At 52.8% G+C, this 69,159-nt stretch overlaps 3 protein-coding genes across 3 annotated transcripts; all 3 read left to right on the forward strand.

Annotated features, from left to right (window-relative positions):
- The first annotated feature begins 277 nt into the window (after positions 1-277).
- TMC7 (transmembrane channel like 7) lies at positions 278-19,818 on the forward strand. Its single transcript, XM_062180287.1, has 14 exons — positions 278-422; positions 2,763-2,930; positions 3,517-3,599; positions 6,755-6,900; positions 8,648-8,795; positions 10,467-10,640; positions 11,747-11,904; positions 14,200-14,317; positions 14,542-14,639; positions 16,558-16,744; positions 17,088-17,218; positions 17,550-17,705; positions 19,137-19,215; positions 19,733-19,818. The coding sequence occupies exons 1-14, from the start codon at positions 293-295 to the stop codon at positions 19,799-19,801; spliced, it is 1,845 nt and encodes a 614-aa protein (XP_062036271.1). The 5' UTR covers positions 278-292; the 3' UTR covers positions 19,802-19,818.
- A 7,124-nt stretch (positions 19,819-26,942) lies between these two features.
- On the forward strand, positions 26,943-35,542 carry COQ7 (coenzyme Q7, hydroxylase). The gene is made up of 6 exons (XM_062180481.1): positions 26,943-27,065; positions 30,613-30,791; positions 32,364-32,478; positions 33,177-33,316; positions 34,833-34,901; positions 35,301-35,542. The coding sequence occupies exons 1-6, from the start codon at positions 26,993-26,995 to the stop codon at positions 35,376-35,378; spliced, it is 654 nt and encodes a 217-aa protein (XP_062036465.1). The 5' UTR covers positions 26,943-26,992; the 3' UTR covers positions 35,379-35,542.
- A 23,772-nt stretch (positions 35,543-59,314) lies between these two features.
- On the forward strand, positions 59,315-65,155 carry ITPRIPL2 (ITPRIP like 2). The gene has a single exon (XM_062180217.1). It carries the CDS (start codon positions 59,592-59,594, stop codon positions 61,197-61,199), a length of 1,608 nt encoding a protein of 535 aa, XP_062036201.1. The 5' UTR covers positions 59,315-59,591; the 3' UTR covers positions 61,200-65,155.
- The last annotated feature ends 4,004 nt before the right edge of the window (positions 65,156-69,159 follow it).

Here is a 69,159-nt window from a genome sequence, read left to right on the forward strand (position 1 = left end):
TGCCCAGAGTGGCTGTGGCTGGGTCAGGACTCAATCTGGCCTCCCACATGGGTGGCAGGAACCCGGTTACTTGAGCCTTCATTCTGCCTCCAGGCTCTGGAAGAGGGAACCGGAGCCAGGACTTGAACCCAGGCACTCCTATGTGGGGTGCAGGCATCTTAATCCCTAAGCCACACGTCCCACCCCTTGGCAAGGTTTTTCTCTGGTACTGAGGCCTGGTGAGGCTGCTGTCGTCACGGTCACGGTCATGGTCACGGTCACTTTGTAACGCAGGGACATTCAGGAGACCCAGATGAAGTACCTGTCTGAGTGGGACCAGTGGAAGCGGTACAGCAGCAAGTCTTGGAAGCGGTTCCTGGAGAAGGCTCGCGAGATGACCACCCACCTGGAGCTGTGGCGGGACGACATCCGCAGCATAGAAGGTGCCCCCCCACACACACACACCTGTGCCCTCTCCTGCACCTGCTCTGGGCCTGTAGACAAAGTCCAGCTTCATTTGCACGGAGCCCTGGCTGCGGTAGAGCATTGCCTGCCGTGATGAGCGTGAGCGACGCACCGCACTTGGGCTGCGTGGAGCTGCGTCTTTGTCCCCAGGGACGATCTCAGCCATTTTCCTGGCCCTTCCAGGTGCAGCTGTCTTAGAGTCGCGTTTGCATGCGTCCCCGTGTTGAAATTTCACCAGATTTTATTAAGTGTGCTAGTGCAGGTGCTCATCGCCAATGTGCTTTTGGCTTTTAGAACTGTGTGTGTTTATCTCGTAAGTATTTAAAAACATTTTGCTTGAAAGGCAGAGAGACAGAGATCTCTCATCTGCTAATTTTACTCTTCAAATGACTACAATGGCTGGGGCTGGGCCGGGGCAGAAGCTGGGAGTCAGGAACTTGGTCCAGGTCTCCCGTGGGGAGTGGTGGAACCCACTTGTGCCATCATCCGCTGCTTCCCAGAGTCTACACTAGCAGGAAGCTGGAGACAGGAGCTGGAGCTGGGAATTGAACCCTAGCAGGTTCCTTCATCAGAGTCTTAACCACTAACCTGAACACTCACTCCTTTATTATTGTTTCGTGGACATAATGTAAGCGTATGTCCAAGGAGCTTCTTGAACTCCCTTAAAACTTCCACCATTCATTTGTTCTCTCTCCTCTTGAGGTTTACACCTAACGAGTCTGGAGCAAAATGATAAAGGCTAACCTGTATTAAGTATGTACCGTGAACCAGGCACTCAGTTAAGCATCTTAATAAAGCTACTTATCACCTGCTTGGCACAGACAGGGTAGGACACTTGCCCAAGTTCATTCTGCAGTGAGGAGGCAGAGCCAGCGTTTGAACCTAAGCTTCAGTCCAGGGTGTTGGTCACCATGCTAAACCACCTCTGTGATGAAATGGCAGAGTTTCTGGAAAGTGGTTGAGAGGGTGTTAGAGGCACATCCTCCCTGGGGGGCTGCAGCTTTGACTCGCTTACTCTACTCCTGGGATTTCTTGGCTGGCAGGAGGAGATGCTGGGTGTTAGAGTCGGGACTGAGTGTTTAGGCCCGCTGCTAAGACGCAGGTTAAGATGCCCCTGTCTTCCATCAGAGTGCCTGGGCTTGGTTCCTGGCTCCTGAGTTTAGCTTCCTGCAAAGGCAGACCCTGGGAGGCAGTGAAGATGGCTCAGGTGGGATCCGTGCCACTGTGGGAGACACCTGGACTGAGCTCCAAGCACCCAGCTTCAGCCTGGTTCAGCCCTGGCCATTGGAGGCATTTGCAGGCGTGAACAAGCAGATGGGAGCTTTCTCTGTCTGTGTTTCTGCTCTCTCTGTCTCTCAGTTAAGTAAATGGTTTTTTAAGAGAGAGAGAGAACGATTGTGAGTGCCTTCACTTTCAGAGGGTACGTATTTTGCCTGTGGCCAGCACACAGCCCCTCCGGTAGCATGCTGCCTGTCTGTCCTCAGCCCTCCCTGGTGGAGGGTTGGTGCTCTTCTCTTTCTTTCTTTCTTTTTTTTAATTCAAAAATCAGAGTTACAGAGAAAGAGGGAGAGAGAGAGAGAGAGAGAGAGATCGATCTTCCATCTGCTGGTTCACTCCCCAAGTGGATCGGCCTAGCTCCAGCCATTGCAGCCATCTGGGGAGTAAACCACTGGATGGAAGACCTCTCTCTGTCTCTGCCTCTCCTTCTCTGTCTGTAACTCTGCCTTTCAAATAAATAAATACTGTCTCACAGGAGACTGTAAAATATGACTGAGCTGAAGATCTAAGTAGCCATGTTCACAGATCAGAAGACAGCATTATAAAGATGTTTTATGTAAAATCCCAGCCAGAATCTGCAGTGTGTACACGCAGAGTGTGCATAGGAAAATTAATACTCTAAGCCTCAAATTCATGAAGAAATGCAAAAAGCCAAGGATACCTAGGATACTAAAGCATGTATCAAGTCATATTAGAAATCTCTAGTAAGTAAGATAGCCTCATATTAGCGCAAAGACAGACAAGTAGACCGTGGAGCAGGATAGAGTTCAGGAACAGATTCATACCTGTGTGGCCACCTGATTTCCAAAAGGCAATCAACAGATGGTACTGAGCCAACTAGATGTGGAGCCTGCCCTCAAACCATTCTCAGTGAAATCCCGATTGTGAAAAGTTAAAAGGCACTGGGAAGTGCAGGTGGGAAGTCAGCAGTAGGAAAATAAGTGTGTTTTCCTCTCTGTCCTTACCAAGATCGCACTGCCTTCGGCTTTCGGTGGGTGTCGATGCTCCTGGTCAGTGATGTCCGAATTTCTCTTTTCCAGGGAAATTTGGCACTGGGATTCAGTCCTATTTCTCCTTCTTGCGGTTCCTGGTGTTGCTGAATATGGTGATATTTCTGATCATCTTTACGTTAGTTTTGCTCCCCATCTTGCTCACCAAATACAAAATCACCAATAGCACTTTTGTGCTCATTCCCTTCAAAGACACAGGTGAGTGAACGGCCTGGTTTCCCGTGATGAGTTCCTTGCACGGGGTACCTAACCACACTTCTTCCTTTGCTAGGGATCTTTATGCTGATTCTTGGCTGGTTGTGTTAGTCAGGACCTGCCAGAACAAATGACCCCGGAACTCCTGGTGTCCACTAAGACTTGTTGCTCACTCATGTCCATCATGGGTTGAAAGTCAACTCCTTGGAGCCCAAGCTGGTGGAGCAGCTTCGGTCTGGACCATCAGTAGTCCCTGTGGCCAGGGGAGAAAGGTCCATGACAAATAAGTGCTGTCTCCTGAACCTTCTGCCCCGTCTCACTGGCCACAGGAAGGCACTCAGCTTCTCCTGGCTGTCATGGGCATTTGGGGAGTAAACCGGTGAATGGAAGATCTCTCTCCCTCTCTCTGCCTTACTAATAAACAAAATATATTTTTAAAAGATAACATACATTTCTCATGAGCTCTTTGGAGAGCTCTCACATAGCTGGCACATCTACATGTACTCACATGCGCTTAGGAATGCAAATTGTGGTGTACAGTTACAGACACTGTCAGACTGTATCCACCCTGTGTTCTTGTGTTTTGCAGACATACAGTGCACGTTGTATCCCATAAGCAGTTCGGGACTGATTTACTTTTACAGTTACATCATAGACCTGCTTTCTGGCACTGTAAGTACTCCCCACACTCCTTTGCCTGGGCCCTCCATGTGCCCAGTGTTCGTTGATTTAAAGTCCCATTCCCTGCGTGTCTGGAGGGAGAGCCGAAGCCAGAGTTAACACGAGGGAAAGGAACCGCATTTGCCGTGGTCTCATCAGCGTGTTTGTTTCCTGCCATTCTGAACAGGAAATGCACTTTGTCTTTTTCCACCATTGGCCTCGTCCTGGTCTCTGCCACCTTGTGGTGGACCTGCAGTAAAATACTGAGCTCTCCCACAGAGAGAAGTGAGTGACAGGGAACCACAGAGAATTTATTTCTCTGGCACTGAGGAACCTAGACTGTGTGGATGAAAACTATGGCTTTTTTTTTTTTTTTTTTTGACAGGCAGAGTGGACAGTGAGAGAGAGAGACAGAGAGAAAGGTCTTCCTTTTTTCCATTGGTTCACCCCCCAATGGCCGCTGCGGCTGGCACGCTGTGGCGGCACACCGCGCTGATCCGAAGCCAGGAGCCAGGTGCTTCTCCTGGTCTCCCATGCGGGTGCAGGGCCCAAGGACTTGGGCCATCCTCCACTGCACTCCCTGGCCACAGCAGAGAGCTGGCCTGGAAGAGGGGCAACCCGGACAGAATCCGGTGCCCCGGTGTGCCGGTGCCGCAGGCGGAGGATTAGCCTGTTGAACCGCGGCATTGGCCAAGCCACTGCCTTCAATGCTGGCATCTCATAGGCAGTGCTAATTCGAATGCTGGCTACCCCACTTCTGATCCAGCTCCCTGCTAATGCACCTGGGAAGGCAGCAGATGATGGGTCAAGCACTTAGGTCGCTGCCACCCATGTGAGAGACCTGGTTGGAGTTCTGGGCTCTTGGCTTTGGCCTGGTCCAGCCGCATCTGTTTTAGCATTTGGGGAATGAACCAGCAAATGAAGGATCTCTCTCTGTCACTCTACCTTTCAAAGAAGTTAATATATCTTAAAAAATTTTTTAAAAAGAGAGAGAGAGGGAGAAAGAGAAACACTAAAGCAATCTTTTTAAAAATTGGTTGACATTAAAATGCCATGTCATTGAACTCTCACTTTATCTGAATAGATAAATAGAAAGCCTTTCATTTGTCCACTGCATTTGATGTAGAAAAGATACCTTTACATCTTGTTGTCATTTTTAACCACAACACAACACAGGGAAATTGTCAGGTGAGTCTTCACATGTCCACCGCGCTGTGAGAAAACTGAAACTAGGCAAATGAGACGTGACATTGACTCACGGAAGGTCACATCGCTGCTGATGGCAAAGCCAGATCAAATCCCAAAATTGTTAGCTCCCTCCCTCCCTCCCTCCCTTCCTTCTTTTTGTTTGTGTCGGGCAGGGTTATATGTTTATTTTTGATCTACTTGAAAGGCAGAGAAAGAGAGAGAGAGAGATCTTCCATCCACTGGTTTACTTCCCAGATGCCTGCAGTAGCCAGGAGTGATCAGGCTGAAGCCAGGAGCTGGAACGTCCTCCGTCAGGGCCCCAAGCGCTTGCACCATCACCTGCTGCCTATAGGGATGTATTAGCAAGAAGCTGGATTGGAAGCAGAGGAGCTGGGACTTGAACCAGCACTCTGATACATGTGTGGGCATCCCAAGTGGAGGCTTAACCCATTGTGCCACGATGCCCACCCCAGCCTTATATCCCACAAAAGAAGTTTCTGGTTGTGAATAGAATTGCTGGGTTAAATTGTAACCCCATGATGAGATTTCTGAGGAATCTCCAGACTGTTCCAAACTGACTGCACAATTTCACACTGCCACCAGCATTCTGTGCAAGCTCTGTGCTCTGCATAGCCTTGTCAACCCTTGTTGTCACCTGGCTTTTCAATGGCAGCCATCCTAGTCTGGTAATGTTATACCTCACTGTGTTTTAAAATTTTTATTGTTTTCACATTATTTGAAAGGCAGAGAGACAGAGAGTGAGACAGAGAGAGTGATCTATCTGCTGGTTCATTCTAGAGATGGACCAGGCTAAAGCCGGGAGCCTGCAGCTTCATCCAGGCCTCCCACATGGGTGTCAGGGAGCCAAGCTCTTGGGCCATCATCTGCTGCCTTCCCAGGTGCAGTAGCAGGGAGCTGGATGACAGAAGCCAAGACCCAGACCAACACTGTAGTATGCAGTGGAGCCAACCCCCAGCAGCAGCTTAACCTGCTGTACCCCCAAGCCAGCCCCCAAGCTGATGTCTGTGATGTGAAGTCGGGGTCCAGCTTCTTTTGCATGGTGTCAGCATATTTGTTGAAAGACCATTTGCCTTATGGCCGGCACTGTGGCTCACTAGGCTAATCCTCTACCTTGCGGTGCCGGCACACGGGGTTCTAGTCCCAGTCGGGGCGCCGGATTCTGTCCTGGTTGCTCCTCTTCCAGGCCAGCTCTCTGCTGTGGCCCGGGAGTGCAGTGGAGGATGGCCCAAGTGCTTGGGCCCTGCACCCCATGGGAGACCAGGAGGAAGCACCTGGCTCCTGGCTTCGGATCTGCGCAACGCACCAGCTGTAGCGGCCATTTTGGGGGGTGAACCAACAGAAGGAGGACCTTTCTCTCTGTCTCTTACTTACCACTTCTTTCCCCTTGGTCTGTTCTTGTGCCACAACCACACTTGGTTACTGTTTTGCAGCTGGGATCTGAGTGCCCCAACTTCCTTCTTCTTTTCTCAAGTCATTTCGGCTTTTCTGACTCCTTTGCAATTCCACATGGATCTTGGGATCCACTTGTCGGTTTCCACGTAGAAGCCGGTTGCGATTCTGTTGAATCTGTAGACCCACTGACCCATGACTGTGGGATGTTTTCCCGTTTATGTAGATCATCTTTCTTTTTTTTTTTTTTTTCAGCAATGATTTGTAGTTTTCAGGTATAACATTTGCACTCCTCTGTTTCAGTCGAATCCCAAGAGTTTTGTTTGTTCCGATGCTATGCGTGGAATTGTTTTGCTCAATTGTAGCTTCGGGTTTTTCTCCTGGGTTTTCGTTGTGTTCAGGTTGGATCAGTGCCTTACTCCCGGTCACTGAGGGATCCTCCCCTGTGGGCCGGGGGTGCAGGGCTGCACCAGGCCACTGTGCTATGAGTTCCTCGAGGCGGGGATCGCTCTGCTGGTTTCCCGCAGTGAACGGACCGGCCCGACCACGTGCCCTTGGCTTTGTTTCAGGGTTTCTTGGAGGAGACCAGCCTCTTCTATGGACACTACACCATTGACGGGGTGAAATTCCAGAACTTCACCTATGACCTGCCCCTGGCGTATTTGTTAAGCACCATTGCCTACCTGGCCCTGAGTCTTCTGTGGATCGTGAAAAGGTAAAGTTTTATTTGTTCTGATGGCGCCTTCTCTTCTAATTACCCCGGACGGCTGGGGCTGAGTGCAGGTCAGGGGGCCTCTGGGAGCCATTTCTCCGAGGATGAGCGGGATCCTGGGGTGGGAGCTTCCTGGGAGGGATTTGTGATTCCGCCAGGATTTGGGAGCTGGGGTTGCAGCTTTGAGTTTCCCAGGGAGTGGTTACTGAACACATTAGTTCTGCCACCCAGCTCTCTGGGTCCAGGGGGAACCATCTTTTCTGGGTCCAAGCTTCTTCCTGTGTGAAATGTGAAATGTAGATGTAGCCTGAAAAATCTGAGATTTCAGGCTGGGGCAGATCACCTTGAGCTTCATAGAACACGGAATTTCTGGACGGAACCTGAAACCTGCTAAAGCCAGCATCCCAGGGCGTGCAAGCGTTTGGGGATCTGCATTTTGGGAATGTGGCCCAGGTGGTTTTGATAGAACTTCTTCACCGTGACCCTCAGCAAAAGGGCAGAGTGCAGCGATTCCTTCCAGCCCTGCTGTCTTCACGCCTCACTAGCAAATCCTAAAAGCAACCTGTTTCATCTACAGAGGCCCTGCCCAGCTGCCATTTGCTGTTTTCATACCATCAAGTTCCAGGGTGCTTATTTTTCCACAAAGGCACTTGAATGAATAGTTTATGAAGTATGCAGTAGAACCGTATCTGGCCTGAACAGGTGGCCCCTGAGTATCTAATTTACTGCTTAAGTTGTTTGTTCATTCACTTGTATGTTGGCCGTGTTATGGTCTAGGCATTCGGGATAGCAAGGTGCAAGACAGCCAGAGTATCTGCTCTCAAGGAATCTGAAGTTTGCTAAGAGGAGGGGTTGCAAGCTAGAAAAAAAAAAATTGCAGATCGGATTGGTTGCTATAAAAGAAACAGAGAGGAATGATGTGAAGTGGGGGATTTGTCATTCTGGACGGGGGATGAAGAGCTGTAGACTAGGGGGGATATTTGAGCTGAAACCTGGAGGTTGGGAAGGAGTCGACAGAGTTGGAAAGAACCATGCATGGAGAGGGTGGTGGAAACTGCCGTGTGCAAAGGCCCTGGGGCAGGATTTGATGACAGAACGCCAGGGCAGTCACAGCAGTGTGGTCACGTGGGAAGAAGATGGCAGAGCCGGATCCTGCAGGGTCTCCAGGCTGTTGTAGAGTTTGGATTTTATTCCAGCTGTGATCCACGTTGCTGCGTGGGAAAGGGAAATGACTTTCAGCAATGAGGCACCTGCTCAGCTGTAACAAATGCTTTTTTTTTTAATGTTTACTTATTTATTTGAGAGGCTTAGAAAGAGAGGAAGACAGATAGAAAGACAGAATGAGAGAGTTCCTGATCACTGGTTCACCCCCCCAAATGCCTGCCGTGGCTGGGCGTGGGCTGAGGAAGCTGGGAGCCAGGAACTCAGTCCAGGTATCCCCCTGGGTGACAGGAGTCTGATGACTTGAGCCAGCACTGCTGCCGCCCAGGGCCTATCTACATCAGCAGGAAACTGAGTCAGGAGCCAGAAGTGGGAACTGTGACACGTGACTCAGTGTCTCAGCCAGCAGCTTACCCACGAGGCCAAACCGCCGCCCCCACTTATATTTACAATGGTCCAAAACGGGACGGTGTCCAAATGGGCTGAAAACACAGCCGTGTCTAACTCGTCACATGTTAGGCAAAGGGAGCTCACAGGCCTGTATTTGGCTGTTGTCCTTGTAAGCGGAATACGTGTGTTTTGGGCTCAGGTCGGTGGAAGGATTCAAGATCAACCTGATCCGCAGTGAGGAGCACTTCCAGAGCTACTGCAACAAGATCTTTGCCGGCTGGGACTTCTGCATCACCAACCGCAGCACCGCAGACCTGAAGCACAGCAGCTTGCGGTACGAGCTCCGAGTGAGTGCGGCTGGCTCTGCGCCCGGCAGGGCACCCCCAGCAGGACGGCGCCCAGGGAGGCTGAGTGGGCAGCTTGCAGAGGTGCTAGGCTGGGACAGGGCTGTCCTCCGCGCTTCACACGTTTCCTCTATGTCGTTGTCAAGTGCGCTCTGCAGCAGGGTATTGGGGTTGGTACCTTGAGCCCAAGCAGTGCTGCTAAGAGGAGTTGGGGCTGGGAAGGGAGGTGGGGGGCTCGGTGGGTGGGGGGAGATGGGTCTTCCCCTTGCTTCCTGCTACCTTACATTGTTATTCTTCAACCTAATGAGAACCGGGAGACAGGGCCTAAGGAGGCCAGGCTAGGATGGTAGGGTAGAGAGGAGAGAATATGAGAAAGTACAAGCGAGGTTCCTAATGACCAAGGAGAGAGGGAGCACCAGACAGCATCCTGAGCAGACCTGCCCAAAAGGAGGAACAACCAAATCGGCTTTATAAAGAAAGGTGGGAGGGAGCAAATCAAATATATTATTACGTACACCAAATAGGAACAGATCACGTTCTCCTGTTAAAAACAGTGCCTACCAAACTGGGTTAAAAACACCTGTATCCGGAGTGGACATTATGGCAGAGTGGGTAAAGCTGCCGCCTGCAACACCAGCATCTTCTATAGGCGCTGGTTTGTGTCCTGGCTGTTCCTCTTCTGATCCAGCTCCCTGCTAATGGCCTGGGGAAAATGCAGCAACAGATGGGCTACATACTTGGGCCCCTCCCACCCACATGGGAGACCCAGAGGAAGCTTCTGGCTCCTGGCTTCTGCCTGGCTCAGCCCTGATCACTGTGGCCATCCGGGGAGTGAACCAATGGATGGAAGATCTCTCTCTCTCTCTCTCTCTCTCTCTCTCTCTCTCTCTCTCTCTCCCCCTACTTCCCTTCCTCCCCTCCCCCCCAGCCCCATAACTTGGACTTTCAAATAAATAAACCAAATCTTTTTTGTTGTTATTGTTAAGATTTTCTTTATTATTTGAGAGGGAGAGTTACAGAGAGAGGGAGAGACAGAGGGAAAGGTCTTCCATCTGCTAGTTTGCTCCCCAAATGGCTGCAATGGCTGGAGTTGGGCCGATCCAAAGCCATGAGCCAGGAGCTTCTTCTGGGTCTCTCATATCGGTGTTGGGGTACAAGCACTTGGGCCATCTTCCATTGCCTTCCCAGGTGCATAAGCAGAGAGCTGGATCAGAAGAGGAGCAGCCGGGACTCAAAGCAGTACCCACATGGGATGCCAGCACCTCAGGCAGAGGCTTAGCCTACTAAGCCACAGCGCCAGCCCCAAATAAATAAAAATCTTTTTAAAAAAGACTAATTTTTATTTTTTAAAAAAACTTGTATCCACCTATATGTTGAGTAATGAAGTAGCACATATTTTATGCAAGCAGTGTCATAAGTAGATTAATTTGTATGTTCATGTTTATTGCAAATGTGCATTGCAGTTTTACATAGGAGATTCTACCTTGACTTAGACCTTTAATAGGCAAAACAAAAACAAAACGAAATGAAAACCCTCAAGTGGGCTCAGTGTGGGACGGTGTCTTGGGTGAGATGAGTATTTAATGTTAGCTGTGGGTGGGAAGGTGTCACAGCTTCTAAGCCCAGATGCCGCCTGCTCCCAGTGCTCACAAATGCCTTTCCTTTGGTCGTCAGGCAGACCTGGAGGAAGAACGAATACGGCAGAAAATCGCAGGCAGGACCTCCGAGGAAACGATTCGCATTTACTCGCTGAGACTGTTTCTGAACTGCATTGTTCTGGCTGTTTTGGCCGCGTGCTTCTATGCGATCTACATAGCCACTGTATTCTCGCAGGAGCACATGAAGAAGGTAAGTCCTCCACCTGAGTCTGTTTAATTTCTCCTCTGGTTGGATGTTCCGCTCGTAGCACGGTTTGCCGGTGAAGCAGGTATCCTCATGGTTTTATTGACATATGCAGATGTAAGTTTGGCTGCAAATGAGAGGTGTCACTTCCCACTTTTTTTTTTTTTTTAAGATTTATTTATTTGTTTGAAAGGCAGAGTTACAGAGAGGCAGACAGAGAGACATCTGCTGGTTCACTCCCCAAATGGCTGCAATGGCTGGAGTGGCGCCAATCTGAAACTAGGAGCTTCCTCTGGGTCTCCCATGTGGGTGCAGGGGCCTAGGGACTGGGGCCATCTTCCACTGCTTTTACAGGCCATAGCATAGAGCTGGATCAGAAGTGGAGCAGCCGGGTCTCAAACCAGCGCCTATATGAGATGCCGGTGCTTCAGGTCAGGGCATTAATTTACTGCACCACAGCGCCGGTCCCTTCCCCTCTTCTTGAAGAACCTGGAGGTTGACTTAAAACATTTCCTTGGCTAGAATGTAGTCACCTGGCTGTCCCTAGCTACGGGAAGGCCAGGAAGCTTAGTTTTTATCTTGGATAGTGTTGCGGGGTGGGGAGGGGCGGGACCCTGCCTTGTCATTTTGTCTACCTCCATGGCCATTAAGATCCTGGATTAGACACCTGGATACATCATTCCAGTGTTAAAAAGTGGAGCTTGTACATAACATTCTATCTACTCATGGGGGACCCTGAGACCCCCCTGCCCCACCGGAAGGCCTCAGCTATATAGTAGTCTGTTCCAGGAAAGAAGAGAGTGGCCATTACAAAGCCATTGGTACCACATCCCTGAGAATATGTTAAATCCCCAAACCTAGAGGACACGTGGCTGTTTTTATTCTTCACCTTCATAAATCTGACAAAGCTCAGTACCGCTCTTCCAGGCAGTGACACAGTCCTGTTTGGAGGGAAGAGGGAAGAGATGGTGTATGTTCAGGGTCCACACTGAATGAGGACTAGGTTGTGTGTGTTTGTAGACAGGCACAGTTGAGGACCCTCCTGCTCATCTCGTTTGTGTTGCAACCTCCCTTGTTACACTGCTGACCAATACGTTTTGCTGTTCGCTCAGGAAATTGACAAGATGGTTTTTGGAGAGAACCTCTTGATAATGTACCTGCCGTCTATTGTGATCACGCTGGCCAATTTCATCACCCCCATGATCTTTGCCAGGATCATCCACTATGAGGATTACTCCCCAGGATTTGAGATCCGGCTGACGATTCTCAGGTAACGCCCAACTCGGGGATGGCAGGCGTGCTGAGCATGCACCTCCTCGCTTCCTTGCCCGTGGCAGACATTGCTAATCAATTATGGCACCGTGTCCCGCTGAGCCAACATTCAGATGAGCCCCAGGACGAAGCGGAGTCTGTGCAAGCAGACTCGTCAGTATTAACACTGTGGTCACAGTGACAGCTGAGGGCATAGGAGGGGGCCCAAGGAGGAGGTGTTGCTCAAAGATGTCAGAGATGACAAGTGTAAGGCAAGCCCAGGGAGTTCACACAAGTGAGCCAAGAGGGCCAGGTGGGGATTCTGTGGAACTAGAGTTTTCTTTCTGCTTCTCAGATGCCCGAATTTGCCTATGCATCTCTTTTTTTTAAGCTTCCAGTTTTGGAAATTTCCAAAGAGCACAAATCGTATAATGGAGCCCCACGCACCCGTCCCCTAGTTGGAACTGTTCCCAGCGTTTGGCCGATCTTGTTTCATCCGTTACCTGACCTTTGCTGGACTATTTTAAGCAGATTCCCAGCCACATGTCCTTGCACCTGTCGGCACCTCACGGGATCTGTACACACCAAGGACTGTTTCTGTTTTGACATAAACATCGTCGCACTTTAGGAAGTTGAGTCTGTCTCCCTGATGGAGTTGCAGATGGCCACGTGAGATTGGTTTGTTCAAATCAGGCTCTAAACAAGATCCACTTGTTGTTACGTCTCTGTGGTCCATTTTATTCTTTCAAGAATTGGCCTGGGGTCCGGCGCTGTGGCATAGTAGGCTAAGCCTCCACTTGTGGCACCAGCATCCCATAAGGGCGCTGGTTCATGTCCTGACTGCTCCACTTCTTTTTTTTTTTGACAGGCAGAGTTAGATAGTGAGAGAGAGAGACAGAGAGAAAGGTCTTCCTTCCGTTGGTTCACCCCCCAAAATGGCCGCCTCAACTGGCACGCTGTGCCGATCCGAAGCCAGGATCCAGGTGCCCCATCCTGGTCTTCCATGTGGGTGCAGGGCCCAAGGACTTGGGCCATCCTCCACTGCACTCCCAGGCCACAGCAGAGAGCTAGACTGGAAGAAGAGTAACTGGACTAGAACCGGTGCCCATATAGGATGCTGGTGCTGCAGGTAGAGGATTAACCAAGTGAGCCACGGCGCCAGCCCATGACTGCTCCACTTCTGATCCAGCTCTCTGCTTATGGCCTGGAAAAGCAGTGAAAGATGGCCCAATGGCTTGGGCCCCTGCACTCACTTGGGATACCTAGAAGAAGCTCCTAGCTCCTAGCTTTGGATGGGCTCAGCTCTGGCCATTGCAGCCATTTGGGGAGTAAACCAGTATATGGAAGACCTTTCTCTCTCTCTCTCTCTCTCTCTCTCTCTCTCTGTAACTCTACTTCTCAAATAAATAAATCTTAAAAAAAAAAAAAAAAAAGGAATCGGCTCTTCTCCATTTCAAAAGTATCTATGGGGCCGGCACTGTGGCGCAGTGGGTTGACACCCTGGCCTGAAGCACTGGCATCCCATATGGGTACCAGTTTGAGACCAGGCTGCTCCACTTCCAATCCAGCTCTCTGCTGTGGCCTGGGAAAGCAGCAGAAGATGGCCCAGGTCCTTGGGCCCCTGCATCCACATGGGAGACCCGGAAGAAGCTCTTGGCTCCTGGCTTCCAATCGGTACAGCTCTGGCCATTGAGGCCAATTGGGGAGTGAACCATTGGTTGGAAGACCTCTCTCTCCCTCCCTCCCTCTCTTCCTCTGTCTTTCTCTGCCTCTCCTCTCTCTGTATAACTCTGACTTTGAAGTAAATAAATAAATCTTTTTTAAAAATGTATTTATTAGGAAGGCAGAGTGACAGAGAGAGACATACAGAGAGGTCTTCCATCTGGTGGTTCACTCCCCAAATGGCTGCAATAGCCAGAGCTGGGCCAGGCTGAAGCTCAGAGCCAGAAACTCCATGTGGCATGGCCCCAAGTACTTGAGCCATCACTTGATGCCTCCCAGGGGGTACATTGGCAGGAAGATGGATTGGAAGCCGAGCCAGGATTAGATCCCAGACCCTTTGATATGGGATGCAGGGTTGGAGCTGGCGCTGTGGCCTGGTGGGTCGCCAGCATCCCATACCGGTACTGGTTCCTGTCCTAGCCACTCCTCTTCCAATCCAGCTCTCTGCTGATCACCCAGGAAAGCAGTGGGAGATGGCCTAAGTGCTTCCTTTGCTCTGTGCCTGTCTGTGGGTCTGCTTTTGAGAATGGCGGCCTGGGCCTCTGCCAACCTGCCCTGAGGACTGGCTCCGGCCCCACCGTCTCCCCTGCAGGTGTGTCTTTATGCGGATGGCCACCATCTGCGTGCTGGTGTTCACGCTGGGCTCCAAAATTACCTCCTGTGACAACGGCCCCTGTGAGCTCTGTGGCTACAACCAGAAACTCTACCCGGTGAGCCGCAGGGGTGGGCTGACCGCTTGGGAGGGGAGCACAGCTGTCCCAGTGGCTCCCTCTGCACGGAGCTTACAGGTGCATTAGCTGGCGCCCTCGCCAGAGGCCGCAGGCTCCGGAGGTGGGGGTGGTGGAGGAGGGTGGAGTTGGAAGGGCCCCCGGGGACCTGGCTTCCTCTGCCCCCAGTAGGGCCTCTCAGTTTCTCTCACTGTCTTTGCTCTCAGTGCTGGGAGACCCAGGTTGGGCAGGAAATGTACAAGCTGATGATCTTCGACTTCATCATCATCTTGGCGGTGACGCTGTTTGTGGATTTCCCGAGAAAGTGAGTGTGAAGGGTGCCCCCCCGTCCCCTCACCCTGGGCCTGGTTGCTGCCCTCCCAGCCACTCCCACAAGGTGCTGGGAGACTCCACAGCTCCAGGAATCCACTGCCAGCCACTGCCTTCCAGGCAGCTTCAGGCTGTCAGCCCCGTGGTGTGGATGCCACATTTCCTGTCCCAGCACTGCCATTTGCCAGTCACCTGAACTTGGGCAACTTAGTTATATTTGGTAATTGTTTGCTTTCTTTTTTTTTTAAAAAAAAAAGATAATTTATTTGAAAGGCAGAGTTACAGAGAAAGAGAGAGAGAGAGAGAGAGATCTTCTACCTGCTAGTTCACTCTCTGAATGGCCGCATCAGAAAGCCAGGACCCTGGAATTCCATCCGGGTCTCCTGTGTGGGTGCAGGGGCCCCAGCATTTGGGCCACCCTCCGCTGCCCTCCCGGGTGCATTAGCAGGGAGCTGGATTGGAGGTAAAGCAGCTGGGACTTGAGGCGGCGTTCTAATGCGATGCCGGTGTCTCAGGTGACGCCTGAACCCACTGCACTACGGCGCTGGCCCCTCAATGTCTCTTTGTTGACCTGTGGGAGAGAGATAATGGCAGGGCCAAACTCATAGCCTTGTTGCAAAGATTAAATAAGACGGTGGTGTGTAGCTCAGCTAAAGGTCCACCGTTGCCACCTGGCTGCTACTACTGTGTTGTCATTTTCGTTACCATTCTTGGCATCTCCTGGGCCCTGGAGGGAATCCCTCTGTTCCCTGAGGCAGTTTTTCATCCACACAGACAGGTGAGCTGGGCTCAGACCAGATGTCCAATGAACCCTTAAAAGCAAGCATTAAAAAGGAAACTGCTATTTTAAAAATTTCTACCAATAGGAGATTAATGTGAGGTTATTTTTATAATTTAGATATTTTTTAAAGATTTATTGATTTACTGATTTGAAAGTCAGAGTTACACAGAGAGAGAAGGAGAGGTAGAGGTAGAGAGAGAGAGGTCTTCTATCCACTGGTTCACTCCCCAGATGGCCACAACGGCCGGAGCTGTGCCAATCCAAAGCCAGGAGCCAGGAGCTTCCTCCGGGTCTCCTACGTGGGTGCAGGGCCCAAGGACTTGGGCCACCTTCTCCTGCTTTCCCAGGCCACAGCAGAGAGCTGGATCGGAAGTGGAGCAGCCAGGACTCAAACCAGTGCCCATATGGGATGCCGGCACTTTAGGCAGTGGCTTCACCCGCTATGCCACAGCACCAGCCCCTATAATTTAGATATTTAAAATTTATTTTTAAATTTGTTTATTTTTAAAAGTACAAGTTGAGTATTTTTTTTTGTTTACTTTATTTACTTGAAAGGCAGAGTTAAGAAAGAGGAAGAGACAGAGAGAAAGAAATCTTCCATCTGTTGGCTTATTCCCCAAATGGCTGCAATGGCCGGGGCTGGGCCAGACTGAAGCCAGGAGCCTGGAGCTCCATCCCAGTCTCCCACATGGGTGGCAGGAGCCCAAACACTTCTGCTTCTTTCCCAGGAGCATTAGCAAGGAGCTAGATCAGAAGTGGAACAGCCAGGACTCGAACCAGTGCCCATATGGGATGCTGGCGCTGTGGGCAGTGGCTTTACCCGCTACACCCCAAGTTTCTGTTTTGCAACATTGATATCTTTGCTCCCTTCTATAAGTTAGCCCCTCCATAATGTCCTGTTTGCCCAGCAACACCGCAGGTACTCGAACATTGCCATTGCTAAATCTGCAACCTGCTTGTATAAGCCAGTTACAGCCACCGACAAGGAACTTTCCATGTAACATTTTATATCGGAGATGGACCCTTAGATACTTTCTTACAAGACCTGGGAGCAGCCCGTTTAGTGGGACAGGTGTGTGACTGGGCATGGTTCTGCAGCCATCTGAGCTCACAGCTGTGCCGTGTGCTCCAGGCTCCTGGTGACCTACTGCTCCTCCTGGAGGCTGATCCAGTGCTGGGGGCAGCAGGAGTTTGCCATTCCCGATAACGTGCTGGGCATCGTGTACGGGCAGACCATCTGCTGGATCGGAGCCTTCTTCTCACCCCTTCTCCCAGCCATCGCGACCTTGAAATTCATTATCATCTTCTATGTGAAGGAGGTAAGGAGAGAGGCAGGGGAGGCGGTGGATCCCTTTCTTCCTTCTTTTAAATATGTATTGAGTTCTCAGTGGGGTGGCAAGGGGCTGGGCAGGAGGGGGAATTCCACCTGATCCCCAAATCCTGCAATGGCTAGGACTGGACCAGGGCCAAAGCCGGGAGATGGGAACCTGATCCAGGCATCCCACGTGGGTGGCAGGGACCCAGCTCCATGAGCCGTCACCGGCTGCGCCCCCCCTTCCACCGCGGGCGCAGTAGCAGGAAGGAGGGATTGTGAGCAGAGCCACGGTTGCCCCAGGAGCTGGACTCACTGTTCTTGGGTTTTTCTTGCCTTTTCTCGCCCAGCTGAGTCTTCTGTACACGTGCAGACCCTCCCCCAGGCAGTTCCGAGCATCCAATTCCAACTTCTTCTTCCTGCTGGTGCTGTTGATCGGGCTCTGCTTGGCGATCATACCTCTGACGATCAGCATGACACGGTACATAGGAGCTGTTTTCTAGAACATTTCCTCTCAGTGTCCGTTTTTTAAAGATTGACTTATTTGAAAGAGCTACCAAGAGACAGAGATTCTGTCTGCTGGTTCGCTCCCCATGGGACTCGAACCCGTGTTCCATATGGGAGATCAGCGTTGCAGGTGGTGACTTAACCCGCTGCACCACAGCACCTGCCCCAGGGTAAGCATTCTTGACCAGAATATTCCAGAAGGTTCTGGAAGTCGGACAGATCCTGGCAGGCCATTGTTACCGTTGCATTCTGGACGGGCAGAGGGGGGCGCTCCGCCTGTGCTGAGCCCCTGCTCTCTCGGGCAGCATCCCTTCCTCGAAAGCCTGCGGGCCCTTCACCAACTACAACACCACGTGGGAGGTCATCCCCACCACGGTGAGCACCTTCCCCAGCTCGCTGCAGTCCTTGGTCCACGGCGTCACGTCGGAAGCCTTCGCTGTGCCTTTCTTCATCATCATTTGGTGAGTGAGAACCGCCAGGACCCCGGCCAGTATCCCCATCAGGCATGTGGGTGCCCCTGAGCCTCAGTGTCCTGTCTGTAAAATGGGCACGACAGTCTCCCAGGGAGTCACTGTGTAGGTTTAGAAAGACCCCATGTATGAAGAACTTGGTCTAAGGTGTGGCTTATTAAAACCCAACAAAGGATTGCCTGTGATCAATACAAGGGGACTTCAAAAAGACCATGAGGAATGGAATTAAAACACAAGTGTACTTTGGGGCAAAAGATTATGAACGCTTACTACACCTTCCCAGTAACTTGTGTGACTGCTTATTCAGATGCTCTTGCTCTGTGGAAAAGGAGCAGGTTCCTGGGCAGAGGGAAGAGCACCAGGTTGGGGACAGGCGCCTGAACCCTGGCTGTCCCGCGGAGAAGCTGTGAACAGCTGGGGTTGATGGAGTGTGCGTTCATATATGCTGACTCATGAAACCATCCCAGTCACTCTGTGATGTAATTTATTACACTGGAAGGCAAGTAGTGAGCCTCCAAAAGTTTCACCCATGAAACAGCAGGTTAATCAAGCGACTTGGGGTTGCAGGTTCCCGGCCGCAGCGTAATTGCTCCATCCTCCTGGGTTCTTCTGGCTGGGGTTGGGCTGGCGCCACCTAGTGGCCATTATGGTCGCCTACTTCAACTTCACTGAAGGCCATTGTCCCCGGGCTTGCAGGGGCCTGCAGAATATTGTTGCCATCGGTGATTCTAGAAACTTCCGGGTTACTTAGTCCCCATTTCCCCAGCCCTGTCTGGAGAGATTGCACAAGAAACCATCTCCCTGTCATTAAATGAGGTCACCTGCTATCATCCTGGGGGGCTGGCCCACCCCGTACTTGCCCCCAGTGTTAATATGTTACTTCTCTCAGGTTGCTAGCAGTAGGTTTTGCTCTGCTAATCCCATTTTACAGATGCAGAAACTGAGGCCAGAGAGGCATAAGTCTGGTCTGCCGCGCTTCCAAATAAAACTTCCTGTGACTGGGTCTGGTCCCTTCTGCTTGGAAAAGATGAGGGTGTTTATCTTTTTTCCTAAGGAAAAAAAATATATATTTAAATTATTCATTTTCATTTTACTTGAAAGGCAGAGAGACAGACTGAGAAATTCCATCCATTGGTTTACTCCCCCAAATGGCCACAGTAACCCGGGCTGGGCCAGGGCAAAGCCAGGAGCTCAGAGCTCAATCCGGGTCTCCCACATGGGTGGCAGGACTCCCGTTCCTGAGCCATGTTAGCAGGAAGTTGATCAGAAGCTGCGGCAGGACTCAAACCCAGGCACCAGGTTTGAGGGATGGGAGTGAAATGTCCACCCCTTGCTCGCTTTCTCGAGACAAAGCTGTTGAGTTGTTTCTCTGGAGACTTTCAAAGTGGGACCAGCTGACGCCCCGCCCGTCTTGTCTCGTAGCCTTGTGATGTTTTACTTCATCGCCTTAGCCGGAGCACACAAGCGAGTGGTGGACCAGCTCCGAGAGCAGCTGTCCCTGGTGAGCAGGCCAGCCTTTGTGGGGGGAAGTGCTAAATAGTCAAATCGGATCCTTGCCAGTAATCGTAGCTGTCAGTGCCGGGCGGGTGACCTTAGAGCTGAGACTTGAATGGCAAAAGCGGCTCTCGTGAGCAGTGAGCGTTAAGAGGCGGGAAGGATGGTTCCGGAGTGAGGTGGGCTCTTCCGGGGGGGGACAGGAGGAAGGGGCTGGTGTGGCTGGAAGGGTGGGAGGCAGTGGGCAGAAGCAAGAAGCTATCACAGCCCCAACCAGAGTCCTCGAGAGGTCCAGGGTGGAACCCACTGGAGAGTGTTACACAGGAGTCAGGTGCACCTTTGAAGCACTCCCATGAGGCCCGGGGGCAGGGTGAAAGGGGCAGGCCAGGTTGGAGGTCACTGCCGGGGTCCCGTGGTTGGAATCCTTAGCCCCGAGCCTGGCAGGTCTCGGCTGAGGTGCGGAAGTCGTGCCATCTGTTCCCACGTGTATGAGATGCACTTTCCAGCTCATGGCCTTTTTTCAGGAAAGTCGTGACAAGCGCTATCTCATCCAGAAGCTAACGGAAGCCCAGCAGGATCTGCGGCCCAGCTAGGCACGCGGGAAGTAGCCGTCGTGAGACGGGACTCAGCCCGCGTCCGAGCGACTCTGCACACCCACCATGTCCACCTTCTGCGTGCAAATGTTAAAATATATTATTTGGAGTTGAGGCTTTTCCTAGAAATGACTCTGTATGCGTTGCGCTGGTGGCTGTCTTTACGTAACCAGGACCCCGAGTGAGTGGGTTAGAAAAGCAGATTCAAATTCAAGCGTGGGGCTGTGTAGACCAGCAGCGCGCTGATGACCGTACCAAAAACTCTCTTGGGAAGCCGTCTGATTTCTACAAGGAAAGTCGAGAAGATTCTTGGGGTTTCTCAAACCTTGCTGGAGTTGTTAGAAATGAGCCCCAGGAGTCACCTGTTTGCTTCCAGAAATGTCAGACAGTCGTGGGAACAGGGATTCATAGACGAGTTTTTAAAAAAAGACTTTTAAAAAAATTTTCCTTAAATTCATTTTATTTTTTAACACAGAGGACAGAGATTTCCATCCTCTGGTTCGTTCCCATAATGCCCACAATAACCAGGGGCTGGGAACTCCATCCGGGTCACCCGTGTGGGGTCAGGGACCCAAGTGCTGCCTCCCCAGGGTGACCACTGGCATGAAGCTGGATCAGAAGGGGAAGACCTGGGCCTAGAACCAGGCCCTCCCGCCTGAGGTGCGGGTGGCCCGCGTGGTAACTGAACCCCTGAACCGAACACCCACCCCTGGAGTTTTTCTGAATCCCATTTCCCAGACACTTTTGGAAGTAATTTGTATTGTTTTTGAGCCAGGCTAGGGCTTTGGGCTAAGGTGCGTTCCTGGAGCAATGATGGCTCTAAAGCTGAAAGCCGTTTTGGTTTTCCATTTCTTCTTCATAAAGAGGAATCCTTGCATTGCCATGCTTGGGGCACATGGTGACCAGGTGGAGGATGGTTACGTAATTACAGCGCCATTAGTATGGGAGAGAAAAGCAGTTTGATGCTGTATGAGTGCGGTTTCTGAATGCCCTCTGTGTATCTGTGTGTGTGTGTTTTAAGATTTATTTATTTAATTGAAAAGCAGTGACAGAGACAGAGAGAGACCCTCCCGTCTGCTGGTTCACTCCCCAAATGACTACAATGGCCAGGGCTGGGCCAGACTGAAGCCAGCAGCCAGGAACTCCATCCTGTCTCCCTTGTGGGTGGCAGAGGCCCAAACACTTGGGCCATCTTCTGCTGCTTTCCCAGGCCCGTTAGCAGGGAGCTGGGTCAGAAGCCAGGAAGCCAGGACTGGAACCAGCGCTCCACATATGGGACGTGGGCTGCGTCTTAACCCACTGCACTACAAGGCCAGCCCTGCAGTCCCGGGAAGGGGTTTCTGCAGGATGGCAGCCTCCATTTCCTAGCTGGCGTGCCTTTTGCTGCTGCGTTATTCATTACCCCGGGAAGCTGTGCTCATGGCACTGGTTATCCAGCCTCCTGAAGATTTTATTTGGTTGGCAGGGTGACAGAGAGAGAGAGAGAGAGAGAGAGAGAGAGAGAGAGACAGAGACATCTTCCTTCCGCTGGTTCGTTCCCCAAATGGCCTCCATGGGCCAGGCAGTAAACAGGAGCCTGGAGCTCCATCCGGGTCTCCCACGTGGGTGGCAGGGGCTCAAGTACTTGGGCCATCCTCCACTGCTTTCCCAGGCGCATTAACAGGGAGCCGGATCAGAAGCGGTGTAGCCTGGACTTGAACTGGTGCTCTGATGTGGGATGCAGGAGTTGTAGGCAGTAGCTTAACTTCCCGTGCCACAATGCTGGCTCTTGGATACTGTTTTTTTCTTTTTAATTTCCTTTACTTATTTATTTGAGGAAGAGAGAAAGAGAGAGAGAGCTCCCATCTGCTGATTCATTCTCCACATACTGCAGTAGCCTGGGGCTGGGCCAGGCTGCAGCCGGGAGCTGTGAACTCCGTCTGGGTCTCCTGTGTAGCTAACAGGAAGCTCAGTGTTCAGGCCAGCAGCAGCTGCCTCCCAGACTGCACATCAGCAGGGAGCTGGAGCCGGAAGCGGAGCCAGGTTCACCCAGACAGACCCTCCAGTATGGGATGCAGGCATCCCATGCAGCTTCTTAGCTGCTACCCCAAACACCCACCCTGGATGCTCGTTTCTTGAACACGTTTCTACGTCATTAAGGGCTATTGTTTTTTCTATGCTGAACATTTTAAATGCACGTGCCTTCCTAATAGAAAACATGCACAATGTCTCTTAAGATTTCTGTTATGGAAAAAAAAAAACCATAAGCAATAAATACCTCATCATAATGTTTCCGAAATTGATAGCTCTGAACCTTTTAATAGAAACCTAAGTTATTGCTTTGTGGGCAGCAGGGGCCCAAGCCTCCGGGTCCTCTTGCACTGCCTTCCCAGGTGTGTCAGCCGGGACTTGGAGCAGTCGGTGCTCAGAGGTGACGCTGGTGTCGCAGGTGGCGGCTGCACCTGTTACACCACCACGCCGGCCCGGGTACAGGTTTTCCAATGCTCCTGCTGCAGATTTCGATTCGCACCCCAACCACCCTGGCCGTTTACTCAAAAACGATGAGCCCCCTGCTCAGGGGAGCGGAGCAAGCTGGTGTCACTTACACATCTCTGTTTTCTCACCTGTTCGCCACAACCCTTTCCCTTGCTTGTCCCCAAGAATAATATCACCCTGGGATAGTTTTGGGCCTGTGAGATTGATGCTTTTCAGGCTTTTCCTGTCTTGTTCGGGTGGATGAATTTCTAAATCTAGTAACTGCTCTCCTGAAATTTTGAGTAGCCCAAAGTCGATTCTGTTCTCACCTAAGAAACAGGTTTAATTGTTGGCATTCCTGCCCCGTGCCTTTATCTGTATAATATTCGTGCCTTCACTGTGCTTGCATGAACAGTCGTGTGTGTGTGTGCGTGTGTGTGTAATGGACACAGTGAAGATCTATTGCTGTTGAAATTTGCTAATGAATGACATTTTAGGTCAGTGCTGCTAACTTGCATGTGTCTTACATGAATGTTTTGTATGTTTTGATAACTTTAATAACTTCAGGTGATGTCTTTGTAATTTTTAAAGTGCAGCTCTAACATGTATTGAAACTACCAATTAAACAATGTCTTAAGATTTTAAGATGTGGTCGTGTCTATTTGAATTCATGGAGGCTTCTTTTTTTTTTTTTTTTTTTTAGTTTTTGACAGGCAGAGTGGACAGTGAGAGATAGACAGAGAGAAAGGTCTTCCTTTGCTGTTGGTTCACCCTCCAATGGCCGCTGTGGCCGGCGCATCGCACTGATCCGAAGGCAGGAGCCAGGTGCTTATCCTGGTCTCCCATGCGGGTGCAGGGCCCAAGCACTTGGGCCATCCTCCACTGCACTCCCTGGCCACAGCAGAGAGCTGGCCTGGAAGAGGGGCAACCGGGACAGAATCCGGTGCCCCGACCGGGACTAGAACCTGGGGTGCCGGCGCCACTAGGCGGAGGATTAGCCTGTTGAGCCATGGCGCCGGCCCATGGAGGCTTCTTGTCAACACTCCATCGATCATGGAAACCTGTCGATTTGCTCTTTGCCTTTTTCTAGAATCAGGGAAAGAAGTGTTTAATGCAGTCACCAGATGAGTGCCTTAAAGACTCCTGGGCTCTATGTGTGTGTGTTTTAAACTGTTAAGTTTAAAATATTTGCAGCATTCCTCACCCACTCCCAGCGACACCAGTGACACCAGCGACACACTGCTGCTGCTGCTAATTCTGTCCTAGAAAACTTGAATACACTGCATGTCATGTGTGTGGTGTTTTCAAACAGGTTTTTTTTTTTTTTAAAGATTTATTTTATTTATTTGAAAGAGTTACAGAGAGAGGTAGAGAGAGAGAGAGAGAGGTCTTCCATCCGCTGGTTCACTCTCCAGATGGCCGCAACAGGTGGAGCTGCACTGATCCAAAGTGAGGAGCCAGGTGCTTCCTCCTGGTCTCCCATGCGGGTGCAGGGCCCAAGCACTTGGGCCATCCTCCACTGCTTTCCCAGGCCACAGCAGAGAGCTGGATGGGAAGAGGAGCAGCTGAGACTCGAACCAGTGCCCATGTGGGATGCCGGCACTGCAGGCTGGGGCTTAAACCCACTGCACCACAGTGCCGGCCCCTGTATTAATGAAGTAAATTCCTGCAGTTACAAATCTGATAGTAACTTCCAACTTGCATTAAGTATTGGAGAAGAAAGTAATTAATTTGCCAGGGTGGAACTTTAGGGTCTGACTCCTAAGTGAGAATCTCTGAGCTTATCTTCTATGTGTGTGTATACTAGTAAGTTCCATTTGGTGCATTTCATTTCCAGTGCATGGGGTCCAATTGGAATTTACTTGTTTAATTGTGTGATTTTATACAAAATAAATATATAAAGGAGATAAAGCTCCCTTAAAAAAAAAAAAAAAAGATGGATTGATTTGAAAGGCAGAGCCACAGAGAGATCTTCCATCTGCTGGTTCATTCCCCAAAGAGCCACAACAGCTAGGTGTGGGCCAGGCCAAAGCCAGGTGCCAGGAGCTTCATCCTGTCTCCCATGCTGGTGACAGGGGTCCAGGTAACTGGGCCACTTTCTGCTGCTTTCCCAGGTGCATTAGCTGGGAGCTGCGTCAGTAGCAGAGCAGCCAGGGCTCAGAACCCGTTCTCTGATATGGGATGTCTGCATTGACAGCAGTGGCTTAACCTACGGCACCACAACGCTGGCCTCTCCCTTTATCTTTAAAATGAAAAAATATTAGACGTTTGGTTTTATGTGTGAGGATGGAATTAGAGGATAGTATGCTTTCTCTTTTTAAATTTTGCTTTCTCATTATAAAATTATGTTTACTACAGAGAAAAAAATTCCAATCACTCCTAGAGCTGGCGTGGTTCAGTGGGTTAAGCTGCCTCCTGTGGCATATGGGGGCTGAATCTGATCCCGCTGCCTGCTACTGTGCCTGGGAAAGCAGCAGAGGATGGCCCAAGTGCTTGTGCCCCTGCCACACGGGAGAGCGAGAAGGAGTTCCTGGCTCCTGGCTTTGGCCTGGCCCAGCCTTGGTCTTTATGGCCATTTGGGGAGTGAAACCAGTGGATGGGAGATTCTCTCTCTCTCTCTAACTCTGTGACTGTCAAATAAATCTTTTAAAATTCCAGTTGTTCATAAGCACTCTGTGGACATCCACTGCGTATCAGCCCATTTTTCATTCCTGTAACAGATACCTGAGGCAGGCTGCTTTTTGGCTCACAGTTGTGGAGGTGTGAAGTCCAGGTGGTGAGGGCCTGCTTGTGGGCAGAGCCCTGATGGACACAGCATGATCGCGTGGCGAGAACCAGGGAGCACATGCACATGTCTGTCCGTCTCTCTCTACCTCTTCTTGCAAAGCCGCTCGGGTCAGTAACGGGGCTCCCCCTCACGTCCTCATCTGAATCTCACTGCCTTTCCAAGGGCCCCACCTCTATCTAACTCCAGGGTTGGAATGCATTCCTGCCTTTCAGTGTCTCAATGGGGACTGAATCTCAGCTCCTGAAGTTTTGGAGGGAATTCAAACTGTTCCCCAACCCTAGCACCTGTCAATCTTGGCATGATGGAAATTATGGAGGGAGGGAAGAAGGGAAGAACTGGGGATTCTCACTTGCTTTTCACTTAATAAAAATGTCTTCTTGTGTTAGCAAAAGTTCTTTATAAATATGTCAGTAGCTACATAAAACAACATCATACAGATGGATCATCATTTTTAACACTCTGCTGAACATTTTATTTCCAGAATTTTCCCATCCATGAACCATCAACATTTTTTCTCCTTAGGAATAGATTTAGATGAGGGATTATGGCAAAGGTTTCTAACATCGTAAGGCTTTTTATTTACACTCTCAGTGACTATATGAGAATGGCACATCAATCTGTCACCATTTATTAGTTCTGTTCCTAATTTAAAATTATTGCAGTGTGTTCATTTGAATACCGTAGAGCAATATAAAAACAAGGAGGAAGTTTAATTCAGTGACTTCACAGTAGCAGTGTGTCATAAGCTGTTTTATAGGAACTAGGATGAAACAACCCATCCAAGGTTGTGGAGTAGAAAGTGGAAGTGTCTTTATCCCAGTCCCAGTGTGGAAAGTGGTAGAACTCAGAGATGGACATTCGTGGTTTTTTTCTGCCCTTGTCTACATATGTGACTCACCTGAAAAATTATTTTTCTTGGACAGAATTCTAGGGACAGCCACGTTGATGGGGTATGCGTGTTGGAAAGTGTGGTCTGTCCACGCACTTTGGAAATTACCATTGTTGCTGGGAAGTCTATTAAACGTCTTGGAACTGCCTTTAAATTCGTAACATTTCCTAAAAAAAGAATTCATTATTGTTATGGAAAAGTGTTCTTCTCACTTGTATATTTTCAGTAAGCCATAAAGCTAAATGACAATTTTTTGACATGTAACTACATACAAAGGCCTACAGATTTTTAAAGATCATGAATAAAGTGTCCAGTGAAGTAGCAAAATAAGCGTTACAGTTACGTTATTTCATTCTTTAAGGAGAGCAACAGGACCATCCAATAAAATACAGGAATGCCCTACCTTTCCTCAGTTAAGTGTTTTTCCTGGCTAAAATAACGTTTATCTTAGACTGTTGCGATATCAGCGAATCTTGATACTTTAACAGGCTGCATTAAATTATTTTCGGGAAATAAGACATAAGCACCACTTTAGAAAGTAGGAAACGTGTTGCTCAATCTCCCCTCTCCTTTCGTAAATGACAGTTGGCAGCAATATACATGCACAGCAGCCATACAGCGAACCAGACACAGAAAATAACGTGTTCTCTGGAAATCTACAAAATAGCCTGTGGTTTCTACTAATTTAAAGATCAGTCAGGATATAAATAGATAAAAATCTGTCTCCATAAATAATTTCCTGATGGTCTTGTTTCCCAGGAACTTAAGGGGGAAAATCTAAACCCCATGGGGATCCTGGACAGAGCAATTTAGCTTTCTCACTTCCATGGCAACGCAGGGCTCCTTTACCAGCCATATCCTGCTTGATTGATAGGGATCGTATCCAATTCACTCTTTGCATTTGCAGTTTTCAACCAATAGAATGGAAGCAAGGGCCTAAGGGCGTTTCCGCCGGTGCCGGGGGAACGCCTTCCATACGTCTGCCGTGCGTCATCAATCTGCGCCAAGAGCACGATTGGTCCGCTTCGCTCAGCCGAGCGGCGGCTTTGCTGTCCCCGCGATGACTTGCTCCGGGGCGGCAGCGGCTCGCTCCTTGTGGCGGCTGCGCGCGAGTACCCGGCGGCCCCTCTCAGGTAAAAAGATGGGGGATGTGCGGTCGTAGTCCCACACTGGGTCTGCGAGCCCGGGCTCGACTTTTAGGTCGGAGAGGTCGCGGTGGGGGACGTCACAGATGTGCGACCGGCCGCGTGACGTCAGACGTACCCGTCGTACGCCGCGACGGTGGCGGGAAGAGAGCAACCTTTGAAGGGTTGGAGAGTGGCGCGACTGCGCTCTGACGCCGGGGCGTCGCTCGAGGTGTGCGTGGCGGCGCGGGCTGAGGGACAGAGGCCGACACCGAAAGTCCATTGTCCCCAGGGTGTCGCCGCTCGGGGCTTGCCGGGCTGTGTCACAGCAAGACCACGCCGGCCTCGGCCTCGGCTCCGAGCTGTTCAGAAATGCGGGTTCTCGGGTCCCGCGTCTGACCCGCGGGGGCCACCTGTGTGTTCTGGCGAGGCCGCGAGACTCGGGCTCGGGGCCCGGCCCCTCCGAGAGCTGTCGCGGGGTCGTTTTCTCAAGGTGAACTCCCCCGCGCGGTCCTTCGAGCCTTTCACACAGGGTCCACCCGTACCTAACGCGGTCCTCCCCCGGGGCGGTGTCCCGTGTTCAAACGAAGTCCGTAGGAACAAAATCGGCACGCAGAATGGAAGGCCATTATCGTCTAACCCAAGTGCGGGCGTGATGATAAAAACGCACGACAAACGAGAAGTCACGGAATTGTGCCCCTCCCGGGGGCCTTGTGTCAGATACCAGGCTTGGACTCAAGACCAGTCTTCTTTCTGGCAAAAATAAAATAAAATAAAAATTAGCAACCACTGAGTAGATGTTAAGGACATTCTCCTTGATGAAACCACAGAGGTTGGAAGCCACCCCATAAATATGTACCATTTTTATGTGTCAACAGTTTTTTTTAAAGACGATTGGAAGATAATTTAAAGGAAACTCAATCTTACCATGAGGGTAGTAGCTAATTTTATTTGAGAGGCAGAGAGCTCGCTCCCTTCCTCTGGTTCACTGCCCAAATGCCTACAACGATGGGGCAGGATGTCGAGCCAACCCAGTCACTTGGGCCAGCACTGCTGCCTCCCAGGGTCTGCAGTACCAGGAAGCTGGCGTCGAGCCAGAGCTGGGTATTGAACCCTGGGAATCCAACACTGGATGCCAACGTCTCAACCATTAGGCTAATGCCTACCGTGGGTATTAGTTAGTGCATGTTCATATACCGCTTCACGTCTCCTAATTACCACCGTTGGTATTGGGCCAGACTTTGGGAAAACACAGATAGGAAATGACACATCTGAGCTCCTAGCAGGACCTCAGTTTTATTTTAAAGTGCGTGACAAGGCAGGCAAACCTCGTAGGACCACTGTAAGAATTTTGATGTCTTGTGGAGCCAGTGTGCCTAACAAGAAGCATCGTCCGTTTTTATTTATACAGTTTTGTTGCCTCCTGCATCTCCTTTTATGAGAACTCAGAGGTGGGGTTCCCCCCCCCCCATATATTTACCCTTAAAAAGGAAACACTCTGATAATTGCCAATTTTGTACGTAAGAAATGGCGATTTTGCTTGTGCAAGGTTGGTGGTAGAGACGGGACATGTATTTCTGACTGCTGGCCCCTGCCCTCCCTGTGGCCCATCCCATACTGTAGAAGGACACCTTGCAGAGACTGTGCATAGAGACAAGTGGCAAATGTGATACTCGAGCACCCCCACCCGCACTCCAGCAGGGTCATTTAGTAAGTGCCCGAATCTGCAAGAGGAGCACAGGGCTGGGGAACAGTCCAGTGTGTGTGTGAACTCGTCCTGTAAACTTAACTCCTGCTGTTTCTCGGAAAATAACAGGGAGTACTGGTTTGTCCCTCATTCTTTCCCATTAAACGTGTTTGTGGGTGGTGGTGACGAGTGAAAGAACAAACAGATGAGACGATTCGAGGCAGAGCTCACTCTCCATTTTCCGTCACTGGGCCTTGTCTGGAAGCACCAGTCCTTGGACGGGCTCTGCTGACATCGCCCAGTGTCCACAGTTGTTCACGAGTGGACGGCAGCGGCCCACTGGGTGTCTGGCAAGCACAGGTCTGAGTGGCGCGTTACACTCGGCAGGACTTGGCCTCCGGCTGCTTCTTGAGTCAAATATGCACAGTGAGATGGAGCAGCTCGTGCAGAGGAGTGGCCCAAAGCTGGGGCACAAGACTTCAGAGCCCCCTGCTACACTCTTTGGTTTAAACCGTGGAACCACTCAAAATCCCACCAAGACCACCCCCACCATCTTTAAAAAAAAAAAAAAATCAATTATTTACTTTCATCTACTTGAAAGAGACTGAAAGAGATCTTCCATCTCCTGGTTCGCTCTCCGAATGCTGGCAACAGGCCAGGAGCCCAGACTGCATCTGGGGTGAGAGGCCCAAGCACTGGAGCCATCAATGCTGCCCACCAGGGTGCACCAGCAGGGAACTGGATCAGAAGCAGAGCAGCTGGGACTTGAACTCTGGTATGAGCTGTGGGTGTCCCAAGAGTGGCTTAATCCAGGCCATCATCTTTTCACCAAAGCACACACTCCTTTAAATGAAATAACCACACATGTCCCCCAAGTGCATTTTCCACACATTTCTGGCAGTGGAAGTTAGCCTGAGTGACGAGAAGTACCCAGAAGAGACACGGAAGCCCCAGCCCAGGAGCCCTGAACCCAGGTGACTTCCTGGTCTCGGTTTTTCCATCTGCAAAGTAGAAGGCATACACCTTACACACCGAAGCATTTGGACGCTGAAGAGGTGAAGCCGTGGCTTGAAGGCAGTGCCTTTAGGTGTGGGCATTTTACAAGGGTTGAGAGTTGTGGTTCTCAGCCGCGGCTGCAGAGAGAGAGAGAGCTTTTTAAAAAAATCAGTGTGGGGGGCCAGTGCTGTGGCGTAGTGGGTAAAACCACTACCTGCAGTGCCGACATCCCATATAGGGTCACCAGTTGGAGACCCTGCTGCTCCACTTCCGATTCAGCTCTCTGTTGTGGCCCGAGAAAGCAGTGGTGGATGGCCTAAGGCCATGGGCCCTGCACCCACATGGGAGACCTGGAAGAAGCTCCTGGCTCCTGGCTTTGAATCGGCCCAACTCCGGCTGTTGCGGCCAGTTGGGGAGTGAACCAGCAGATGGAAGACCCCCCCCCCTCCTTTCTCTCTGCCTCTCCTTCTTTCTCTGTGTAACTGTGACTTTCAAGTAAAATAAATAAATCTTTCAAAAAAAAAAAATCAGTGTGGGGGCCCTTCCCAGAGGTCCTCTTTCTGAAGGCTGTACAGGGACTTCTGTGCAGCCTGGGTTGGGGAAAGTGGCCGGGAGGGGTGGACAGCTGGATGGAGAGCCTCACCTGTCCAGAAGCGTTTCCAGATCTGCAGAGGCCCAATGTGCAGCCGAAATATGGGTGTTTTGGTAAAAGTCGAATGCTTGCATGCTGCGGTGTAAACAGAATATACCAAGGGCCCCACCTGGCCCCACCATGCGAGCTCTTTTAGGGGCTTGTTCTCCAGCGCCCCGTTCTCCTACCTGTGAAAGGAAACCTCTCGCCTTTACTGAGAGTGGGAAACGCTTGCCTTGCAGCTTGTGGGAGAAGAATTGGTGTGAGATTTCGCAGTTCAGGAACGACCTTAGACGATATCAATTGGGCGGCTGTGGATAGAATAATCCGAGTGGATCACGCTGGGGAGTACGGAGCGAACCGCATCTACGCGGGGCAGATGGCCGTGCTGGGTCGGACGAGCGTGGGGCCGGTCATTCAGGTGGGTGCCGCTCTGGCTCTCTCAGCCTGGGCTCCTGCGCAGGTGCACCTGAGGGCCCTCAAGGAACCAATCACAGGAGGCCGTGTGCTCCCAAGGAAGTTGTCTCAGAGAGCGGGAATTGGTTTTGGGGAGAGAGGGGGAACAAAAAGCGTGTTGTGTTTCAGTGTAAACACAGAAGGCTTACGGCGGAGAAGCAGGTGCACAGTGTATCAATGGTCCTAAAATGGCATGGCAGGGCAGGCTATAGTGAAACAAGAGTTGAGAATCACTTCATTAGACGGAAGCACGGTGTGCTGAGAGCTTGTGGTCCTGCCCGGTGGAGTGCCAGAGGACAGGCTGTGTACCGCGGGCAGTGGCCCACTTCGTGGTCACAGGCGCCTGGGCTCACATCCTGCTCTCTCCCTCCTCTTGCCTGTGTGACTTTGAGGTCACATGGCCTCTGCGGGCCTTCATTTACATATTGCTGAATGGATTGACAACACCTGCCGCATTGGGTTCAGGTGGGTGCAGACTCGTTAGTGCAAATTAAATTGCCTGCCCGAGTCCTTGAGCGAGTGGCTTATCCTCTCTGGCTCACCTTGTGCATCTGTGTAGGGGTGACTGTAGTTGCTGTGTGGACTGGATGAGCTGTAGTAAGCAGCGCTGGTCATCTCCTGGCATTTAGGAAGTGCTGTCCAGGTGTTAGCTGTTGCTGTCTCTCTCCCGTTTTCCTTCTGTGTAAGCGATAACGTGCTGGAAAGAAAGTACACAAAACCTAATAATACTCTGCCTCCCAATTTTGAAACAGGTTAAGCGTCTCATTTCTCATGTGTGTGGGCCCTGGTCATTTAATGGGCACCTTGTGGGCCTGAGGGACTTTGGCTGGAGTCCTGGCCGGTGGCATTCCTGTCTGGCATTGAGATGATAGACTCTCTTGGGTTGTTGATGCTCCCTTCTCAGTGTCAAGGATTCCTGTTAGTCTCGTGCTTTACTTCATGTGTGTGGTTTTTAAAAATTATTTGAAATGCAGGGAGAGAAGACAGAGACTTGAACCCAAGCACTCTCTTACGGGATGTGGGCGTCCCAAGCACCAGACGCCCACGTGTCTTCATGGGTGCTTTGATGGGGAGGGGAAAGACAGCAGTCTCGGCGCCAGCACTGTGGCGTGGCATTTTAAACTGCTGCTTGCAACCCTGACATACTTTATCAGTCCGCTGGTTCGAGTCCCAGCTGCTCCACTTCTGATCCAGTTCCCTGCTAATGAGCAGTTCCCTGCCAGCCTTGTGGGAAACCCAGAAACCAATATAGAGTTCCTGGCTCCTGACTTCAGCTCGGGCCAGACCTGGCTGTTGAGGGTGTTTGGGGAGTGAACCAGTGGACAGAAGATCTCCCTGTCTCTCTCTCTCTCCCTCTCCTCCCCGCCCCCCCCCCCCCCGTCTATAGTCCTCTGCCTATTTTTTTTTTTTTAATAGCAGCTATCATTTTCGCCATTTGCTTCCTGTCTGCCACACGACGGGCCTTGGGGTGTCCTTGCTGTGTGGCAGGGGGCCTCCATGGGATGCTCGCACGTCTCTGTCTCTGTGTCCCTTACAGAAAATGTGGGATCAAGAAAAGGACCATTTGAAAAAGTTCAACGAGCTGATGGTTGCATTCAGGGTGCGGCCGACGGTCCTGCTGCCCTTTTGGAACGTGGTGGGGTTTGCGCTGGGTACGTATGCGTGTGTCCAGCAGAGCCTGGGCGAGCTTAGGGGCTCGGGGTGACTCAGTCTGCCAGCACCGCATCTGCAGTTCCTGCCGGGTCCTCTGACAATGTTTTTAAAATTTACTTAGTGTTCTCCCAAAGGTAAATTGACTGAGGTGTTTGTTTGTTTGTTTGTTTTGAAATTTATTTAAGATGTAATCTAAAAGTCAATCCTTTCATACACAGAAAGTACAATAAAAAAAATCAGTGCATCAGAGCTGGCGTAATTCAGCGGTAGCCAGAGCTGCACACTCTTTAAAAAAGGGAGACGAGCGAATGGTGTGGCAGGTCCAAGGCACCCCCGAACACAGGCCGTCTCTTGGCCACAGTCAGGAGGTAGGACGGGTGCTGTGCAGAGAAGAGCTCTCTCACTGTGTGGCGTTACCCTGGGGTCCTCGAGCAGTGGGTCTCAGCCCAGGGCGAGTCTGTCCCCCAGAGGACACGTGGCAGTATCCACAGACCCTCTCAGAGGTGCTGCTGACAGTGAGGGGCAGAGGTCGGGGACACTGTAGGATGTCCTGCGGTGCCCAGCACAGCCTCCTCAGCAAAGATCCGTGCAGCCCCAAACGTCAGCGGCCCCGAGGGCGAGCAGCCCGGCCTCAGACCGGCTCCCTTTCCCGAGGTGGCTGCCCCATCCCTGACCACTCTGGCCATGGCCGTTTCAGGGGCCGGAACCGCCCTGCTGGGGAAGGAGGGCGCCATGGCCTGCACGGTGGCGGTGGAGGAATCCATAGCTCACCACTACAACAACCAGATCAGGAAGCTGATGGAGGAGGACCCTGCGAAATACGGGGAGCTGCTGCAGGTACTTGATTGTCCTTGGGAAGGGCCTGGGGGTCTGGGGCAGCGCCCTGGAGCACACGGAGGCACAGAGAGGGAAAGCTGTCTGCCCTGGTCACACAGTGAGCGTGGAGCCAGGACTCGAGCCACTGTCGCCTGCCCCGAGGCCTGCCTGTGTCCACCCTTGCACTCCATATCACTGGTACAGTGCTGTGAGCGCGACGCCCTTACGTGAATGAATGGATAGCCACAGATGATTTTTCACAGCAAATAAGGGAACTGTTTGTTTACTTACTTATTTGAAAGAGACACAGGGACAGAGTGAGTTCCTGTCCCCTGGTTCCCTGCCAAATGCTCACAGTGACCACAGCTGGGCAGGGGCCAAAGCTGGGAGCCAGGAACTCCAGCCAGGTCTCCCGGGTGGGTGTCAGGAACCCAGTTACTTGAGCCCTCACTACTGCCTCCCAGCATCTGCACTGGCAGGAAGCTGGAGTCAGAGCAGGAGCCAAGCATGGGATTTATTTAAGATGGAATCCTGGGGCCAGCGCTGTGGCGCAGTGCGTTAACGCCCTGGCCTAAAGTGCCGGCATCCCATATGGGTGCCGGTTCGAGACCCGACTGCTCCACTTCTGATCCAGCTCTCTGCTATGGCCTGGGGAAACAGTGGAAGATGGCCCAAGTCCTTGGGCCCCTGCAGCCATGTGGGAGACCTGGAAGAAGCTCCTGGCTCCTGGCTTCGGATCAGCGTAGCTCCAGCTGTTGCGGCTAACTGGGGAGTGAACCATCAGATGAAAGACCTCTCTCTCTCTCTCTCTCTCTCTGCCTCTCCTCTCTCTGTGTAACTCTTTCACATAAATAAATATTTTTTAAAAAAAGATGGAATCTTAGCTGACATTCTAACTGCTGGCTAAATGCCCTGCTCTTTAGTCTTTTTTTTTTTTTTTTTAAAGATTTATTTATTTGAAGGAGTTACAGAGAGGGGAGAGAGACACAGATGACCTTCTGTCTCCTGGCTTACTCTCCAGATAGCTGCCACAGCCAGGGCTGGACTAGGCTGAAGCCAGGAGCCGGGAGCTTTTTCTGCGTTTCCCACGTGGGTGCAGGGGCCCAAGCACTTGGGCCATCTTCTGCTGCTTTGCCCAGGCGTATCAGCAGGGAGCTGGATTGGAAGAGGAGCAGCTGGGACTTGAACCTGTGCTCATATGGGTGCCACTGTCTCAGGCGGCAGCTTAACCTGCTATGCCACAGCACTGGGCCCTCTTTTAACATATCAGAGATTGGCAAACTGGCCTGCATCAGGCCACCTGTCTCTATAAATCAAGGTTTAACAGCCACACCCACTTGTTTGCATGTCTAGGCTGCCTCCCTCCCATCAGGGCAGAACCGAGTGGTTGGTTGCAGAGGAGCCTGTGTGAGCAGCCCTTAGCAGGGAACGTTTGCCCTCGGCTGTCTTAGGCTAACCTGGGGCCTCGGCCTCTCCGTGAGACTGCTGAGCAGGTGAGTCAGGTGCGACCTGCACTGCCGGCCTTCTGTTTGACCAGGTGATACGGAAGTTCCGGGATGAAGAGCTTGAACACCACGACATCGGCCTCGAGCACGACGCAGAGCTGGTAGGGACCTGCCTTTCCCTGTGCTTGCAGCTTAAGGGTAGAGGTTTCTGTTCCCAGGAAAGTAAATCTTACTGTGGCAGCCCGAGGGAAGAAAAGGGGCCAGGTCGCTGTGACAGACAGGCAGCCCCGCTGCTCCCGGGAGGGGCGTGTATCCTCTGGGCCCAGGGCACCTTTCTCCTCCGCCGTGAGACACCAGCTGATTCCAGGGTTTGGGCCGGAGCAGAGGCCTCTCTCCCTTTCAAACTAGGCCCTGGCACAGCTGTTTCTGCCCCCAAATTAAAGTGTTTCTCGAGTCTCTTACCCAGAGAACCCCGAGCCCTGCCCCAGTAGCCTTGGGTCGTCCGAGTCCAAGACAAGCACGTAACACCTCTCTTTGGTTCGTCTCTTGCTGTGCCGCAGGCCCCGGCGTACTCCGTCCTGAAGAGCATCATCCAAGCCGGCTGCAGTGTGGCCATCTCTTTGTCAGAGAGAGTCTGAGCTGTGTCCCCGTAGCCAGCTCGGGGAGGCGGGACAGCCATTTTGCGAGTGGCTTGGACGGAGAAGGAGCTGTACGGTCCTCGTTGTTAATTCTGTTGTTTCTGTCCTGTTTTTGCATTAATAAAGCGTTCAGCGTTGCTTTCGCTTTCGCCGTGAGGCTGACAGTTCCCAGCGCTGTCCCAGCACAGCAGGTGAAGCTACTGGTTGTGTGCTCTCCCGACTTGCTCCTCCAGCCGTCAGCAGGAATCATGAGTACGTTCGCAGGGGCCTTGAAGAGGGAAACAAACTTGAGTTTACTGAAAACAAAAAGCAGTTTAAAACAAGGAGGGGTTTAAGACTGACCAAGCACGAATAGGAAGTCCATCAGTACAGGGTCACTGTATCAGATCACGTTTTGTTACTTTAACCAAAACACCCAAGAGGGGCTTCTTGGGTGGGAAAGGCTTGTCCCCATGCGGTTTGCAGGCTGCAGTTCAGGACTGGGTGGCCCCGCTGTCCAGTGTCTGCGGGGAGCCCCTCGCGGCAGGTGTGGAGCAACAGCGAGGCAGAACCAGAACTTAAGTGATCGACCCTTCCACAGGATCCACTGTCCGAGGACACACCCCCGGTGGCCTGCAGACCGCCCCCGACCCACCTATCAGACGCCGTGATTAGACCAAGGCTCCACCCTTAATCCACTGACCACTGACAGGAAGGCAGCAGAGTGTCAGAGGCTTGCAGTTCTGGGGAGACAAGTCCTACGCAAGCCCTAAGGGTCACTGTTTCTCTTGAACCGTAGGTGGGAGGGCGTTGTGGTCTGAATGTGACCTCCCTACATCCATGTGAAAATCCTCGTCCCCAAGGTGATGGGGTGGGGGTGGAGTCCTAGGAGCAGGATCAATGCCCAGGGGCAGGCACAGCACTTCAGGTTGCTGCCGGGGATGCTTAGTGATGGAAATGTCCTGGAATTAGCGGTGACTGTTGTATACCTTGTGAATATGTGAAGCCCACTGAACTGGACACTCTAAGACGGAGAGTTTGGGGGTGGGCATTTGGCAGTGCTAAAGACCCCTCTTGGGGTGCCCACACCCCACTTCAGAGTGCCTGGTTGGAGTCCTGGCTCCACTGTGATTCCAGCTTCCTGCCAATGCGCACCCAGGAGGCAGCGTGTGGTGGCTCATGTACTTGGGTCCCTGCTCTCCATGGTAGAGACCTGAGTTGAGTTCCAGGCTTGTGGTGCAGCCCTGGCTGTTGTGAGCATTTGGGGAATGAGCTGAAGGGTAGGAAATCTGTGTGTCTCTTTCAAATAAGATGAAAATTAGAATTTAAAAAAATTCTTTAAAATTGTGTTTTATGGTATATGAACCATAGCAGTGAAAAATGTAGACTATATAGTTGTATGTTTTATTTGAAAGCATGTTTGAGTCCAAGCTGTTAAATGGGAAAACGTTTTTAAAAGATTTATTTATTTGAAAGGATTACAGAGAGAGAGAGAGAGAGAGAGAGAGAGAGAGATACTCCCTAAATGATTGCAGTGGCTAGAGCCAGGAGCCTGGAACTCCATCCGGGTCCCCGACATGGGTGGCAGGGCCCAAGTACTTGGGCTGTGGAACTGGATCAGAAGTGGAGAAGCTGAGACTCGAACCAGCGCCCATGTGGGATGCTGGTGTTGCAGGCAGTGACTTAACCCACTGTGCCACAGCCATGGCCCCAGAGAGTAGCTTTTGTCTATTTTACTGCCCGTCAGCCAGCAGAGCCGTAGAAGCCCCGCTTTCTGAGCTGGTGCTTGTCCTGCCTGCTGCCTCACAGCTGATCCGAGCTTTGCACAGGCACAGGAACACTTGCACAGCCCTTGTTAAAAGCCCGGATTTGCTGCTGTTTGCTCAGCCTCCCCTTCAGAGTGGATGGCTGATGTTTTGTGCTTCTGACAGCTCCCAGAACAAGGCCAGAGAGATTCTCCGAATTCCCCTTTGATTGTTTTTAATTCCATTACAGCTTGTCCTCGTGTATGAACAAGGTAATCTTGTCTTCCCCTCATTTTACTGTTCTGACCTTTCATGGGAAATGTGATTTTAAAATTGGACACCATCCAAAGATGAGGCCAGCACGACAAAGGATGTTACTGTCGCAGGCAGTGTCATTCCAAAGACACGGTCTGAGCTGGAGGTCTCTGCCTGTCTTTGATTCCCTCACTAAAAGGCTGAGACACGGGCCAGCAACATGGTATCCTCTGGGTGCATGTTAGAAATGCAGGATTTGGGGCTCCTCCCGAGACCCGCTCAGCCAGAATCTGCATTGCAACGTTGGCCCACAAATTCCTTGAGCTGCCTCTGGTGGAGCTTCTCTTCCCGTCCTCTGAGCCTAGGCTGTACTTGTTGCTCATGGCGGAATACCCAAGACTAAGTGCTTTGTAAAGAAACGGGGTTGGTTTGGTACCTGCTTCTTGTGGCTGGGCAGTCTAACCAGCGTGGCAATAGCATCTTCAAGGGCTCCCTGGCTGTGTCCCAACAGCAGCTGGCATTACGCACCAGGACTGTGTGGTGGGAGGGTGTGCGGGAGAACTCAAGAGGCCTGGGAGGAGCCACCTGCTCTCAAGGTGGGAACTAGCCCACTCCTGAGAGACCTGCCTTAGTCCCTTCACAAGGGCAGTCGGACCCCATCACCTCCCAGCGGGCCCCAACTCTTACGGGTTCACTACCTTGGGGCTGGCTTCCAGTGCATCAGGTTAAGCCACCACTTGCCACACCAGCATCCCATACTGGAGCACTGGTTGGAGTTGTGGGCCCTCCGCTTCCTATCCAGCTCCCTGCTAAAGTGCCTGGGAAGGCAACAGAACATGGCCCAAGTGCTTGGGCCCTGCCACCATGTGGGAGACCTGGATGGAGTCCCAGGCTCCTGGCTTTGGCCTGGCCAGGTCCTGGTCAGTGTAGCCATTTGTAGAATGAATCAGCATTGGAAGATTCTCTCTCTCTCTCTCTCTCTCTCTCTCTCTCTCTCTCTCTCTCTCTCAATGCCTTTCAAATAAATAAAAAAGAAAACTTAAGAACAAAAGGTTCCACCACCTCTGAACATCATCACACTGGGGATCAAACTTCTAGCACATGAACCTTTGCAGGAACAAATCACATCCAAGCCGTAAAAGACGCTGCAGCATCCACTTTTCCTTCTAAGGTCACTCTGGGGGAAGCCAGCTGTCATGTGGGGAGGACATCCAAGTAATCCTCAGAGAGGCTCACGAGGCCAGAGCTGAGGCCTCCTGCCCACCACCATGTGAGGGCACCGTCCCGGCGGGGAAGCCTGCAGATGACGGCAACCTTAGGAAAGACCCTACTCCAGAATCTCCTACTGGTGCCATTTCTGAAGTCCCGCCCCTTGGCAACTACTGGATAAGGAATGTTTTTTTTTCTTTTAAAGGTGTATTTATTTGAAAGGCAGAGTTACAGAGAGAGAGAAAGGGAGAGACACAGAGAGAGATCTCCCTTCCACTGGTTCACTCCCCAATTGGCCACAACGGCCGGAGCTGGGCTGATCTGAAGCCTGGAGCCAGGAGCTTCTTCCTGGTCTCCTACGTGGGGTGCAGGGGCCCAAGCACTTTGGCCATCTTTACTGCTTTCCCAGGCACACTAGCAGGTGGCTGGATCGCAGGTGGAGCATCCAGAACTTGAACCGGCACCCATATGGGATGCTGGCGCACAAGCCAGGACTTAAGCAGTTAAGGTTCTGCCACAGCGCCGGCCCCTGAGTGTATCAACTAGTGATACAGCGATAGGTATCCAGCACACGGCACGCAGGTGATCTCTAACCACATCAGTCTGAGGCCATGAACTCCTGGAGGGCAGAAACCAGCTTGCTCATGTCCATGTCCTCAGAACTCAGCACAGGACCCGACACTCAGGAAATCTGTGTCGGATGAAACACAAGGTTAAATTGCTCTGTTGTTTAAAAATGCAGACTTTTTTGGGTAATAAATAACGCATGCATGTGCCTGGTGAGATATTCCAGCAGCGACAGCTTGCATTTACAGTGACGCACAGCCTCCCTGGAGGCTGCTTGTGGGTTAACTACCGGCTCCGCGACCACTTTTCCTTACTGTGTGCTTAGCCAGTGGCAACCTGCCACACAAGACAGTCCGTCTTCCCCTTTCCACTTCGTTTTAAAAATTAATTTATAGGAGAGGCAGAGCAGGCACTTCCATCTGCTGGTTCACTCTCCACAGGCACACAATGGCTGGCGATGGGCCAGAGCCAAAGCTGGGACCAAGGTCATTCCATCCAGGTGTTCCCTGAGGGTGGCAGGAACCCAAGCACTTAACTGCCTCTCAGGGTCTGCCTTAGCAGGGGGCTGGAGACAGGAGCCTGGGCTGGGAACTGAACCTGGGGCCTTTGAGGTGGAACATGGGCCACCACATCAGCAGACACTAGTGGACCTGCTACCCCACTGGTGCTCTCCTACGCGACTTCTCTCACTCATTCTCCCAACACCCCCAAGGGCAGGTGCCGGCCTCCCCCACCTGCCACGAGGAGATGGCTGAGCCCAGCCCAGGTAGCCTGGCTGCTAGACCCTCTGCCTCTTACCTCCTCCCCTAAGTGCACACCTGGGTTACCCTTAGTACAGACTTTGAAGTCCCGCTTCCAGGACTCGCCCCCTTCCCGTGGCTCCGCAGGGAACGGGGTGGCAAGACCCCACCCGGCGGGCTCGGGTCCCCAGAGGGCGCCCGCGCGCAGCGAGCTGGGCCGGGCGTTTCCAGCGCAGCGCGGGACCCGGCCTGGGAGCTGGGGAGGGGCGGCGACGCGCCAGCCCGGCCACAGCCCTCCTGCGCGCCGATCGCCGCGTCGCCGGTGCCCCTAGCCACGTGCGCTGCGTCGCCGTCTGCGCAGCCCGCTGGACTTGGGAGCCCTTGACCCGGGGAGAAACATCTGGGTTTTCAGCAAAGGGAGGCGCTCCGTGGCGTCCCCACTCCCAGCAGCCGGCTACCGCCAGGGCGCAGCACCGAGGCCACCGTTGATGGGTCTGGGCGCACGCACGCACCGGCTCAGCCTGGCTGGCGACGGCTCTGACCTTGCTATTCCCCCTCCCTCGGCTGAGGCCCGCTCGCCTCGCCTCTCCTCTCCTCTCCTCTCTGCTTGGCGTCTTGCCCTGCTCTCGCGTTCTGACCTTGCACAGTTATCTTCCTGACAGGCTGGCAACGTGATAAAGTCACGCCTATCTCCAAGTAGCCAGGGCTTAGCCCGCCCTCCGCGGATGATTGATACACTAATCTAAGCTGAAACATCATTGTTTTAGGATTTATTTTATTTATTTGAAAGGCAGAGTGATGGGGGTGGAGAGAGATTCCAAGCTTCCACCAGCTGGTTCACTCCCCAAATGGCCACAACAACCAGGGCTGGGCCAGGCTGAAGCCAGGAGCCAGGAACTCCATCCAGGCTGTCACGTGGGTGACAGGGGCCCAAGTGTTTGGGCCATCTTCTGCTGCTTTCCCAGCACATTAGGGATGAATTTAGTTTAAGTGGTGTGTGTGTGTGTGTGCACGTGTACCTGTGGCTTAGCCAGTGAAGTTGAGCCTATGATGCTGGCATCTCATATGAACGCCAGTTGGAGTCCTGGCTGCTCCACTTCCAATCCAGCTCCCTACCAATGTGCCTGGGAAAGCAGTAGAAGGTGAACCTAGTGCTTGGGCCCCTGTACCCACGTGAGAGAGCCTGAAGAAGCTCCTGGCTTCAGCCTGGCCCAGCCCTGTTTGCTGCAAGCCTTTGGGTAGTCAACCAGTGGATGGGAGATATCTCTGTCTCTTTGTCTCTCTTCTCTGCCTTTCAAATAAAGAAATAACTTCTAAAAAAAATACAATAGCCCATGCAGGAACCTGAGTTGAGAAGCAATGGTCCAAGCCCACAGATGCCTTGCTGCCTCCCTGGGTGTGTTTTCTCTGCCTCATACCCTACTTCCCTGGGCCGGTTCAAGATTTCCACTCTGTCCCATTTTTTCCCCGAAGTGTTCTGATAAGATGTGACCTGCCAGCCCAGTCAGCGCCGTGACAGCTGGGAACACAGGACTACACCGTCTTCAGCAAGTGGAAACTGGCAAAGCGTCATGGTCCCCGTCCTGCTGGGGGTAGGCGGCCTTTGTGTGCTGTTTTCCATGCCTCCTCTCCAAGTGGCTTTCTTGCAATACAGACCTGCGTGGAGACGCCAACTGTCATGCTTGCTTGAGGATGCTGTGTGTTTTTAAACAAGACCACATGGGCGTCAAAGGATAATTATCCATGTCACTCATTTGCCATGAAGGCACAGCGTGAGTAGTCTGAGTTCCATGTGGTGGAAGAATCTAGCACAGGACATTCACACTCTACATATCACTTCCTAGTGACGCAAATCATCTCTCCTTTGGTTCTCGTGCGAAGTCATTAGCTCAGCTAAATGAAGAATCCAGAGATCTCTTTCTTCAGGTAGGGTTTGATCCAGGAGCTCAAGCCAAACACTCGGTCTCTCTCTCTCTCTTTTCTTTGCTTGCCATAGTGTCAATAATAAGCCTCATCATTACTAGCAGTGGCCCTCCGCCTCCTGCGTGGCAGCAAAATGGCCAAAGGACTTCCCTACATGACCTTGTTAAAACCCCTGCAAAAACAAGATGAGAGTCTTCTCCTCCAGCTTCTACAGAAAACATGAAAAAAAGTCGCTTTCCCAGAATGCACCTCACAGGCCCCGCCCCTAGCCCCGCCCCCATGCTCATGTCCTCCAACTAGGTTCCAGTCCTGACTCCACCCATGCCCTGTTGGCCTGGGAGATGGCCTCGCTGTCAAGGCCAGGCCTGGTCACAGCTACTCCTACAGCAGGGGGAGCGGCCCCCACTCACCCATGCCAGGGAAGGGAGTAGAGGCCCCTGCAGGGAAGGCCCAGGTTGCTGGAGCCTCCAGTTCTTAGCATTTTTTTTTTTTTTTTTACTCTGCTGGGTTCATGTCTTCACATCACCTGTCCCTGGGCCGGTGATGGAGACCTGCAGGAGAGCTCCACCCCACCTGGTGGCCAGTCCGCCCCTGCCACGTGCCAGGTGTTTGTTGCCCAGCCCCTCTGTGTCTGAGTCCCCTCCTTAGATGCCTGGCAGACCTGAGAACAACACGCAACACAAGCCAAGGAGGCGCTCACAAAGGACCGCGTGGTCTAGTGGATCTGCAGGAGAGGTCGGCAGAAGGCAGACCCACAGAGGCAGAGAGCGCGTTAGCCATCACCTGGGGCTGGCGGACAGGAGGGCTTGGGGCCGGGCTGCTGGCAACAGGAGCAGGGTTTCTTTCTGGTGGGAGAGAGGGGAGATGTGCACTGCTCTGAGTACCCCACCGAGCTGTGCACCTTCAATCAGAGGGTTCTGGGGCACACGTGTTGTATCTCAGCAGAATTTCCGTTTAAAGTTGGTGGGTCAAGTGCTCCGGTCAGTGCCTGGTGTGTCCCCTCAGCTTGTCCCCTTAGGCCAGAGGCCGCAGCGGCTTCTTGCTGTGGCAGGTGCTTAGGGACATCACCATCCCTTGGTCTTTGTTGCCTTCACCCTGCCCTCACCTTCCTCATAGCCCCCTCGTGAAATTTCCTTCCGTTAGTCCTCTTGTAAAATTTATTTATTATTCTTTTTAAAATTTATTTATTCGAAAGTCAGAGAGAGAGAGGGAGAGATCAGAAGATCTGGTGGTTCACTCTCTAAATGCCAACAACAGCCAGGACTGGGCCAGGCCACAGCCAGGAGCCTGCAACTCAATCTGGGTCTCCCACATGGGTGGCAGGGACCCAAGCACTCGAGCCATGACTGCTGCTTCCCAAGGTGTGCGTTAGTGGAAACTTGGATCAGAAGCAGAGCTAGGACTTGAACCCAGGGACTCCGATTTGGGAAATGGGCATCTTAACCATGGTACCACCCCCTTGCTTTCCGCTCCCCCAATTCCTCCCTTTTGACTGTGCTGTCTCCTTCCTTCCTGGATGCTGACTCTATAAAAAGCAGCTTTTCAGAAGGGCAGAACATGTGAACTAATTGTTCAGGACCTATGACAGTTATTGTTCGCGTTAATTTGACTAGGTAGGCCACAGGGACCCCAGACATGCGGCCAAACATTCTTCTTCTTTGTATATTTTTTTAAAGATTTTATTTATTTATTTGAGAGGCAGAGTTACAGACAGACAGAGGGAGAGACAGAGAGAGAGGTCTTCCATCCGCTGGTCCACTCCCCAGATGGCCACAGCGGCCAGAGCTGCGCCGATCTGAAGCCAGGAGCCAGGAGCTTCTTCTGGGTCTCCCTCGTGGGTGCAGGGGCCCAAGCACTTGGGCCATCTTCTGCTGCTTTCCCAGGCCATAGCAGAGAGCTGGATCGGAAGAGGAGCAGCCGGGACATGAACCAGCACTGATATGGGATGCTGGCGACGCAGGCAGAGGGTTAGCCCACTACGCCGCCGTGCTGGCCCCTCAAACATTGTTCTGAGTGCACCTGTGCATGTGTTTTTGGATGTGTTCAATATTTAACAGACCGGGTAATGCAGACTGCTCCCCTTCATGTGGGTGGGACTTGCCCGATCAGCTGCAGGCCTGAATAGAACGAAAGACCGAGTGAGAGGGAAGTCCTGCACGCCTACAGCCATCCATACATTCATACCTGTCTGTCTGTCTGTCTGTCTGTCATCTTCTCCTGACTCTGTTCTCTGGAGAACGCTGACTTATACAAGGGCCGAGGAAGGATGAGTCAGTGGTGAGTTCAGGCTGAATGCTTAGGAAAATGTCCAAACTGGGGGGACAGAAATAAGGAAGTCACAGGAAGTGACTGGTTTGGAGAGGAAGAAGTTTTTTTTAGTTTTTTTTTTTTACTCATTATTTTAGGAAGTTTTTTTTTTTTTTAACTCATTATTATTATTTTAGGAAGTTTTTTTTTTTTAACTCATTATTTTAGGAAGTTTTTTTTTTTTTTTTCCTTCACAACATTTATTTAGTATGTGTCTTGGACCAGACAGAGACCCAGCCCCTGGGGACCTAAACAAGAGGCCCACACCCTTGACTCTTCCTTCAGTCTCATCCTCAACACAGATTTCGTCTTCAAACCACCTCAGATGGCTTTCAAATCCATTTCTCTGGTCAGGTGCGAGGCCTCTGAAGGATCCTCACTGACCCACTGGCATCACCATCCTGCCTCCCTTTTATTTGTTTATTTGATTTTTTAAAAATATGATTTATTTGAAAGGCAGAGTTACAGAGAGAGAGAGGAGATGTCTTCCATCTGCTGGTTCACTCCCCAAATGGCCACAACGGCTGGAGCTGAGCTGATTCGAAGCCAGGAGCCAGGAGCTTCTTCCCCATCTTCCACACAGGTTCAGGGGCCCAAGCACTTGGGCCATCTTCCACTGCTTTCCCAGGCCATGAGCAGGGATCTGGGTCCGAAGTGGAGCAGAGCCCCTTTGGGATGCCGGCGCCACGGATGGCAGCTTAACCCGCTGTGCCACAGCGCCTGCCCCTGGTCCCTCTTCTAGAGCCATAAGACTTTGTGATGACTTCATTCATGAGTCAGGGAGACCGTGAAAACATCTGAGGTATCTGGAGGAGACATATATGTAAATACGACACACCGTACATGTCTGTCGGATTCCTATCGCTACAGCCAACACCAAGAGAGCTGCTTGGGGAGGAAAGAGGCTCAGGCTGGTCACGCTGGTTCATGGTTTTGGTCTGTGGTCCAAAATCAGGCAGGCTTGGGGCTAGCGCTGTGGCGCAGTGGGTTAACGCCCTGGCCTAAAGCGCCAGCATCCCATATGGACGCTGGTTCTAGTCCTGGCTGCTCCACTTACGATCCAGCTCTCTGCTATGGCCTGGGAAAGCAGTAGAGGATGGCCCAGGTCCTTGGGCCCCTGCACCCGTGTGGGAGACCTGGAAGAAGCTCCTGGCTCCTGGCTTCAGATCAGCCCAGCTCTGGCCATTGCGGCCAACTGGGGAGTGAACCATCGGATGGCCTTGAGGGCGCAAGCCAGGAAAGGCGGGGGGAGGGAGAAGGGAGGCACTAGTTTGATCTGGCCTTAAATAACCAAGCTTCTGACAAGAACAACCTTCCCAGGGCACGCCCCGGCATCACCACAGGCCAGGCCCGCCTCGAAGACACCACAGGAGATCTAGCGTCCACCCTTCACCCACCAGGCCATGGCTCTGGGAGGCAGGGAGCTGGGTCAGCATCTCCCGTCTCCGTATCCCACAGGTGCTGGGGAGGGGTGAGCAGATGGTATTCGTAAGCACCTGCTGTTTTCTGTAGGATTCCACTGGTCTGAACAAGGCCTTGGGGCAGAAGAAAGATGAGAGGGGGGTGACCCCATGCTGGGTGGCGGCTGAGGCGGGGAGTTCAGCTTCTGGGGCGGGGCCCTTCACAGGGTAGACCACACCCAGTTAGTAAGTTGCCGAGCTGGGGTTCAGACTCAGCACCACTCAACAGCAAATCGTATGTTCTTCCTTCTAGAGCATCACTCATTTGCATTTTGTGCTTTTCCTTCTGCAAAGAGAACGTTCATTTCCTACTGGGTTGGGTACGGATGTGGCGTCCCAGATGGCTGAGTGTTAGCCACGGTCCCCTAAAGGATGCGATGCTAGGGCCACGCTTCACGCAGGGTCAGAAATGAAACACAGCAAAGCCAACCTGGGGCCTTCCGCCAAGGGCAGGGGCATAGATGGCTCCGCGCAGCCCTGATGTGGGGGCAGGGCCCATCGTCCACCCATTCATGCACACAGTTTGCCGCGGGCCACTTGCAGCCGCAGGAGAAAGCCTGGCCTTTGAAGAGTGCTATAAAAAGTCCCATTCCCGCCTTCCCTCCTCATAATGTGCCTTCGACAAAGGAGGAACGTAATGAAGGCCTTCTGTGTTCAAGTGCCTGGCACACAAAGGCCACTCGGAGTGCGGCCACGCTGTGAGAGCAAGTGCGCAGGCTCTGGGCGGCCTGAAGTGGCCAGTGGGGAGCCTGCCGATGTGGCACGCAGCAGCGTGAGCCCAGTGTTGGTCATAGCCGCCCTGCAGCACCGTCAGGCAGCCTGGGAGCCGGTGGGGAAGGGTGGCTCCAGGAGCCAGGAGACTGAGGTCATTGGTGATATTCGCTTTGGAGGACTCAGAACTCACATCCATGTGGGCGGGGGTCTCCAAGGGGCCATTTAAAGCAAATTGCAATTGAATGGCAGGTGTCAGAGAAAGTGGGAGACCTGCTGCCGCTCTCCGTGGCCTTCAGCGAGGTCCCCATGTTAGCCAGGTCGCTGAAGGCCGAGTGTGAGCAAAGCCTAACAGCCTTCATTCTGAAGCTCAGTGCTTGGGTGCAGTTCCCAGCTCTGGCTCCTGAATCCAACCTCCCACCAACAGAGACCCTGGGAGGCAGCAGCAGGTGGTGGCTCCAGTATTTGGGTCCCTGCCACCCACATGAGAATCTGGTATTGAGTTCCTGGCTCCTGGCTTTGTCTTTGACCCAGCCCCAGCCTTTGCAGGAAGTTAACCAATAAGTAGATAGGAGTCTCTCTCTCTCTCTTTTTCTCTCTCTCGCGCTCTCTCTCTCTCTCTCTGTGTGTGTGTGTGTTTAAAAAACGTACCATTGAAATCAAGCCTTAAATTCCCTAGAAAACAGCAGTGTGCAGCCTCCCAGGAACTCGAGCTACCTAGTTTATTTTTTCCCAGGGCCAAACACACCATTGCGTTTCTCCTGTTGCCCTCCAGAAGAAATTGTTGTTTCAAGGGACCAAGTTGAAGAATAATAGAAATATTTCAACATTAGTCACACTCGGCAGGTGGAGGCTGGGCTAGATAGGACAATAGAGGATTGCAGCTCCCTTCCCACACTCGCTGCGCTCGGTGCTCAGTGGACACAGCGGTGGGTGAGCTCCCTGGCAATGTTTCTGTGTCTACTCTCTTTCTTCCCTGTGCATATGGTTGAAAAAACATAAATTAAAATCGCTCCTGATGTGATCCTCCTCTCCAGATGGGACTCCTACATACGATAGTTCAACTTCTGATTTTTTTTTTTTACTTTATGATGTGCAAAAGTCATACACATTCAGTAGAAACTACATTTTGAATTTTTAAAAGAATACTTATTCATTTTCCCTTTATTTGAAAGGCAGAGAGGCAGACAGGAAGAGATTTTTCCGTCTGCTGGTTCGCTCCGCAAATGCTCCCCAACAGCCAGGACTGGGCCAGGGTACAGCCAGGAGCCAGGAACTCCATCCCGGTTTCCCATGTGGGTGGCAGAGGCTCATGTACCTGGACCATCATCTGCTGTCTCTCAGAGTGTGCATGAGCAGGCAGCCAGAAACGGAAGAGGAGGAGCTGAGACTTGAACCAGGCTGATAAGGGTTGCAGGCGTCCCAACTCAGTGACGTCTGAGTTTTGAATTTTGCTTTTTCCAGGCAAGTGCTCAGAGCCCTGATCCTCTCTCCTGATGTGGGCAGTGGCAGGAAATACAGCTTCCAGCCGGCCCTCCATCCTGGGAGGAAGCACTGGAGACTGCACGGTGCCCTGGGCTGCTGAGTGGGACTCTTGGGTGGGTTGGCCACACAGCAGTGAATGCATTTCCACTTAGGATGTTTCTTAAAAAAAAAAAAAAAGATTTGTTTATTTGAAAGGCAGAGATATATACAGAAATGGGGGGAGAGAGAGAGAGATCTTCCGTCTGCTGGTCCACTTCCCATATGGCTGCAATGGCCAGAGCTGGCCAGGCCTAAGCCAGGAGCCAGGAGCTTCTTCCGGGTCTCCAACGTGGGTGCAGGGGCCCAAAGACTTGGACCATCCTCCGCTGCTTTCCCAAACCATAGCAGAGAGCTGGATCCGAAGTGGAGCAGCTGGACTTGAACTGGGTCCGTGTGAGATGCTGGCACTGGAGGCAGCGGCTCAGTCCTTTAGGCCACAATGCAGGGAGCACTGGCTGCTGCAGGTGGGAGGTGTGGAGAGACTGCTAAAAGCGGAGGGCAAATCCAGGACTACTCAAAGTGTCACTTGCTGCAGAGACTTAGGGCAGGGGCCTGGGCTCAGGGGCCATGAGACAGTGGATCCCCACCCTGCACTCGGGAGAAAGGAAGCTGGACAAAGGTGGCAGCAGCTATCCTGGGTGCACCTGGACTTTTTCTAGAACCATTAACATTCCAGACATTAGGTAAGGGACATTCCAGGGTGAGCCCAGCAAGATGGGCCCAGCAGGGTTTCATTATGGATTTGCTATCTAAAGGGCAGGATGATGGCTGCGTTCATGTCAGGCTGCACCCCCACACAGATGTGGAACCCCAGTGTCAGGGCTGTCTTCCTCCTCACCCTGCTCCTCACTCCCAACTCCAGGTACATCAGTGATTTCCAAAGACGGCTAACAAAAGATGGGCCAGGAGCTCCAATAAAATCCCAGGGCAGCATCCAGTTGTGGGGAACAGCTGTTGCCATTATCCCAGGGCTGGGCCTTGGGAATCTGGGGAAGGAGTTCAGAGGGAGGGAGGGCCGCAGTCACTCGGAGGGTCGACTGGGGCTGGAGGAGCCACTTCTGATAAGTCTGTGGGTGCCTGTCCTGCGAACCCTCGTTGCTGGCCGGAGGGCTGTCTTCCCCTGCGCTTGAGAGCTTCTCCCAGAGCAGTCATCCAGAAGGGCTCTCATCTCACAGCGACTACGCTGAAACCACGTTACACACCAACTCAATCGTGAGAATTGGGCCGCACGGGCCTAAATGTTGTGGGGTGGAGAGCGAGTGCTTTACGTAGTGTGATGTTATGGCTCGGACAGGATGTGGATCCCAACCTCATGCAGACATATAAACCCCAAAGTTAGGAGCTAGTGGAAGGGAGAGGCTGGACAGTTAATCCGATTTCGGTGGTGTAGACGATGGGCCTGGTGTGAAGTCCTGAGGTTGCTGGGGACCGGCCCTCAGAAGGTGCTTCTTGCAAAGAGGGGTGCTTACAAGGCCTGAATCAGCACCAGCTGTTCTCACTGTGCCCTCCCCCACCCCACTCACCGTACGGTCCGTCCTAGGTCCGGACCCCGGGCCCTACCATTTCCACCCTCAGCAGCAGCCAAGCCAATGGGCCGATCTTGGACTGTGAACCCTCAAAACTGTGAACCACCATAAACCTCTGTTTCCTTCGTAAGTAGCCTGTGCCGGGGATCTCAGGTCGGTGTAGAAATGGAAAGAATTGTACAGAGAGCATGCTATACCCACTACCTCACTTCTACCACTACCGCTTGGCTTAGCTGGCTTTGCCTCACATGGATCCAGCCCGCCCGCCTGTTCTCTATGTTCGCCGGCTCGTCTGCGTTGCTGATGTGTTTTAGGACCCTACATCCCTAAAGAGCAAGCACATCGCTCACTCCTCACCGCTGTGTTCCTGCTTTCTGGAGGGGTAATTTAGACAGAGTGAAATGCGTAAGTCAGAAGTGGACCATTCCATGAATTTTGACAAACGTGGAATCCAGACTCACACGCCTGCTTACCAAGGGTGACTTGAACTAAATGCAATTTCGTTTAGAGGAGACCTCACTGTCAACAGAGCTTCCTGCAGAATTTCCGTCCGGTCTCCTAACGTGGGACAACGTCACCAGACATGAACCTGGGCATTTGGATGTGACTGGCTTGAGGCAGTGTGTGCGACGTGGAGGAAATGGGTTCAGATCCTGGCTTCACCACTTTTTTGGCTGCATGATCTTGGGCAATGCACTTGGCTGGTGCCTCGAATTCTCCATCTGCAAAATGGAGACAAGGACAGAGCCTGCCTCGTGAGTTTGTTCTGTGCTGTGAGGGCTGTGCCTCGTGTAAAACTCCCGTGTGGAACACCGCTTATCATCTAGTCAACACCCAAGGTGGCTGGCCCTGGAGACCCCAGCGCCAGCAGGGGGCAGGGAAGAGGGGGTCTCGTGTCTGACATTCTGACTTTCCAGAATGGTCGGACGGGGCAGTCTCACGTCCCACTTATTTCTGAGTCTCTTCGGCCCTGTTGGCCCTCTGGCCAGCAATGTAATGACTGTTAAAATCCTCACCATGACATCACCAGACAGTGTCAGCAGGAAGCTGGCGCCCAGAAAATGACTCAAACCAGAACGGGAGCAGGTGGGGGACTGGGTTCTCAGCCTTTCGTTGTGTTGGGTTTACAGCGTAAACCCCGTGGCCTGGACTTGCCTGCCACACTATTTCACTGGCACCAAATCACATGGCGGCCTCATTAGCTCTCTGGGGTTCCTCCATCTCCAGCCGCCCCCGGCTTGCCCTGGAGGCTGCTGCTTGTATTATTCATGACTCGGGCGCAGCCAGTGGCCTGTACAATGGAGATCAGAGAAGAGCTTCTAGCAGTGAAAGGCTCTTTATCAATCCAGGACTCTTCGCTGGCCTTCTGAGGCCAGACTCATCCCCTCTTTCATTCAGTCATCCCACAGTTAGTCCCTGAGCGACTGTAACAGACAGGGAACTTGCTCTCAGAAAATCTTTCTTTTTTTTAAGATTTTATTTTATTTATTTGAGAGGTGCAGTTACAGATAGAGAGAGGGAGAGACAAAGAGAAAGGTCTTCCATCCACTGGTTCACTCCCCAAATGGCCGCAACGACCGGAGCTGGGCTGATCTGAAGCCAGGAGCCAGGAGCTTCTTCCGGGTCTCCCATGCGGGTGCAGGGGCCCAGGCACCTGGGCCATCCTCCACTGCTTTCCCAGGCCATAGCAGAGAGCTGGTTTGGAAGAGGGGCAGCTGGGACTAGAACCAGAGTGCCGGTGCTGCAGGCAGAGGCTTATCCTTCTAGACCACAGTGCCAGTCCCCGCTCTCAGAAAATCTTACAATATATTTGTGAATACACTTAATTAGTAGCTATACAAATAATTAATCACAATTAGTAGAGCACTGGCCCAATAGCAGCCCATGGAGCAACTCATGTTGCTTGCCCTAATGGCAAAGGCTAATCATTGTCTCCCAATGTTGATTTTTTTTTCTCTTTCATAGTAGTAAAACACTTACTCTTTAGCAGAAGACATAGAATCCAGGGTCATGACTACATTTCCCAGCTTCCTTTGCTGTTATGTGTGGTCATGTGACTATGTCCTGTGATTTCTGCAAAAGAAGACCATGCTCTAAAATAGGGAGCCGGGGAGGGCGTTTGAAGCAGCTGTTAAGATACCATGTGGGGCTGGCGCCACGGCTCAATAGGCTAATCCTCCATCTTGCGGCACCGCACCCCAGGTTCTAGTCCCAGTTGGGGCGCCAGATTCTGTCCCGGTTGCCCCTCTTCCAGGCCAGCTCTCTGCTGTGGCCCAGGAGTGCAGTGGAGGATGGCCCAAGTGCTTGGGCCCTGCACCCCATGGGAGACCAGGAGAAGCACCTGACTCCTGGCTTCAGATCAGCGCGATAAGCCGGCTGCAGTGGCCATTGGAGGGTGAACCAATGGCAAAAAGGAAGACCTTTCTCTCTGTATCTCTCACTCACTGTCCACTCTGCCTGTCAAAAAAAAAAATTAAAAAAAAAAAAAAAGATACCATGTGGAAGGCTGGCACTGTGGTGCAGAGGGTTAAAGCCCGGCCTGCAGCTCCGGCATCCCATATGGGTGCTGGTTCGAGTCCCAGCTGCTCCACTTCTGATCCAGCTCCCTGCTAATGTGCCTGGGGAAGAAGCAGAGGATGTGCCAAGTGCTTGAGCACCCACATCTATGTGGGAGGCCTGGAGGAAGCTCCTGGCTTCTGGCTTCGGATCAGCTCAACTCTGGCCATTATGGCCATTTGGGGAGTGAACCCGTGGATGGAAGATCTCTCTCTCTCTGCCTCTGCCTCTCTGTAACTCTGCCTTTCCAATAAACCAACCAACCAACCAACCTTTGTCTCTAGAAAGGTGTCCCTCGGGACACCTGCATGCCACATCAGAAGCTCCACTTCTGACTCCAGCTTCCTCGGATGCTCACCTGTGGGGGCGGCAGTGGTAGCTTGAGTGCTTGGGTCCCTGCCTCCTATGTGGGAAACCTGAATTAAGTTCTGGGTTCTTGGCTTCAGCGTGGCCCGGCTCTGGCTGCTGCCAGGCATCTGGGGAGTAAGCCAGTGGATGGAAGATCTTTGCCTATCACTGTCTCTTTCTTTCAAATAAGTAAAATTAATTATTTGTTTAAAAAATGAAATAGAATTGGTGCCAGTTCATGTCCCAGCTGTTCCACCTCCAATCCAGCTCCCTGATAATGCACCTGGGAAAGCAGTGGAAGATGGTCCAAGTCCTTGGGCTGCTGCACCCACATGGGAGACCTAGAAGCAGCTCCTGGCTCTTGCCTTCGAATTGGCTCAAGTTCTGGACATTGCAGCCTTTTGGGGAGTGAACCAGCAGATGGAAGACCTCTCTCTGTGGCTCGTTCAAATAAATAAATCTTTTTTTTAAAAAAAAAAAAAAGAAATATAATCCCAAAGGAAAGACAGCTACCTCCATAACATACCAAGGGTGGCACTAGGTCCATTTTCTGATAGATGTCACTGTGTCTGTTGGTTGTGATGCCTGGAACCAGGGCAGCTATTTTGTCCCCAGGGGGAGAGCTAGTTGGCAGAGGGTAGAGCAGAAAGACAGAAGGAACCTGACACTGAGATTGAGCCAGTGAATTAAGCAGCCTGGAGCCACTCTACCTCCAGACTTCCTGTTATGTAAGGTTATATCACGTCCTTCGTGTTTAAAGGGGATTAGTCAGAGTCTCTATTACTTGCAGACAAGAGCATCCTAAGAAAACAACATGATAGGGTCCATCGTGACCTAGCTCATGACCAGCTCTCCAGGTCCATTTCTCACCGCGGCCCCAACCTTCAGACCCACCGAAATCCAAACCAGGCTCTTCCATTTCTCCAGGACCCACCAATCAAATCCTCCTCCAAGATCAGCCCAGCAGATGTCTCTTCCAGGAAACCTTGGGCAGCAAACCCAGCATAGGGACAATCCCAGATCCAGGTGGCCACTCCTGGGCCTTGGTTCCTGTCCAGTGTGGCCTCGGTGGTGACTACATGGTTGAAAAGCCCCGGCTGCTGCTGCCCTGCCACTGACCCAGGACTTCCTTTGCGCAGGGATAGGAAGAGAGTGGGCTGCACCGTGGGGCCTCTGGCTTCTCCATCGGCCAGTGTCCTGCCCAGGAAGCGGCAGCAGTTAATGTACCATGGGCGTCCTTCGAGCTGTAAGAGAAAGCAGACGGACAGGATTGTCCTCTTGCCCCTACTTGGGCAGCCTCTTCGGAAACCCTCTGGGCACTGAGAAACCAGTTCTGCTTGCTGCAAAGCTGGGCTTGCACCAAACAGTCACAGGGAAGCCCCACCCTGGGGATCTTCTTTCTAGGAAACCGGGCTAACAGGCCTCCTCACCCCATGCAACTTGGGTGCGAGGAAGAAAGACAACCCTGTGATCCCAGAGCTCAGCAGGGGTTGCTACCAGGACCGCGGGGAACGGAGCCAGCAGCTGCTCACTCAAGCCAGAAGGAGACCTGGACAGTCATCCAGGCCCCACAGAGGCTTCTGTGCCCCCAAACCAGCTTGGGGAACTCCCCGTTCTTGGACTCAGGTTGTTACTTGATATCTACTGCCTCAGGGCCTGTCCAGTCCATTGCTTCCGTTCATGTATGGCTTCTACTTAAATCTGAATTCCTTGGGTCGCTTGGGCACCACCCAATTGGCATGAGATTTGGTGGCATGATGTGGTATTGTGCAGGCCCCTTTGTAGCTGGCTGTCCTGGTCCAGGCACCTCAGAGAAACACAGTTGACCCTTTTGCCTGGGGAACATGTGTCAAGACCCTTAGGCGATGCCCGAAATCGTGAACAACTCCGAACCCTGTAATGTAATGCCCTTACGATCGCAACGAAGCACTCGCTGCGCTGTGCCTGTGACTTTGGCGATGAGGCGCGACAGCAAACCCAGCACAAACTGCTTTTTCCTTCTTCACAATTGCACCTGGAGAAGGTTCGCGGTGTCTCTCTGATCTTGACAACTCGGATCCAGTGTTTTCTCTGTTCTTATCAAGTCAAGGACTTTCACCTTTTCACTTACAGGAACTTTCACGGCTTGCCTTTGGCAGATGCCAATCTCTTGGGCCTTGGGGCCACTGTTGACCTACAGCATGCATACATCCCCAGGTGGGATGGAATGGGATGGCACGAGATGTCCACATGCTTCTTAGGTGGCATGCAATTTAAAATGAATCATCTATTTCTGGAATTTTCCATATAATGTGTTTGGACTACAGGCAATGGAAATTTCTGATAAGGGGCACTATTGTGAGTGTTTAGAAACATCTGCATTGGCCAGCGCCATGGCTCAATAGGCGCTGGCACCCCGGGGTTCTAGTCCCGGTTGGGGCGCCGGATTCTGTCCCAGTTGCACCTCTTCCAGTCCAGCTCTCTGCTGTGGCCCGGGAAGATGGCCCAAGTCCTTGGGCCCTGCACCCACATGGGAGACCAGGAAGAGGCACCAGGATCCTGGCTTCAGATCAGCGCAGCATGCCAGCCGTGGCAGCCATTTGGGGGGTGAACCAACAGAAGGAAGACCTTTCTCTCTGTCTCTCTCTCTCTCACTAACTCTGCCTGTCCAAAAAAAAAAAAAAAAGAAAAGAAAAGAAAAGAAACATCTGCATCAACTTGACATTGCTGCGACACCCACAAAACTAGGATGGATGAGCTCATCTCCCTGTCTAGGGGATGGACCAGTGTGGGCACTGTGGGCTCTGTGTGACGTCAGCTGGGGAATAGCCCTGCACGGCGAAATCAAAAGGGAATGTTTTGAAAGAACAGCAGTGGATCATTGATCACAGGTACTCTGAGAATCACTGGGAAGCCTGCAGGAAAGCACTCTGAGCAAAACTTCCAGAAATGACCGCTAAGCCACGTAGCAGGCAGTTGCTGCCTCTGCCCCCATGAGGGAGCTGCCCCTAGGGTTAGGGTCCCTGCTCCAGCCGTGGGTTTCAGAACCATCCACCTATGAAGCCAGCCACACCAGCAAAGCAGGTGTCTCGGGCAGCTCCTATCCCTGCATCGGGGACCGTGGCCATGTGTTTTGCTTTCCAGTCCCTGCTGCCTGGAAGAAGGCTGGGGTGAATGGCTACTGAACAGTGCCACGGTGTCCGTTAGCTGAGTGTAGATTCTGCCTCCACAGGTACCCTTCGCTCCTGTGCCTGGGACTTCATTCAGCAGTAGTCTTTTTTAAAAAAAAATTAAAAACATTTTTTTTTTTGACAGACAGAGTTAGACAGCGAGAGACAAAGAGACAGAGAGAAAGGTCTTCCTTCCGTTGGTTCACCCCCCAAGTGGCCGCTACGGCCAGTGCGCTGAGCCGATCTGAAGCCAGGATCCAGGTGCCTCTTCCTGGTCTCCCATGCGGGTGCAGGGCCCAAGGACCTGGACCATCCTCCAGCAGTAGAGTCTTTGCAGAGGTAATGAGTTAAGTTGAAGGCACCCTGGACTGGAGTGGGCCCTCCGTTCAAGATGACTGGTAGGAAAAAGGAAAGGGAGACTTGGCTAGAGACCCAGCCACACACGCAGGGAAGAGGCTGTGTTGAGAGAGAGGCAGGGACTGCAGGGCCAGGCACAGGCATCCAGGAAAAGGCAAGGGAGGGTCCTCTGGAGCCTATGGAGGGAGAGCGGCTGGCACCTCGCCCTTGAACTTCCAGCCTCAGGAGCTGCGAGAGTAAATTTCTTGCTTTTTTTTTTTCTTTAAAAAAAAAAAAAGGGTTTATGAGAGAGAGAGAGAGAGAGAGAGAGAGAGAAAGAGAATCTTCCACCCGCTGGTTAAACTTCCCAAATGGCCACAATGGAAGGGCCAGGCTGAAACCAGGAGCCCAGAACTCCATCCAGGTCTCCCACGTGGGTGGCAGGGGCCCAAGCACTTGGGCCATCCTCTGCTGCTTTCCTAGGGTCATTAGCAGGGAGCTGGATTGGAAGTGGAGCATCCAGGACTCAAACCTGCACTCATATGGGATATTGGTGTCGCAGGTGGTGGCTTAACCTGCTGTGTGTCTCAGTGCCAGCCCCACATTCTGGTTGTTTTAGGCCACCCAGTCACTGGCCCCAGGAGGCACATGCAGCTGACATAGAACCACGGCAGCAGACCCGAGGAGACGGCCCACGTGCCTAAAATGCCGACTCCAGCTCTGGACGAGCAGGGCGTGTCAGCCTGGGATCCTGAGTGTGGCTCACACTTCTGTGTCTGCCCAAGCACCCTGCCAGCCTCACTCCCAGCTTGTAGGCAAGGAGAGGTTAGGAAACTCATCCAGCCCGAGTCACCTGTCCTTTCAGAACACCACACACGCACCCGTCCTCTTCCAGTCACAGCACCTTGGCTTCCCTTGGTACCTACAGTCCCCATAACACGGGCAGGGCTGACCCCGCGTCCTGAATTAGTCAGCTGGGCCGTGCTCACAAACACCAGCTCTGCAGAATGAGTGGCGGCGTCCACACCGGGAGTTGATCTCCTAGCTCTGCAGGCTGAGAGCCCAAGGTCAAGGTCGGGCATGGTCTGGCTGCCGCGAGGACGGGACTCTTCCTGGTTGGACAATGGCCACCTTCTCACCGTGACCTCACCTGCCCTTTCCTGGGTGCGTGCCTGTGAAGAGGGATGGCTCGCTCTCCCTCCTCACATAAAGCCACCGAGCCTACTGGATTAGGATCCACACAGCCCCCCCACCAGACCTTTTTTAACCTTAATTAACTCCTAAAAGCCCGCTCTCCAAATACACCACACTGGGGATTAGGGCTTCAACATAGGAACTTGGGGAGGACACAGCCCAAAGGAGGCCCATCAGCGCATCCTCTCCATTGGTCAGTTTCAGTGTAGGCCCCAAGGCCATCCCAAGGCCTAGCTATGTGAGACTCGAGCAGCCGGGGCGCCTGGACAGGAGCCGCCTCAGAGTACAGACCACTTAGGAGAGCAGAGCCGGGCAGTAACAGCACAGCAGCACCCAGATCCAGCCACACCTGGAACCGCGTGCTCAAACCCTTCTCAGTTAACTTGAAGCAGTCCGTTCTTTGCTGTTTTTCCGTCACCTGTAACCCAAAGAGTCCGAATACGAGGGTGCTTCAAAACATTCATGGAAAAAAAATGGAATTACTAGAAAAGGTTGTTCTGGAAGTAGATAATCCCAGAGTATCACATGGGGGCCACCCTCGGAGTCCCGATTCTCCGAAGGCAGCTGGGTCCTGATTATTTTTTTTAAATAAAAGACTTATCTATTTATTATTTGAAAGGCAGAGTTACAGAGAGGCAGAGAGAGAGAGAGAGAGCGCGCTTTCCATCCATTGGTTCACTCCGCAAATAGCCAGGAGCCAGGAGCTTCTTCCCAGTCTCCCATGTGGGTGCAGGGGCCCAAGGACTTGGATCATCTTCTGCTGCTTTCCCAAGCCCGTCAGCAGGGAGCTGGATCGCAAATGTAGCAGCTGGAATTCAAACCCACGCCCATATGGGATGCCGGCCCTTCGAGCAGAGGCTTTACCCAGTATGTGCAGCTCTTGCGATTATTATTATTATTTTTTTTTGAACAATCACATTTTTAAAATTTTTCCCCAGAAACCTTCTATTTAAGGAATACAAAATTCATGCATTTCATAAATAGAACTTTAGAAATATAGTGACTCTTCCCAGAATACCCACCCTCTTGCTCCTCTTCCTCCTCCCCCTCCTATTCCCATTCTATTTTTTTTTACTAAGATCTATTTTCATTCACTTTATACACATATGATTCACTCCATACTAAGAGTTCAACAAGTTGTATGAATAAAAAAGAACCTGTCGTGAGAGAGCTGTTCAAAGTCATTGCATCTCCAAGTATTAATTTCACTTCTATAGATTACCTGTTAGGTGCTCCATTAATCACAGAGCAGGGAGAACTTATGGTATTTTTCTTTGGGGACTGGCTTAGTTCACTAAGCATGCTGTTTTCCAGTTTTTAAAAATGCATTTACCCCTGCTCTTCTCAAACAGTGGAAGCGAGGAAGGTACAAGAGAGTGAACAAAGGGGGTTACTTAGTCAATCAGGGGGCACGCCCCAGCAAGCAGGAAACAAAACAGGACCCCGGGGACTGAGGTCCCAAGGATGGCCCTAACCAGCTCGTGGCACGGCGAGCAAGGGCCAGGGCAGGGTTTCGTTTCCTGGGAGCCCCCTGGCATCTTTGGAGCCTGGCTGCAAGGCACAGCGCCGCTAAGGCTGCGAGCCCTTGCACAGGTCTGGGCCGGGTGTCTCACCAGCGAGGGAGGAAACAGGGTAGCACGGAGCACGAGGGGCGCGCTGGACGTGGGGGTGGCGCGCGGCCCTCTGCACCACCACTTCCCCTGGCCTTTCCCCAGGCAGGCTCCTCCTCTCCCAGGCCTCCTCGCACTGGGGCCCCTGCTGCTCTAATTCGCTTTTTTACGGAGCAGGAAGCCTCAGGAAGGGGCAGCCACCGAGCCTGCCGCGTCTTCAGCCATGGCCCCAGCACCCGGCCTCGGGCGCGCGGTAGGTGCTCGGGGAACCCGGGGAGCCACCCCTGTCCCTTCCAAGGCCGGGCACCCAGTAGAGGCTCGGGGAAGGCTGATGTGAGGCCAAGGACGGCTGCAGAAGGCACGGGCCACTTCCGTGCCACCACCCCCTTCTGCTTTTCGGCCTCCCGGGCTAACAGCGTGGAGAGAGCGGCGCAGCCCCGGAGCCTCCCCGGACGAGGCCGCCGCCCCGGAACCGGGGCCGGGCGCGTCGTGCCTCCGGGGAGGGAGGACGGGGGAGGCCCGCGGGAGGCCGCTTCCAGGCGCGTCCCAAAGTCCCTCCCGCCGCCTGGCGTCGCTTTAAGGCGGAGGCCCGGCGGGGGCCGCCCCCGCGGCGCGCTCGGCTCCAGACTTCGGCATTTCCTCCCCGCTAGCTGGCGCGGCCTCGCCTCCCCTCGGAAGAGGAAACTCGCGGGGCTCGGGTAACGGGATCCAGCGAGCAGGAGAGCGGCCGGAGAGCCGGGAGGGCCGCCCGCGGAAGGAGGCGAGCCGGGCCGGGCCGGGCCAGAAGCTGGCCGAGGACAGCGCGGCGCAGGGCGACACCGCGCGCCGCGGGCGCAGGGCGCGGCCGGGAGCCGGGGAGTGCAGGGCGGGCCGCAGCTGGAAGGAAAACTTGAGCTGGGAGAGGAGGCCGAGCCGGAGGGCGGCTTCCCCCGGCCCTGCGAGGGGGGAGCCGCCGCGGAGGCCGAGGAGACGGGGACAGCGGGGCCGCCCGGGCTCTGCGCGCATGCTGGGCCGGGGGCGCCGCCGGGGCTGGTGCCCTGGGCTGCTCCGCCGCCGCGGCCCCGGGCGCCCGGGATGTCGGTGCACTATACCCTCAATCTGCGCGTCTTCTGGCCCCTGGTGACTGGCCTGTGCACCGCCCTCGTGTGCCTCTACCATGTCCTGCGGAGCGGCGGGGGCGCCCCGGCCGAGCCCCCCGACGGCGCGGACAGCGGCTTCCCGCTGCTCAAGGCCACCGTGCTGCTCCTGTTGGGCTACGTCCTCCTGCGCTGTCGCCACGCCGTCCGGCAGCGCTTCCTGCCCGGGTCGTCGCGCGTGGCCGGCCACTCCACCTTCTCCCCAAGACCCTTCGGAGAGCCGGGCCTCGGCGTCCTGCTGGAGAGTTACTACGAGCACGAGGTGCGCCTGTCGCCGCACGTGCTGGGTCACAGCAAGGCGCACGTGAGCCGGATCGTGGGCGAGCTGGTGCGCGCTGGCCGTGCCCGGGGGTCCCCTGGCCCCATCCCCGGAGGAGCGCTGGCCTTGGCCTTTCGCGGAGACTTCATCCAGGTGGGCAGCGCCTACGAGCAGCACAAGATCCGCCGGCCCGATGGCTTCGACGTGCTGGTGCCGCTGCGCCTGCCGCCGCTGGTGGCGCTGGAGCCGCGGAGCCTGGGCCAGGAGCCGGAGCTGGCCCCGGCCTTCCGAGGCTGCTTCGTGTGCGCCCTCAAGGCTCCGCCCTCACCGTCGGGGCCCCCAGGGAACCAGTGGCTCCGAGACTGCAAACCCTTCTCGGATGGCTTCTGCGTGGACGTGCGCGGGCGGCGCCACCTCTCCGCCACGCTGGTGCTGCGCTGGTTCCAGGCGCACTTGCAGCGCTCTCTGGCCACGGTGCGCTACAGCCTGGAGGGGCGGTGTCGGGTCAGCCTGACCCCCGGCGGCCCTGAGCAGCCGCCCACCCTGCACATCCTGCCCTGCCGCACCGACTACGGCTGCTGCCGCCTCTCCATGGCGGTGCGTCTCATCCCCGCCGTCCACCTGGGAGACGGGGTCTTCCTCGTGGCGCCGCCTCCACCACCCTTGCCCGTCGGGCCCCTGTCGGAGCTCCCCGGAGGCCTGCGCGCCGAGGCGCTGTGGGGCGTGAACACAGCCCGCCAGGAGCAGAAGTTGCTGAGCTGGCTGCAGGAACGGGCCCCTCCAGGTGCCTGCTACCTCAAGTGCCTACAGCTGCTTAAGGCCGTGCGCGACCTGGGCACCCGCGGGCTGGACCCGATGGCCAAAGCGCAGTGGGAGCGCGTCCTGTCCTCGTATGCGCTCAAGACGGTGCTGCTGGCGGTGCTGCTGCGCGAGGGGCCTCCTGCCAAGGGCTGGGACGACGCGCACCTGGGCGAGTGCTTGGAGGAGCTGGTGCAGTTCCTGAGGGACTGCCTGCTGCGACGCCAGACGCTCTTCCACTGCGTCCTGGGCCCGGGCGGCGCGGCCAGCGACGTGGGCCCCCTGCCCAAGGTCCTGCGCGAAGCCGCCCCGGTTGACCTCCTGGCCGCTTTCGACAGGCGCACCCGGGAACTCGCGGCGGCGCGCTTGCTGTCCACGTGGCGAAGGTTGCCCCAGCTGCTGCGGGCCTATGGGGGTCCCCGCTACCTCGCTAGGTGCCCCCTACCCAAGAGCCAGCGCACCCTGGGGTTCCCAGAAGGTGAACCGTAAGCCCCGAGGACAGCCCCCACGTGACCCAGTGCCCTCGGGACTGCTCGCAGCCGCTGGGGGTGGGGCGATGGGGAAACCGGTTAGAGCCCGAGGAGCTGCAGAAGGTGCTGGGACAGTTTGGGAGGATGCCACAGGCTTTGGGTGGCTTAACCATCACCCCCTGGCTCCACCATCACTAACACAGATATGGACTCATCACACCTGCCCCGGCGTCGGGGGCGAGCTGTGGAAGGTAATACAGAGTAGACCCAAATGTTGGTCTGTGGATGAAGATTGCTAACACAGCTTGTTAGGGAAGTCGGGTGGAGGAAGCCCAAGCTAGCTGCAGGCAGGACCAAAATGTGTAATAATAACAACAACAAAACTGATGTTTTTTGAGATGATTCCTTGCTAGGTACTGAGTTCCTGATTTTTTTCTTTTTTATTTGAATCTTTATCCACAGCTGGAATGGAAATTCTTTCCCAGCAGTGAATATTCCAAGGAATATAATTTCCTCTGTCCAAATGAATATTCCTGTACTTTTTTCAACGGTGCCATCTCGGGTGCTTGGCAGGCCCGTGGACAATGAAGTTGCACGTGCCGCGTGGCCGTCGGGGGCCGATGGAGAAGCACGCAGAGCATGTAGGCTCCCGTGTTGTAACTACCGGCAGCAGGAGTGTTGCATCCGAAAGGGGGCCAGGCGCATTGATTATGAAGTGTGTGGCCGTAGCAAGTGGCCAGCCCGCCAGCTTCCTATCCCTCCTGGACATAAGCGGACCATTGCCGAAGTCGGTCCACACCCATCAGCTGAGCAGGTCCTGTAGGAGCTGGCCACAGTGTGGCCGCAGCAAGGTGCGTGTTGCTGACAGCACCTGCGAGGGCAGACAGCATGCTGGCTCTGGAGAAAGAGGTTGTTTCGGCCTTTGTTTATAAAGGTGTTTTTGCAGGGCATGCTTCTGGCTGGAGACAGAAACCTCTGGTTTGGTTTTGTTTAGCAGAGCCCGTGGGGAAGAGGTTTCTCCCTGAGTTTCAGTAGCCAAGGAAGAGGAAGTGCCTGCTGCCGGGCCTCGGTGCTCAGTGATGGTTCGTAGTTGTGAGGGTTTCTCCCCTGCACCAGAAACCCGTATGCACTCAGCCCAGGTCTTGCAAAAACGTCTCCCTTAGAGAGCTCGGTAGCTGAGGCTCCGTGCTTGTCCATCAGTTACTCCCTGGCGCGTCAGCGGAGTCAATAAGTGGGGTGAGAGCTGGGACACAGCCCAAATGTCACCGGGCTGAGTGCATTTTGCAGCTAGGAGGGGTCGGTGGGGAAGTTCCTTGTCCTCCCAGATTGCTGATGGCTCTCGTTTGTGGTTTAAGATCAGAATGGCCCAGAATTGTAGCCTGAGTCCAGAATGTGGTTTAAGTTCTTCAGCCTGTCTGAGCATTGTATGTTGGAATATTTTTCCTCTTTCTAAACAAAGACATGTACTTCCTTTGACTCTCAAAGGTAAAAGTTGGAAGGTAGAAATAGTTTGGTGAACAGGGCCCGTGTTGAGTTTCTGAGCTATTTTGAGGGGACATCCTAAACCTTTCTTTAGGGGACTCGCTTGGCCACCGTGGGAAATCATCGTGCATCGGCGATCGATAAGGAAGCCTTCTCATCAGAGCTGCACAGTCCTGTGTGCAACTGTGGACTGAAAGGGAAACACCTGCAAATGTGCTGGCTCCTGGAGGTCGTTTTGGGCGTGGTTCCTGTGGGCTCCATCAAGGTCACGCCTAGCTCAGGGGTCACTGTTAGGTCATGAGGTACCGCACTGAGCAAAGCTCTCCGTCTGCCAGCCTCTTGCAAAGATAAAAACTGCACAGCATTTTTAACTTTTTAAAATAAGTGCCAAAGTAGATCATATATATGTGTGTGTGTGTGTGTGTGTGTATTTCCATGCTCAGCCACAACTCCTCCTTCAGTTATTAAGTCTACTGCATTGGGGGGAGAATGAGGCTGTTAGAGAGATTATAAAGCTTTGAAAGCTGAATTTTCCAAATATTTCTAGCTGAGTTGATGGTTTCTTTTTGATCTTAATATTTTAAAGCCTAAGTCTGGTAACATACTGTTATCGTAGTTTATTATTGTTATTATTATTATTATTTTTGTTGTTGTTGTTTCAGGTTAATTACCCAAAGCCTCATCCATCCTCGAGATCTTTAAGTTTTATTTTTTTAAATTTAAAATTTTTAATTATGTTAAATTAATGGGCATTGTGTTTGTGATTTTTAAAAATGTTGATGTTTTATTTAAATGCCATGCTTGAGCAATTGTTCTCTGTACATGGTAACCAAAATGTAGGGATTTCGACCAATTTTGGTCCATGCGTAGCCATCCAAAATGTGTACCACGTATAAATGGAATAAAACAGCCATTAGCTAGGCGCGATGGCTGCCCGAGGCACTTAAATTAAGCTCAACTCTGTTTTGTACGCTTAGTCATTTGAAATGTACACATTTTTGGTGTAGGATTGGTACTGGGGATGCATATATGCAAATATCCCCATACAAAAAGGTTCAACAGCAGCCACCAGACCACCAGAAAGGTTAGCTGTTGGCGCCGGTGCCCGGAGAAGATGGTTTGGGGAAGATGACTCAGGCGTGGGGCGGCCAGACGGCGCTCAGCACCTCCCACCCGGCGGGCTTGGGAGCCTTCCTGGAGCTCTGGTGTGGGCTGGGAGAAGGAGTTGGTTTTTTGGTTGTGTGTTTTTCTTTCTTTCTTTCTTTCTTTTTTTTTTTTTTTTGCAAAATGAAACCAAAGCTGAAAGGAAGGGGGCTTCAGGAAGGAGGACTTGAGATGGAAGTGAAAGGGAGAGAGAGAAGGGATCCTGCGAGGGTGTGAGAGAGGTTTGGGTTAGGAAACGTGTTCTTCAGTGTGTGCTATTTCCAGCCAGGGGTCGCAAACTCAGCAGCCTACAGAAAAGGGGGGGAGGGGGGTTATGGGGGGGAGAGTGGACGGTGCCCACTTTCCAGGGGCAGCCCTCATCCAGCTCCATGCAGAGCAAGGGAGACAAACGGATAGAAAAATACATATTTTTTTAAAAAGTCAAATTTGCTGATTTTTCAACAAATAATTAAAAAATATCCAAACCCCTGTGTGGGCCAGATGAAAGCCTGCAGGCCACCAGTTTGCGACCCCTGCCTTATACAGTGAACTTGACCCCTGAGTTGTGTGCGGTTATCTTTTGTGTTGGATACCGGGGTGTTATATATCGTGGGGGGATAGTTCAGGTCTTCTCTATCCCTCAGACTTAAGCTTTATTGTAGAAACAAACCAAAAAAAAAAAAAAATTAACCCAGCCACAGATAACACTTAACTTAGAGTTCCCGGGAGGTCCCCTGATCACGGAGCCGTTTCCGAGTGGGACCCTGCGTCCGGTCTCGTCCCTTTCCTGGTGGCTCGGGGCAGCTGGCTTTGCTGACGGTTGGCAGATGAGTCATCAGGAGGACTTGCAAGAGAACTCATTTCGCTGCGTTTTGCTCCTAGAGTAAAATTAATTGTCGTTATTATATTTGCTTGTGAGTGGTATTCCAGCCTGTGCGTCGACAATGACGTGACAGCCGGCTCCTGTGACCTGGGCTGAGCAGTGCTGAGCCTTTGAGCCGAGTGTCTTAGACCTGTGCCACTGTCCCTGCCAAGGACACGGCTCTGATCGGATGCTCTGTGATGTCTGGATCCCATCGAAACGGGCATCCCAGCGCCGGAGGAGTTAACCAAACAACACCCCCAAAGCAGCTCCTTCTGTGCCGTGCCCTTGACCTTGGAGAGGTCTTTCTCTCCTCGCTCATCTCCACATGAAGGAAAATTGTTTCTCCCTCTCCAGTGATGGAGCAAATGAGCCTCATTCGCGAACATTTCCAGAGGGAAACAGTTCTGTGTTATCATTGCGGTGCTGGTTAATTTTTTTTTTTTTTTCTGATTGCCCGTCTGTTACTTAGACATGACTGGTCTTTACTATCTATGTAGCACATGGTTGAGTGGGACTAAAGCAAGTATACGTTGTGAGAGGCTGAGGACTATGCAATCATATATATATATATATATCTATAATCTGGTTTTTGAAGTATCAGAGATGAAGGGGTGTTTTAGCATCTTTTGCTAGAAAAGTGCCTTGATTCAATCGCTTCAGACATTCCTCCTATTTTGTTGTAATCTTGAATGTGTCTTCTGACCCCAGACTGTGTATTATGAAGCATTTGGACTGTGGCAGTCCAAGCAGAAGTTGTGTTCCAAGAGCAGAGACCAAAGAGTTAATCAGATCCGGTTTAGCTGCTACAGCCGTGTGATTCCAGTGCCGCTGAATCGCACCACATTTCCGTGGTCCACACCATCGAGGCCTGCCATGCGTGTTCTCTTTCAGGTTGGAGTGAATTTGCACTTTTTAATCAGAGGGGTCATTTGGGGACCTTGTTCTTTTATATATATATATATTTTTTTTTGCTTTATTAATAAAGAAACTTGTAGAAAGCTCTGGACTGAATGGCGACTTGGGGAGGGTGCTCGTTTTCTTGGTGGGCAGCTCTGCCTGCCCATACCTGCGTGTATGGGAGTCCTTTGGCCGTGCGGGAAGGCTGCAGGGGACCGTGGGATGCCAGGTCATTGCCTGCAGGTCTGCAGCCTGGCATCCTGCCTACTACAGCCTCCTGCCCGTGCCCTTCCTCTCTGTGCTTGCCCTTCTTACCCCTTCTCTGCCCCCAACACAATTCAAGTCTTGACCTGTGGCTCGTTTCTGACTCAAGAATTAGGCCCCGGAAATTTCTTAGCCCCTTAGGCCCTCTCTAAATGGTAAACACGGCTAATAAGAAATCCCATCAGGCTTAGCGTGGGATCGAATCTTGGCAGTGGATGAACTGTTCAGAGCCTCAGGGCCAGGCGGCTGCTGAGGGACACCTGCAGCCCCGGGACACTGGTGCAGGGGAGCGGCTGTGTTTTTTTTTGTTTGTTTTGTTTCCTTTTCAGCGAGCAGCAGCTCCCTGGGGGGACTGGGGACACACACGGAGGTGGCCGAGACAGGCATGGCCTTTCTCCTGTGCTGTTGCACACTGGGAGGGGCAGCTGGCTGAAGAAGCGCTGGTTTGCAATGTGGTGGGTGCTGGGCTGGGGAGGGCTCATGAGAGGCACCTCCTGCAGCTTGGGGACTTCAGGGAGGGCTGCCCAGAGAAGCAATGCCTACGTAGGCAGAGATTGGCCACGTGAAGGGAGCGGCTGGGCAAGAACGTACCTAAGGCAGGGGTGGAAGCACTCTAGTGGGCTGGAAAGAGAGTGAATGCCAGGGGGGAGGGCTGGGAAGGTGCCAGGGCACAGGGGGTCTTGGAGCCTGAGCTCCTCCCACTGGAGTGAGTGAGGCGCAGAGAGTCCAATCAGAATTCAGCAGGTCTGGGGTGGGGCCTGTGATGCTAATAAGCTCCTGGGCAGTGGGGAGGTCACTGTTTCCGGGGCCACACACAAAAACACACACACACATACACACGCGGCTGCAAACCCTGCTGAGGGCGTGGCCCGTTGCTAAGGGCACTGGGGAGGAACAGTGTCCCCCCTGAATTTGGCCCACTCTGGCTGTCATGGGGAGAATGGAGGAAGCAGAGGCTGGCGCCCCCCTCCTCCCCAATATTTATTTTTGTCAACAAAGCTTTGCTGGGACACAGCCCTACCCATTCATTTACATCCTGCTCTGGGAAGCTTTCATTCTATGTGGCAGGGTTGAGTCATTGTAATACAGACCCAGTGGCCCTCAAAGCTGGAGACCTTGACTCTCTGCCACTTTATACGATCAGTTGGCCAACCTTGGAGCAAGGCTGAGCTAACCGGATGCTGCAGTGGTCCAGGCCTGGAGGCGCCAGAGCTGTAGGCACAGAACAATGCCGAGACCTGTCTTCCAACCTTGCATCCTGCCCTTCCCACCCCTGTGTGTATCTGCAGGCTGCCCAGTGCTCCCTGAAGCTCCAGTCCCACATCCGGGAAAATGAGATTAATCCCGGAAGTTCATCCGGAAGCAGAGTGGAGAATTAAATGAGATTTAGCACGCCACGGGCTTGGCGTCTGTGAACCAGCCCCAGGTGTGCGTCGGTGGATAAGGAGCGCGATTTTCACGTAGTCTGCAGCCTCCCCCTTGCTGCCCGGGCAGCTCATTCCTGCTCCACAGCGGGACCTATCGTGTGCCCCCACCATCTGCCTGCCTGCGACCTGGCTTCTCTTAGTCTCTTTCCTTCCCGTGTTAGGTTTTGCTCTGGGTACCACAGTAGACTGCTCCCAGATGAACCACTCCTCCTCCAACTTTTCCCCTATCCTCACCCTTTGCAAAGTGACTCCAGTCAAGGAGGGCAGACTTTTCACCCGCCCCAGACATAGAATGTGCTGGAAGGAACAGGAGGCTAGATACCGGCCCAGGCCTCGAGGCTTTGCCTGCTTCTTCTTGCTCTCTTGGAAGGCTCCCACCACCACGTGAACAGCTGGCCTGCTGGAGGGTGGGCAACCACGTGGCTCAGCTGTCCGCCCTAGTCTGGCCTCCCTGTCCCTCGCTGGCCCTACAACTGACCTGAGCGCTGATGGAAACTCTTGGGTGAGCCCAGCCAAGGTCAGCCAAGTCTGGCCCAGGTCAGCAGAACCACCCAGTTGGCCCACAGACACTAAGCAAAAGTAGACAGTGTTTTCAATCCCAAGCCAGCGGCAACTTGCTGTGGCTCATCTGGATGTACTGTGCTTTGAATTGGTCCCTCAATGTTTGTATGTTGGAAACTTAACTCCCCAGTGTGAGAGTGTGACGGGGTGGGACCAGGCTGAAGCTGGGAGCCAGGTCTCTTTTATGGGTGTCAGGGATCCAGCTACTTCAACTGTCTCGTGCGGGAGCTGGAGCTGGGACTCAAACCCAGGCACTCCGAGTGGGGTGTGGACGTCTCATCCCAGCATCTCAGCTTCTAGGTCAAACAGCCAGACTCCTGTACAGGGCTCGGCTGCCGCTCCACGCCGCCTGCCCCACAGTGGATCCTGGCTTCCCTTGGCAGCTTGGTCTACTGCGGGATGGCTGAGCGGTGGCGCAGCCACTATCGCTGTGCAGTGTTTGCACAGCTGCTGGGATGCGCGTCTGCACCCACCTTGGTCTTGTAAAGACGGATGGGAGCTGGAACAGTGCCAGTGCTGAGGGACGAGCTGCTGCAGGTCTCAGAGGCAGTGACTCGGGAAGCTAACGTGGCCGTGCCTCAGTCACGCTCACGGGTTTAAGCTGGTAGGCGCGCGTCAAGTGCAAAGGAAAAGACCAGCAATTTAGTGCAAGTGGGACGTTGTATTGGTTAGGAACACAGATGCAATTTGGCCACAACTTGTGAAAACCTACCTGGAAGTGACTTCAACAAATAGAGGTGCGTTTTGTCAGGCAGCCGGAGGGCTGGAGGTTCCCAGGCAGCAGCCAGGGATGAATCAGGACCCGGGCATCGTTTTGCAATGTCATCTCAGGTATTTGTGCCTTTATGCTTATCAGGTCAGGACCCTGCCATGGATACTGCATTTCCAGACACTCAGCTTTGTCTGAAGGAAGCACTAAAGACAATGGATTTGGGAGCTCAGTGGACCTCCTCTCACATCTCATTGGCCAGGATGGTGACATGTGACCATTTCCTTGCTGCAAGGGAAGCTGGGAAAGAGAGTCTGGTACATGACCGACAGCAACCCTGAGCAAGGTATGAAGGAAGAATGGGCATTAGGTGACAGTTGGCCTCAGAAGTGTGAGGGACAAGTAGCAGAAGAGTATGCCAAGGGGCTGGCATTGTGGCACAGCAGCAATGCAAGCATCGCATCTGGGAGCACTGGTTCAAGTCCCAGCTCCTTCACTTCTAACCCAGCTCCCTGCTAATGTGCCTGGGAAAGTGCTTGGACCCCTGCCACCCATGTGGGAGACCCGGATGGAATTCCATCCTCCTGGCTCCGGCCTGAACTAGCCCTGGCCATTGCAGTCATTTGGGGAA

This window comes from Lepus europaeus, chromosome 21 (assembly GCF_033115175.1).
Source record: "Lepus europaeus isolate LE1 chromosome 21, mLepTim1.pri, whole genome shotgun sequence".
Taxonomy (NCBI): domain Eukaryota; kingdom Metazoa; phylum Chordata; class Mammalia; order Lagomorpha; family Leporidae; genus Lepus; species Lepus europaeus.

Excerpts from the sequence above, each read along its gene's own strand:
- COQ7 (XM_062180481.1), top strand. The coding sequence starts at position 26,993 with ATGACTTGCTCCGGGGCGGCAGCGGCTCGCTCCTTGTGGCGGCTGCGC. Across the intron at positions 27,066-30,612 it reads TACCCGGCGGCCCCTCTCAG|CTTGTGGGAGAAGAATTGGT; the intron begins GTAAAAAGATGG and ends CTTGCCTTGCAG. Across the intron at positions 32,479-33,176 it reads CGTGGTGGGGTTTGCGCTGG|GGGCCGGAACCGCCCTGCTG; the intron begins GTACGTATGCGT and ends TGGCCGTTTCAG.
- TMC7 (XM_062180287.1), top strand. The coding sequence starts at position 293 with ATGAAGTACCTGTCTGAGTGGGACCAGTGGAAGCGGTACAGCAGCAAG. Across the intron at positions 14,318-14,541 it reads ACAACCAGAAACTCTACCCG|TGCTGGGAGACCCAGGTTGG; the intron begins GTGAGCCGCAGG and ends CTTTGCTCTCAG. Across the intron at positions 17,219-17,549 it reads CTGACGATCAGCATGACACG|CATCCCTTCCTCGAAAGCCT; the intron begins GTACATAGGAGC and ends TCTCTCGGGCAG.
- ITPRIPL2 (XM_062180217.1), top strand. The coding sequence starts at position 59,592 with ATGTCGGTGCACTATACCCTCAATCTGCGCGTCTTCTGGCCCCTGGTG.